Source organism: Anomaloglossus baeobatrachus, chromosome 5 (assembly GCF_048569485.1).
Source record: "Anomaloglossus baeobatrachus isolate aAnoBae1 chromosome 5, aAnoBae1.hap1, whole genome shotgun sequence".
Classification (NCBI taxonomy): domain Eukaryota; kingdom Metazoa; phylum Chordata; class Amphibia; order Anura; family Aromobatidae; genus Anomaloglossus; species Anomaloglossus baeobatrachus.
Window position 1 is genome coordinate 258763682 of NC_134357.1, and position 72089 is coordinate 258835770.

The following is a 72089-nucleotide window of genomic DNA, read 5'->3' on the forward strand; positions in this document are numbered from 1 at the left end:
AAGTTTGAGTGTGCAATGCAGGCAGACGTGCTGCAAATAACGTTCCAATACTGTGAATAGACAAAAGTACAATAGCCACGTTTAGGATACAACTAGGTACACTGAGTGTTTGCTACTATAAATGGCTGAGTTTAAAAAAGTTTGAGTGTGCAATGCAGGCAGACGTGCTGCAAATAACGTTCCAATACTGTGAATTGACAAAAGTACAATAGCCACGTTTAGGATACAACTAGGTACAGTGAGTGTTTGCTAGTATAATGGCTGAGTTTAAAAAAGTTTGAGTGTGCAATGCAGGCAGACGTGCTGCAAATAACGTTCCAATACTGTGAATTGACAAAAGTACAATAGCCACGTTTAGGATACAACTAGGTACACTGAGTGTTTGCTAGTATAATGGCTGAGTTTAAAAAAGTTTGAGTGTGCAATGCAGGCAGACGTGCTGCAAATAACGTTCCAATACTGTGAATTGACAAAAGTACAATAGCCACGTTTAGGATACAACTAGGTACAGTGAGTGTTTGCTAGTATAATGGCTGAGTTTAAAAAAGTTTGAGTGTGCAATGCAGGCAGACGTGCTGCAAATAACGTTCCAATACTGTGAATAGACAAAAGTACAATAGCCACGTTTAGGATACAACTAGGTACACTGAGTGTTTGCTACTATAAATGGCTGAGTTTAAAAAAGTTTGAGTGTGCAATGCAGGCAGACGTGCTGCAAATAACGTTCCAATACTGTGAATTGACAAAAGTACAATAGCCACGTTTAGGATACAACTAGGTACAGTGAGTGTTTGCTAGTATAATGGCTGAGTTTAAAAAAGTTTGAGTGTGCAATGCAGGCAGACGTGCTGCAAATAACGTTCCAATACTGTGAATTGACAAAAGTACAATAGCCACGTTTAGGATACAACTAGGTACAGTGAGTGTTTGCTAGTATAATGGCTGAGTTTAAAAAAGTTTGAGTGTGCAATGCAGGCAGACGTGCTGCAAATAACGTTCCAATACTGTGAATTGACAAAAGTACAATAGCCACGTTTAGGATACAACTAGGTACAGTGAGTGTTTGCTAGTATAATGGCTGAGTTTAAAAAAGTTTGAGTGTGCAATGCAGGCAGACGTGCTGCAAATAACGTTCCAATACTGTGAATTGACAAAAGTACAATAGCCACGTTTAGGATACAACTAGGTACAGTGAGTGTTTGCTAGTATAATGGCTGAGTTTAAAAAAGTTAGAGTGTGCAATGCAGGCAGACGTGCTGCAAATAACGTTCCAATACTGTGAATAGACAAAAGTACAATAGCCACGTTTAGGATACAACTAGGTACACTGAGTGTTTGCTACTATAAATGGCTGAGTTTAAAAAAGTTTGAGTGTGCAATGCAGGCAGACGTGCTGCAAATAACGTTCCAATACTGTGAATTGACAAAAGTACAATAGCCACGTTTAGGATACAACTAGGTACACTGAGTGTTTGCTACTATAAATGGCTGAGTTTAAAAAAGTTTGAGTGTGCAATGCAGGCAGACGTGCTGCAAATAACGTTCCAATACTGTGAATTGACAAAAGTACAATAGCCACGTTTAGGATACAACTAGGTACACTGAGTGTTTGCTAGTATAATGGCTGAGTTTAAAAAAGTTAGAGTGTGCAATGCAGGCAGACGTGCTGCAAATATCGTTCCAATACTGTGAATAGACAAAAGTACAATAGCCACGTTTAGGATACAACTAGGTACACTGAGTGTTTGCTACTATAAATGGCTAAGTTTAAAAAAGTTTGAGTGTGCAATGCAGGCAGACGTGCTGCAAATAACGTTCCAATACTGTGAATTGACAAAAGTACAATAGCCACGTTTAGGATACAACTAGGTACACTGAGTGTTTGCTACTATAAATGGCTGAGTTTAAAAAAGTTAGAGTGTGCAATGCAGGCAGACGTGCTGCAAATATCGTTCCAATACTGTGAATAGACAAAAGTACAATAGCCACGTTTAGGATACAACTAGGTACACTGAGTGTTTGCTAGTATAATGGCTTAGTAACAATGAGTTGTAGTGTGCAATGCAGGCAGACGTGCTGCAAATATCTTTGCACTAGTGGGACTATAGCAAAGTCCAATAGCCACGTTTAGGATGCCACTAGGTACACTGAGTGTTTGCTAGTAAAATTGCTTAGTTTAAAAAAGTTGGAGTGTGCAATGCAGGCAGATGTGCTCTGCTAATATCTTTGCACTAGTGGGACTATAGCAAAGTCCAATAGCCACGTATAGGATGCCACTAGGTACACTGAGTGTTTGCTAGTATAATGGCTTAGTTAAAATGAGTTTGAGTGTGCAATGCAGGCAGACGCGCTATGCAAATGTCTTTGCACTAGTGGGACTATAGCAAAGTCCAATAGCCACGTATAGGATGCCACTAGGTACACTGAGTGTTTGCTAGTATAATGGCTTGGTTTTAATGAGTTGGAGTGTGCAATGCAGGCAGACGCGCTCTGCAAATGTCTTTGCACTAGTGGGACTATAGCAAAGTCCAATAGCCACGTATAGGATGCCACTAGGTACACTGAGTGTTTGCTAGTATAATGGCTTGGTTAGAATGAGTTGTAGTGTGCAATGCAGGCAGATGTGCTCTGCTAATGTCTTTGCACTAGTGGGACTATAGCAAAGTCCAATAGCCACGTATAGGATGCCACTAGGTACACTGAGTGTTTGCTAGTATAATGGCTTAGTTAAAATGAGTTTGAGTGTGCAATGCAGGCAGACGCGCTATGCAAATGTCTTTGCACTAGTGGGACTATAGCAAAGTCCAATAGCCACGTATAGGATGCCACTAGGTACACTGAGTGTTTGCTAGTATAATGGCTTGGTTAGAATGAGTTGTAGTGTGCAATGCAGGCAGATGTGCTCTGCTAATGTCTTTGCACTAGTGGGACTATAGCAAAGTCCAATAGACACGTATAGGATGCCACTAGGTACACTGAGTGTTTGCTAGTATAATGGCTTAGTTAAAATGAGTTTGAGTGTGCAATGCCGGCAGACGCGCTATGCAAATGTCTTTGCACTAGTGGGACTATAGCAAAGTCCAATAGCCACGTATAGGATGCCACTAGGTACACTGAGTGTTTGCTAGTATAATGGCTTGGTTTTAATGAGTTGGAGTGTGCAATGCAGGCAGACGCGCTCTGCAAATGTCTTTGCACTAGTGGGACTATAGCAAAGTCCAATAGCCACGTATAGGATGCCACTAGGTACACTGAGTGTTTGCTAGTATAATGGCTTGGTTAGAATGAGTTGTAGTGTGCAATGCAGGCAGACGCGCTCTGCAAATGTCTTTGCACTAGTGGGACTATAGCAAAGTCCAATAGCCACGTATAGGATGCCACTAGGTACACTGAGTGTTTGCTAGTATAATGGCTTGGTTAGAATGAGTTGTAGTGTGCAATGCAGGCAGACGCGCTCTGCAAATGTCTTTGCACTAGTGGGACTATAGCAAAGTCCAATAGCCACGTATAGGATGCCACTAGGTACACTGAGTGTTTGCTAGTATAATGGCTTAGTTATCAGTTGGAGTGTGCAGAGGACAAGAGGGTACAGTGGCAGGATTGTGGTGCTCTGGGTAGAGGAATGGAAGCCTGCCTTTCTATTCCCTCCTAATGGTGAAATGCAGGTAGGAAATCCCTGACCTGGGCTACACAGACGCTGTTGCTGTTTGCAGGACCTGTCACCTATGGCTCTCTGACCCTGCCGGTTGGAGCCCTTAAAAGGACTGCTATAAAGTGCTCTCCCTAAGCTGTCTAACGCTGTGTATGCAGCGCATACAGCTGTATCGGCTATAGGACTCAGGAAGACGGAGCTGCGACAGTGATGTCTGACACCAAAGACGCAGAAGGCAGATAATGGCGTCCGTGAAGAAAATGTCCGGTTTTATAATGCAGGGACATGTGACATGCAGATCCTATCACACATGCCGTTGCTTCTCTGGCTCAAAGTCCACTTAGCTGTGTGTGTGTCTGGGATTGGCTGACATGCTGGCCCGCCCCACAAGACGCGCGCGCTTAGGGAAGGAAGACAAGAAAAAAAAAAAAAAAAAATGGCGATCGCCATTATAGAAACAGCAGTGATCTGAAGGCGCTGTTCACGCACACTATACACTGAAATGTGATAATAGTTTGATTCACAGAGTGACTTACACTATTACAGCAGAAACCAAGCTATGATTTAGCTGTTTTTTGGCTGCTAGAACCGTTCTCGAACGTTTCTAGAACTACCGAGCTTTTGCAAAAAGCTCGAGTTCTAGTTCGATCTAGAACATGCCCCAAAATCACTCGAGCCGCGAACTGGAGAACCACGAACCACGAACCGCGCTCAACTCTAATCCAGAGGTCTAAAATTACCCATAACACTACCCAGCTCAAAAGCTAAAAGGGTCCTATGGGCAAAGAAGACATTAGTATGTGCTTTCTTCAGTTAAGAGCAAATGGACCTACCATTTTTATGCTTACAAGTGCATAAAACACACCTATCTTGGAGATGGAATGGACAGCTTAGAGGGCTTATGGAGGAGGCGGATCCGTTTTTTAGATGCTTTTGCTAGGTGTGTCTGATCTATTTGCTCTTACACTACGAAAAGGAGCTGAGAGTGAAATGTCATACTTGTCTTTTTTACAAAGCACAGTAATGGGTAGAAAGAAAGATTTAGCTTGTTTAATCTCCCGACATTAAGACCGAATTATCAAGCAAAGTGACACTGTCATTTCGGATAATAAGGTTAAGTCACAGTAGTAAAAGTAATCTTGACGATTGTATAGCTTACCCAGTTTTAGCTTCTAAATTTGCTAAAGATCCAGTAGTATGTTGTCATCACAAATGTCTAAAGCTAGAGTTACCATGTTTTTTACTTATACATTTGTTTATTGCTATTGAATGTGCCTGACCAATGTTATGTACATAAGTTATAACTATAGTTTGAAGGTAATAACTAAAAATGATTTCTTGCCTCATAAATCACCCATCATTCTCATTGCACCACTCAGATAATGTCATCAGTCTTCAATTGAACTGCAGTGATGATTTTCTGGGCAGAAGTTATAGGCACATTTTACGTTGTACAGGGTTTTAAGAAATGGACACAGAGGAGTGAAAACAACACATTATTTCTTTACCTTGTAAATCATGACTTGAAATCCATTGCCACCAAACCGATGGTCCTGCCGGGGCTTGTGAGAATGTCTTGCAGCATTGAAGTCCCAACAATGCCTTCGGGACAGATGTAGGTTGTCAATGGCCGATGCACTGAAGTGGTATAAGATCATCACCGGTGAAGCCAGTGATTGTCAATAGCTGTCACCTGGGTATGGGGAGCTCACAAGTACTGCAAACAGTTTCCAAAGTTCATATGGACCAGGAAAACAACAGTCTGGTAGTGGCAGTTAGTTTTCAGATGAATTCTAGGTATTTTGGTAGTGTGACATATTCCCTGCTTTGTGGCCAGTTTTGAAACATTTTCTACAAACTCCATAACATCCAGAGGTCTAAAATTACCCATAACACTACCCAGCTCAAAAGCTAAAGGTGTCCTATGGGCAAAGAAGACATTAATATGTGCTTTCTTCAGTTAAGAGCAAATGGACCCACCATTTTTATGCTTACAAGTGCATAAAACACACCTATCTTGGAGATGGAATGGACAGCTTAGAGGGGTTATGGAGGAGGCTGATCAGTTTTTTAGATGCTTTTGCTAGGTGTGTCTGATCTATTTGCTCTTACACTACGAAAAGGAGCTGAGAGTGAAATGTCATACTTGTCTTTTTTACAAAGCACAGTAATGGGTAGAAAGAAAGATCTAGCTCGTTTATTCTACCGACTTTAAGACTGAATTATCAAGCAAAGTGACACTGTCATTTCGGATAATAAGGTTAAGTCATAGTAGTAAAAGTAATCTTGAAAGTTGTATAGCTTACCCAGTTTTAGCTTCTAAATTTGCTAAAGATCCAGTAGTATGTTGTCATCAGGAATGTCTAAAGCTAGAGTTACCATGTTTTTTACATATACATTTGTTTATTGCTATTGAATTGAATGTGCCTGACCAATCTTCTGTACATAAGTTATAACTATAGTTTGAACGTAATAACCAAAAATGATTTCTTGCCTCATAAATCACCCATCATTGTTATTGCACCACTCAGATAATGCCATCAGTCTTCAAGTGAACTGCAGTGATGATTTTCTGGGCAGAAGTTATAGGTACATTTTACGTTGTACAGGGTTTTAAGAAATGGACACAGAGGAGTGAAAACAACACATTATTTCTTTACCTTGTAAATCATGACTTGAAATCCATTGCCACCAACCCGGTGGTCCTGCCTGGGCTTGAAATTCATCCAATGGGAGAAGCAATCTTGTCCAACCAATAGATGAGGACGCAGTGTATCCTAAGGGAAGGTTATGGCTATAAAAGGGACTTCTTTAAGCCACCAGGGTTGTTGATGGTTGATGGATTCAGTCTAAGCTCTTTGGAGCTGACTGGAGGATCAGGACATCTTATGGCTTCAATCTAGGGACTCCGGATCCGGTTGGAGACCATATCCACAGCCTAGGGATTTCGACTCCGGCTGCCAGGATTTTAACATCAAACCAGGACTACCTAAGGAGGACACGCAGGTTGGGACAGTTCAGTCACCTGTTACAGACTTTGCAGACCTCAGACAGCTTGGAACCTGTGAGGCATGGACATTCTAAATCCCTGGTGAGCCAGCGGAAGGGTGAGACTCTGTTGCCTGTTACATTTTGTGGGTTTTGCTGGTTATGTGTTATGTGCCGTTAATTGTTTGGGGATCCAATAAAGTCTAATTATTGTGGTTCCCTCACCCTGTGTTGTCTGAGTAGTGTTACGCCCACGGTTAGGGATGCCGGCGTTCAGTTGGGATGAGCCCTGAGCCACGCTGTCTTTCTAAAGGCGGCGGGTTTTAGTGGACGAGAGCGCCCACTGAGCCCCGTGTCTCCACAAATACAACACATTATTTCTTTACCTTGTATATCATGATTTGAAATCCATTGCCACCAACCCGGTGGTCCTGCCGGGGCTTGTGAGAATGGCTTGCAGCATTGAAGTCCCAACAATGCCTTCGGGACAGATGTAGGTTGTCAATGGCCGATGCACTGAAGTGGTATAAGATCATCACCTGTGAAGCCAGTGATTGTCAATAGCTGTCACCTGGGTATGGGGAGCTCACAAGTACTGCAAACAGTTTCCAAAGCCCATCTGGACCAGGAAAACAACAGCCTGGTAGCGGCAATGAGTTTTCAGATGAATTCTAGGTATTTTGGTAGTGTGACATATTCCCTGCTTTTTGACCAGTTTTGAAACATTTTGTACAAACTCCATAACAACAAGAGGTCTAAAATTACCCATAACACTACCCAGTTCAAAAGCTAAAGGGGTCCTATGGGCAAAGAAGACAGTAATATGCGCTTTCTTCAGTTAAGAGCAAATGGACCCACCATTTTTATGCTTACAAGTGCATAAAACACACCTCTCTTGGAGATGGAATGGACAGCTTAGACGGGTTATGGAGGAGGCTGATCAGTTTTTTAGATGCTTTTGCTAGGTGTGTCTGATCTATTTGCTCTTAAACTACGAAAAGGAGCTGAGAGTGAAATGTCATACTTGTCTTTTTTATAAAGCACAGTAATGGGTACAAAGAAAGATTTTGCTCATTTAATCTCCCGACTTTAAGACTGAATTAACAAGCAAAGTGACACTGTCATTTCGGATAATAAGGTTAAGTCATAGTAGTAAAAGTAATCTTGAAGATTGTATAGCTTACCCAGTTTTAGCTTCTAAATTTGCTAAAGATCCAGTAGTATGTTGTCATCACGAATGTCTAAAGCTAGAGTTACCATGTTTTGTACTTATACATTTGTTTATTGCTATTGAATGTGCCTGACCGATGTTCTGTACATAAGTTATAACTATAGTTTGAAGGTAATAACCAAAAATGATTTCTTGCCTCATAAATCACCCATCAATCTCATTGCACCACTCAGATAATGCCATCAGTCTTCAAGTGGCCCGCAGTGATGATTTTCTGGGCAGAAGTTATAGGTACATTTTACGTTGTACAGGGTTTTAAGAAATGGACACAGAGGAGTGAAAACAACACATTATTTCTTTACCTTGTAAATCATGACTTGAAATCCATTGCCACCAACCCGGTGGTCCTGCCGGGGCTTGTGAGAATGTCTTGCAGCATTGAAGTTCCAACAATGCCTTCGGGACAGATGTAGGTAGTCAATGGCCGATGCACTGAAGTGGTATAAGATCATCACCGGTGAAGCCAGTGATTGTCAATAGCTGTCACCTGGGTATGGGGAGCTAGCAAGTACTGCATACAGTTTCCAAAGCCCATCTGGACCAGGAAAACAACAGCCTGGTAGCGGCAATGAGTTTTCAGATGAATTCTAGGTATTTTGGTAGTGTGACATATTCCCTGCTTTGTGGCCAGATTTGAAACATTTTGTACAAACTCCATAACATCCAGAGGTCTAAAATTACCCATAACACTACCCAGCTCAAAAGCTAAAGGGGTCCTATGGGCAAAAAAGACATTAATATGTGCTTTCTTCAGTTAAGAGCAAATGGACCCACCATTTTTATGCTTACAAGTGCATAAAACACACCTCTCTTGGGGATGGAATGGACAGCTTAGAGGGGTTATGGAGGAGGCTGATCAGTTTTTTAGATGCTTTTGCTAGGTGTGTCTGATCTAATTGCTCTTAAACTACGAAAAGGAGCTGAGAGTTAAATGTCATACTTGTCTTTTCTATAAAGCACAGTAATGGGTACAAAGAAAGATTTAGCTCATTTAATCTCCCGACTTTAAGACTGAATTAACAAGCAAAGTGACACTGTCATTTCGGATAATAAGGTTAAGTTATAGTAGTAAAAGTAATCTTGAAGATTGTATAGCTTACCCAGTTTTAGCTTCTAAATTTGCTAAAGATCCAGTAGTATGTTGTCATCACGAATGTCTAAAGCTAGAGTTACCATGTTTTTTACTTATACATTTGTTTATTGCTATTGAATGTGCCTGACCAATGTTCTGTACATAAGTTATAACTATAGTTTGAAGGTAATAACCAAAAATGATTTCTTGCCTCATAAATCACCCATCATTCTTATTGCACCACTCAGATAATGCCATCAGTCTTCAAGTGGACTGCAGTGATGATTTTCTGGGCAGAAGTTATTGGTACATTTTACGTTGTACAGGGTTTTAAGAAATGGACACAGCGGAGGGAATACAACACATTATTTCTTTACCTTGTAAATCATGACTTGAAATCCATTGCCACCAACCCGGTGGTGCTGCCGGGGCTTGTGAGAATGGCTTGCAGCATTGAAGTCCCAACAATGCCTTCGGGACAGATGTAGGTAGTCAATGGCCGATGCACTGAAGTGGTATAAGATCATCACCGGTGAAGCCAGTGATTGTCAATAGCTGTCACCTGGGTACGGGGAGCTAACACGTACTGCAAACAGTTTCCAAAGCCCATCTGGACCAGGAAAACAACAGCCTGGTAGCGGCAATGAGTTTTCAGATGAATTCTAGGTATTTTGGTAGTGTGACATATTCCCTGCTTTGTGGCCAGTTTTGAAACATTTTGTACAAACTCCATAACATCAAGAGGTCTAAAATTACCTATAACACTACCCAGTTCAAAAGCTAAAGGGGTCCTATGGGCAAAGAAGACATTAATATGTGCTTTCTTCAGTTAAGAGCAAATGGACCCACCATTTTTATGCTTACAAGTGCATAAAACACACCTCTCTTGGAGATGGAATGGACAGCTTAGAGGGGTTATGGAGGAGGCTGATCAGTTTTTTAGATGCTTTTGCTAGGTGTGTCTGATCTATTTGCTCTTAAACTACGAAAAAGAGCTGAGAGTGAAATGTCATACTTGTCTTTTTTATAAAGCACAGTAATGGGTACAAAGAAAGATTTAGCTTGTTTAATAACCCGAATTTAAGACCGAATTATCAAGCAAAGTGACACTGTCATTTCGGATAATAAGGTTAAGTCATAGTAGTAAAAGTAATCTTAAAGATTGTATAGCTTACCCAGTTTTAGCTTCTAAATTTGCTAAAGATCCAGTAGTATGTGTTCATCACGAATGTCTAAAGCTAGAGTTACCATGTTTTTTACTTATACATTTGTTTATTGCTATTGAATTGAATGTGCCTGACCAATGTTCTGTACATAAGTTATAACTATAGTTTGAAGGTAATAACCAAAAATGATTTCTTGCCTCATAAATCACCCATCATTCTCATTGCACCACTCAGATAATGCCATCAGTCTTCAAGTGGCCTGCAGAGATGATTTTCTGGGCAGAAGTTCTAGGTACATTTTACGTTGTACAGGGTTTTAAGAAATGGACACAGAGGAGTGAATACAACACATTATTTCTTTACCTTGTAAATCATGACTTGAAATCCATTGCCACCAACCCGGTGGTCCTGCCGGGGCTTGTGAGAATGGCTTGCAGCATTGAAGTCCCAACAATGCCTTCGGGACAGATGTAGGTTGTCAATGGCAAATGCACTGAAGTGGTATAAGATCATCACCGGTGAAGCCAGTGATTGTCAATAGCTGTCACCTGGGTATGGGGAGCTCACAAGTACTGCAAACAGTTTCCAAAGTGCATCTGGACCAGGAAAACAACAGCCTGGTAGCGGCAATGAGTTTTCACATGAATTCTAGGTATTTTGGTAGTGTGACATATTCCCTGCTTTGTGGCCAGTTTTGAAACATTTTGTACAAACTCCATAACATCCAGAGGTCTAAAATTACCCATAACACTACCCAGCTCAAAAGCTAAAGGGGTCCTATGGGCAAAAAAGACATTAATATGTGCTTTCTTCAGTTAAGAGCAAATGGACCCACCATTTTTATGCTTACAAGTGCATAAAACACACCTCTCTTGGAGATGGAATGGACAGCTTTGAGGGGTTATGGAGGAGGCTGATCAGTTTTTTAGATGCTTTTCCTAGGTGTGTCTGATCTATTTGCTCTTACACTACGAAAAGGAGCTGAGAGTGAAATGTCATACTTGTCTTTCTTATAAAGCACAGTAATGGGTACAAAGAAAGATTTAGCTTGTTTAATAACCCGTATTTAAGATCGAATTATCAAGCAAAGTAACACTGTCATTTCGGATAATAAGGTTAAGTTATAGTAGTAAAAGGAATCTTGAAGATTGTATAGCTTACCCAGTTTTAGCTTCTAAATTTGCTAAAGATCCAGTAGTATGTTGTCATCACGAATGTCTAAAGCTAGAGTTACCATGTTTTTTACTTATACATTTGTTTATTGCTATTGAATGTGCCTGACCAATGTTCTGTACATAAGTTATAACTATAGTTTGAAGGTAATAACCAAAAATGATTTCTTGCCTCATAAGTCACCCATCAATCTCATTGCACCACTCAGATAATGCCATCAGTCTTCAAGTGGCCCGCAGTGATGATTTTCTGGTAAGAAGTTATAGGTACATTTTACGTTGTACAGGGTTTTAAGAAATGGACACAGAGGAGTGAAAACAACACATTATTTCTTTACCTTGTAAATCATGACTTGAAATCCATTGCCACCAAACCGGTGGTCCTGCCGGGGCTTGTGAGAATGTCTTGCAGCATTGAAGTCCCAACAATGCCTTCGGGACAGATGTAGGTAGTCAATGGCCGATGCACTGAAGTGGTATAAGACCATCACCGGTGAAGCCAGTGATTGTCAATAGCTGTCACCTGGGTATGGGGAGCTCACAAGTACTGCAAACAGTTTCCAAAGTTCATATGGACCAGGAAAACAACAGTCTGGTAGCGGCAGTTAGTTTTCAGATGAATTCTAGGTATTTTGGTACTGTGACATATTCCCTGCTTTGTGGCCAGTTTTGAAACATTTTGTACAAACTCCATAACATCCAGAGGTCTAAAATTACCCATAACACTACCCAGCTCAAAAGCTAAAGGTGTCCTATGGGCAAAGAAGACATTAATATGTGCTTTCTTCAGTTAAGAGCAAATGGACCCACCATTTTTATGCTTACAAGTGCATAAAACACACCTATCTTGGAGATGGAATGGACAGCTTAGAGGGGTTATGGAGGAGGCTGATCAGTTTTTTAGCTGCTTTTGCTAGGTGTGTCTGATCTATTTGCTCTTACACTACGAAAAGGAGCTGAGAGTGAAATGTCATACTTGTCTTTCTTATAAAGCACAGTAATGGGTAGAAAGAAAGATTAAGCTTGTTTAATCTCCTGACATTAAGACCGAATTATCAAGCAAAGTGATACTGTCATTTCGGATAATAAGGTTAAGTCACAGTAGTAAAAGTAATCTTGAAGATTGTATAGCTTACCCAGTTTTAGCTTCTAAATTTGCTAAAGATCCAGTAGTATGTTGTCACCACGAATGTCTAAAGCTAGAGTTACCATGTTTTTTACTTATACATTTGTTTATTGCTATTGAATTGATTGTGCCTGACCGAGGTTCTGTACATAAGTTATAACTATAGTTTGAAGGTAATAACCAAAAATGATTTCTTGCCTCATAAATCACCCATCAATCTCATTGCACCACTCAGATAATGCCATCAGTCTTCAAGTGGCACGCAGTGATGATTTTCTGGGCAGAAGTTATAGGTACATTTTACGTTGTACAGGGTTTTAAGAAATGGACACAGAGGAGTGAAAACAACACATTATTTCTTTACCTTGTAAATCATGACTTAAAATCCATTGCCACCAACCCGGTGGTCCTGCCGGGGCTTGTGAGAATGTCTTGCACATTGAAGTCCCAACAATGACTTCGGGACAGATGTAGGTTGTCAATGGCCGATGCACTGAAGTGGTATAAGATCATCACCGGTGAAGCCAGTGAATGTCAATAGCTGTCACCTGGGTATGGGGAGCTCACAAGTACTGCAAACAGTTTCCAAAGTTCATATGGACCAGGAAAACAACAGTCTGGTAGCGGCAATTAGTTTTTAGATGAATTCTAGGTATTTTGGTAGTGTGACATATTACCTGCTTTGTGGCCAGTTTTGAAACATTTTGTACAAACTCCATAACATCCAGAGGTCTAAAATTACCCATAACACTACCCAGCTCAAAAGCTAAAAGGGTCCTATGGGCAAAGAAGACATTAGTATGTGCTTTCTTCAGTTAAGAGCAAATGGACCCACCATTTTTATGCTTACAAGTGCATAAAACACACCTCTCTTGGAGATGGAATGGACAGCTTAGAGGGGTTATGGAGGAGGCTGATCAGTTTTTAGATGCTTTTGCTAGGTGTGTCTGATCTATTTGCTCTTACACTACGAAAAGGAGCTGAGAGTGAAATGTCATACTTGTTTTTCTTATAAAACACAGTAATGGGTAGAAAGAAAGATTTAGCTTGTTGAATCTCCTGACATTAAGACCGAATTATCAAGCAAAGTGACACTGTCATTTCGGATAATAAGGTTAAGTCACAGTAGTAAAAGTGATCTTGAAGATTGTATAGCTTACCCAGTTTTAGCTTCTAAATTTGCTAAAGATCCAGTAGTATGTTGTCATCACGAATGTCTAAAGCTAGAGTTACCATGTTTTTTACTTATACATTTGTTTATTGCTATTGAATTGAATGTGCATGACCGATGTTCTGTACATAAGTTATAACTATAGTTTAAAGGTAATAACCAAAAATGATTTCTTGCCTCATAAATCACCCATCAATCTCATAGCACCAATCAGATAATGCCATCAGTCTTCAAGAGGCCCGCAGTGATGATTTTCTGGGCAGAAGTTATAGGTACATTTTACGTTGTACAGGGTTTTAAGAAATGGACACAGAGGAGTGAAAACAACACATTATTTCTTTACCTTGTAAATCATAACTTGAAATCCATTGCCACCAACCCGGTGGTCCTGCCGGGGCTTGTGAGAATGGCTTGCAGCATTGAAGTCCCAACAATGCCTTCGGGACAGATGTAGGTAGTCAATGGCCGATGCACTGAAGTGGTATAAGATCATCACCGGTGAAGCCAGTAATTGTCAATAGCTGTCACCTGGGTATGGGGAGCTCACAAGTACTGAAAACAGTTTTCCAAAGTGCATCTGGACCAGGAAAACAACAGCCTGGTAGCGGTAATGAGTTTTCAGATGAATTCTAGGTATTTTGGTAGTGTGACATATTCCCTGCTTTGTAGCCAGTTTTGAAACATTTTGTACAAACTCCATAACATCCAGAGGTCTAAAATTACCCATAACACTACCCAGCTCAAAAGCTAAAGGGCTCCTATGGGCAAAGAAGACATTAGTATGTGCTTTCTTCAGTTAAGAGCAAATGGACCCACCATTTTTATGCTTACAAGTGCATAAAACACACCTATCTTGGAGATGGAATGGACAGCTTAGAGGGGTTATGGAGGAGGCTGATCAGTTTTTTAGATGCTTTTGCTAGGTGTGTCTGATCTATTTGCTCTTACACTACAAAAAGGAGCTGAGAGTGAAATGTCATACTTGTCTTTCTTATAAAGCACAGTAATGGGTAGAAAGAAAGATTTAGCTTGTTTAATCTTCTAACATTAAGACCGAATTATCAAGCAAAGTGACACTGTCATTTCGGATAATAAGGTTAAGTCACAGTAGTAAAAGTAATCTTGAAGATTGTATAGCTTACCCAGTTTTAGCTTCTAAATTTGCTAAAGATCCAGTAGTATGTTGTCACCACGAATGTCTAAAGCTAGAGTTACCATGATTTTTACTTATACATTTGTTTATTGCTATTGAATTGATTGTGCCTGACCAATGTTCTGTACATAAGTTATAACTATAGTTTGAAGGTAATAACCAAAAATGATTTCTTGCCTCATAAATCACCCATCAATCTCATTGCACCACTCAGATAATGCCATCAGTCTTCAAGTGGCCCGCAGTGATGATTTTCTGGGCAGAAGTTATAGGTACATTTTACGTTGTACAGGGTTTTAAGAAATGGACACAGAGGAGTGAAAACAAAACATTATTTCTTTACCTTGTAAATCATGACTTAAAATCCATTGCCACCAACCCGGTGGTCCTGCCGGGGCTTGTGAGAATGTCTTGCACATTGAAGTCCCAACAATGACTTCGGGACAGATGTAGGTTGTCAATGGCCGATGCACTGAAGTGGTATAAGATCATCACCGGTGAAGCCAGTGAATGTCAATAGCTGTCACCTGGGTATGGGGAGCTCACAAGTACTGCAAACAGTTTCCAAAGTTCATATGGACCAGGAAAACAACAGTCTGGTAGCGGCAATTAGTTTTTAGATGAATTCTAGGTATTTTGGTAGTGTGACATATTGCCTGCTTTGTGGCCAGTTTTGAAACATTTTGTACAAACTCCATAACATCCAGAGGTCTAAAATTACCCATAACACTACCCAGCTCAAAAGCTAAAAGGGTCCTATGAACAAAGAAGACATTAGTATGTGCTTTCTTCAGTTAAGAGTAAATGGACCCACCATTTTTATGCTTACAAGTGCATAAAACACACCTCTCTTGGAGATGGAATGGACAGCTTAGAGGGGTTATGGAGGAGGCTGATCAGTTTTTTAGATGCTTTTGCTAGGTGTGTCTGATCTATTTGCTCTTACACTACGAAAAGGAGCTGAGAGTGAAATGTCATACTTGTCTTTCTTATAAAGCACAGTAATGGGTAGAAAGAAAGATTTAGCTTGTTTAATCTCCCGACATTAAGACCGAATTATCAAGCAAAGTGACACTGTCATTTCGGATAATAAGGTTAAGTCACAGTAGTAAAAATAATCTTGAAGATTGTATAGCTTACCCAGTTTTAGCTTCTAAATTTGCTAAAGATCCAGTAGTATGTTGTCATCACGAATGTCTAAAGCTAGAATTACCATGTTTTTTACTTATACATTTGTTTATTGCTATTGAATTGAATGTGCCTGACCGATGTTCTGTACATAAGTTATAACTATAGTTTGAAGGTAATAACCAAAAATGATTTCTTGCCTCATAAATCACCCATCAATCTCATTGCACCACTCAGATAATGCCATCAGTCTTCAAGTGGCCCGCAGTGATGATTTTCTGGTAAGAAGTTATAGGTACATTTTACGTTGTACAGGGTTTTAAGAGATGGACACAGAGGATTGAATACAACACATTATTTCTTTACCTTGTAAATCATGACTTGAAATCCATTGCCACCAACCCGGTGGTCCTGCCGGGGCTTGTGAGAATGGCTTGCAGCATTGAAGTCCCAACAATGCCTTCGGGACAGATGTAGGTAGTCAATGGCCGATGCAGTGAAGTGGTATAAGATAATCACCGGTGAAGCCAGTAATTGTCAATAGCTGTCACCTGGGTATGGGGAGCTCACAAGTACTGAAAACAGTTTCCAAAGTGCATCTGGACCAGGAAAACAACAGCCTGGAAGCGGCAATTAGTTTTTAGATGAATTCTAGGTATTTTGGTAGTGTGACATATTGCCTGCTTTGTGGCCAGTTTTGAAACATTTTGTACAAACTCCATAACATCCAGAGGTCTAAAATTACCCATAACACTACCCAGCTCAAAAGCTAAAAGGGTCCTATGGGCAAAGAAGACATTAGTATGTGCTTTCTTCAGTTAAGAGCAAATGGACCCACCATTTTTATGCTTACAAGTGCATAAAACACACCTATCTCGGAGATGGAATGGACAGCTTAGAGGGGTTATGGAGGAGGCTGATCAGTTTTTTAGATGCTTTTGCTAGGTGTGTCTGATCTATTTGCTCTTACACTACGAAAAGGAGCTGAGAGTGAAATGTCATACTTGTCTTTTCTATAAAGCACAGTAATGGGTAGAAAGAAAGATTAAGCTTGTTTAATCTCCTGACATTAAGACCGAATTATCAAGCAAAGTGATACTGTCATTTCGGATAATAAGGTTAAGTCACAGTAGTAAAAGTAATCTTGAAGATTGTATAGCTTACCCAGTTTTAGCTTCTAAAATTGCTAAAGATCCAGTAGTATGTTGTCACCACGAATGTCTAAAGCTAGAGTTACCATGATTTTTACTTATACATTTGTTTATTGCTATTGAATTGATTGTGCCTGACCGGGGTTCTGTACATAAGTTATAACTATAGTTTGAAGGTAATAACCAAAAATGATTTCTTGCCTCATAAATCACCCATCAATCTCATTGCACCACTCTGATAATGCCATCAGTCTTCAAGTGGCCCGCAGTGATGATTTTCTGGGCAGAAGTTATAGGTACATTTTACGTTGTACAGGGTTTTAAGAAATGGACACAGAGGAGTGAAAACAACACATTATTTCTTTACCTTGTAAATCATGACTTAAAATCCATTGCCACCAACCCGGTGGTCCTGCCGGGGCTTGTGAGAATGTCTTGCACATTGAAGTCCCAACAATGACTTCGGGACAGATGTAGGTTGTCAATGGCCGATGCACTGAAGTGGTATAAGATCATCACCGGTGAAGCCAGTGAATGTCAATAGCTGTCACCTGGGTATGGGGAGCTCACAAGTACTGCAAACAGTTTCCAAAGTTCATATGGACCAGGAAAACAACAGTCTGGTAGCGGCAATTAGTTTTTAGATGAATTCTAGGTATTTTGGTAGTGTGACATATTGCCTGCTTTGTGGCCAGTTTTGAAACATTTTGTACAAACTCCATAACATCCAGAGGTCTAAAATTACCCATAACACTACCCAGCTCAAAAGCTAAAAGGGTCCTATGGGCAAAGAAGACATTAGTATGTGCTTTCTTCAGTTAAGAGCAAATGGACCCACCATTTTTATGCTTACAAGTGCATAAAACACACCTCTCTTGGAGATGGAATGGACAGCTTAGAGGGGTTATGGAGGAGGCTGATCAGTTTTTTAGATGCTTTTGCTAGGTGTGTCTGATCTATTTGCTCTTACACTACGAAAAGGAGCTGAGAGTGAAATGTCATACTTGTCTTTCTTATAAAGCACAGTAATGGGTAGAAAGAAAGATTTAGCTTGTTTAATCTCCTGACATTAAGACCGAATTATCAAGCAAAGTGACACTGTCATTTCGGATAATAAGGTTAAGTCACAGTAGTAAAAGTGATCTTGAAGATTGTATAGCTTGCCCAGTTTTAGCTTCTAAATTTGCTAAAGATCCAGTAGTATGTTGTCATCACGAATGTCTAAAGCTAGAGTTACCATGTTTTTTACTTATACATTTGTTTATTGCTATTGAATTGAATGTGCATGACCGATGTTCTGTACTTAAGTTATAACTATAGTTTAAAGGTAATAACCAAAAATGATTTCTTGCCTCATAAATCACCCATCAATCTCATAGCACCAATCAGATAATGCCATCAGTCTTCAAGAGGCCCGCAGTGATGATTTTCTGGGCAGAAGTTATAGGTACATTTTACGTTGTACAGGGTTTTAAGAAATGGACACAGAGGAGTGAAAACAACACATTATTTCTTTACCTTGTAAATCATAACTTGAAATCCATTGCCACCAACCCGGTGGTCCTGCCGGGGCTTGTGAGAATGGCTTGCAGCATTGAAGTCCCAACAATGCCTTCAGGACAGATGTAGGTAGTCAATGGCCGATGCACTGAAGTGGTATAAGATCATCACCGGTGAAGCCAGTAATTGTCAATAGCTGTCACCTGGGTATGGGGAGCTCACAAGTACTGAAAACAGTTTCCAAAGTGCATCTGGACCAGGAAAACAACAGCCTGGTAGCGGTAATGAGTTTTCAGATGAATTCTAGGTATTTTGGTAGTGTGACATATTCCCTGCTTTGTAGCCAGTTTTGAAACATTTTGTACAAACTCCATAACATCCAGAGGTCTAAAATTACCCATAACACTACCCAGCTCAAAAGCTAAAGGGATCCTATGGGCAAAGAAGACATTAGTATGTGCTTTCTTCAGTTAAGAGCAAATGGACCCACCATTTTTATGCTTACAAGTGCATAAAACACACCTATCTTGGAGATGGAATGGACAGCTTAGAGGGGTTATGGAGGAGGCTGATCAGTTTTTTAGATGCTTTTGCTAGGTGTGTCTGATCTATTTGCTCTTACACTACAAAAAGGAGCTGAGAGTGAAATGTCATACTTGTCTTTCTTATAAAGCACAGTAATGGGTAGAAAGAAAGATTTAGCTTGTTTAATCTTCTAACATTAAGACCGAATTATCAAGCAAAGTGACACTGTCATTTCGGATAATAAGGTTAAGTCACAGTAGTAAAAGTAATCTTGAAGATTGTATAGCTTACCCAGTTTTAGCTTCTAAATTTGCTAAAGATCCAGTAGTATGTTGTCATCACGAATGTCTAAAGCTAGAATTACCATGTTTTTTACTTATACATTTGTTTATTGCTATTGAATTGAATGTGCCTGACCGATGTTCTGTACATAAGTTATAACTATAGTTTGAAGGTAATAACCAAAAATGATTTCTTGCCTCATAAATCACCCATCAATCTCATTGCACCACTCAGATAATGCCATCAGTCTTCAAGTGGCCCGCAGTGATGATTTTCTGGTAAGAAGTTATAGGTACATTTTACGTTGTACAGGGTTTTAAGAGATGGACACAGAGGATTGAATACAACACATTATTTCTTTACCTTGTAAATCATGACTTGAAATCCATTGCCACCAACCCGGTGGTCCTGCCGGGGCTTGTGAGAATGGCTTGCAGCATTGAAGTCCCAACAATGCCTTCGGGACAGATGTAGGTAGTCAATGGCCGATGCAGTGAAGTGGTATAAGATAATCACCGGTGAAGCCAGTAATTGTCAATAGCTGTCACCTGGGTATGGGGAGCTCACAAGTACTGAAAACAGTTTCCAAAGTGCATCTGGACCAGGAAAACAACAGCCTGGAAGCGGCAATTAGTTTTTAGATGAATTCTAGGTATTTTGGTAGTGTGACATATTGCCTGCTTTGTGGCCAGTTTTGAAACATTTTGTACAAACTCCATAACATCCAGAGGTCTAAAATTACCCATAACACTACCCAGCTCAAAAGCTAAAAGGGTCCTATGGGCAAAGAAGACATTAGTATGTGCTTTCTTCAGTTAAGAGCAAATGGACCCACCATTTTTATGCTTACAAGTGCATAAAACACACCTATCTCGGAGATGGAATGGACAGCTTAGAGGGGTTATGGAGGAGGCTGATCAGTTTTTTAGATGCTTTTGCTAGGTGTGTCTGATCTATTTGCTCTTACACTACGAAAAGGAGCTGAGAGTGAAATGTCATACTTGTCTTTTCTGTAAAGCACAGTAATGGGTAGAAAGAAAGATTAAGCTTGTTTAATCTCCTGACATTAAGACCGAATTATCAAGCAAAGTGATACTGTCATTTCGGATAATAAGGTTAAGTCACAGTAGTAAAAGTAATCTTGAAGATTGTATAGCTTACCCAGTTTTAGCTTCTAAAATTGCTAAAGATCCAGTAGTATGTTGTCACCACGAATGTCTAAAGCTAGAGTTACCATGATTTTTACTTATACATTTGTTTATTGCTATTGAATTGATTGTGCCTGACCGAGGTTCTGTACATAAGTTATAACTATAGTTTGAAGGTATCATATCATAGTATCATAGTTTTTAAGGTTGAAGGGAGACTCTAAGTCCATCTAGTTCAACCCGTAGCCTTACATGTTGATCCAGAGGAAGGCAAAAAACCCCAATGTGGCAAACAAGTTCCAATGGGGAAAAAATTTCCTTCCTGACTCCACATCCGGCAATCAGACTAGTTCCCTGGATCAATACCCTGTCATAAAATCTAATATACATAACTGGTTATATTACATTTTTCAAGAAAGGCATCCAGGCTCTGCTTAAATGTTAGTAGTGAATCACTCATTACAACATCATGCGGCAGAGAGTTCCATAGTCTCACTGCTCGTACAGTAAAGAATCCTCGTCTGTGATTATGATTAAACCTTCTTTTCTCAAGACGTAGCGGATGCCCCCGTGTTCCAGTCGCAGGCCTAGGTGTAAATAGATCTTTGGAAAGGTCTCTGTACTGTCCCCTCATATATTTATACATTGTGATTAGATCTCCCCTAAGCCTTCGTTTTTCCAGACTAAATAACCCCAAGTTTAATAATCTGTCTTCGTATTGCAGCCCCCCCATTCCTCTAATAATCTTGGTCGCTCTTCTTTGCACCCTCTCCAGTTCAGCTATGTCCTTCTTATATATCGGTGACCAGAATTGTACACAGTATTCTAAGTGTGGTCGCACTAGTGACTTGTACAGAGGTAGAACTATATTTTTTTCATGAACACTTATACCTCTTTTAATACATCCCATTATTTTATTAGCCCTGGCAGCAGCTGCCTGACACTGTCCACTAAAGTGAAGTTTACCATCCACCCATACACCCAAGTCTTTTTCTGTGTCTGTTTTACCCAGTGTTCTACAATTAAGTACATAATCATAAATGTTATTTCCTCTACCCAAGTGCATGACCTTACATTTATCTACATTAAACTTCAATTGCCACTTCTCAGCCCAATCCTCCAATTTACATAAATCTCCCTGTAATATAAAATTATCCTCCTCTGTATTGATTACCCTGCAGAGTTTAGTATCATCTGCAAATATTGAAATTCTACTCCGCATGCCCCCAACAAGGTCATTTATAAATATGTTGAAAAGAAGCGGGCCCAATACTGACCCCTGTGGTACCCCACTATGAACTGAGACCCAGTCCGAGTACGTACCATTAATAACCACCCTTTGTTTCCTATCACTGAGCCAGTTTTTAACCCAGTTACACATATTTTCCCCTATCCCCATTATTCTCATTTTATGTACCAACCTTTTGTGTGGCACCGTATCAAAAGCTTTTGAAAAGTCCATATACACAACATCCACTGCATTTCCCTGGTCCAGGCTTGAACTTACCTCTTCATAGAAGCTGATCAAATTAGTTTGACAGGATCGATCCCTCATAAACCCATGTTGATACTCTGTCATAAGGTTATTTTTCTTGAGATACTCCAGTATAGCATCTCTCAAGAAACCCTCAAGGATTTTACCAACCGTAGAGGTTAAACTTACCGGCCTATAATTTCCCGGCTCAGTTTTTGTCCCCTTTTTGAATATTGGCACCACATTTGCTATGCGCCAGTCCTGCGGTACCGACCCTGTTATTAAGGAATCTGAGAAGATTAAAAATAATGGTCTATCTATCACAGAACTCAATTCCTGTAGTACTCTGGGGTGTATGCCATCCGGGCCCGGAGATTTGTCAACCTTAGTGATTTCGAGGCGGCGGCGTACTTCCTGCTGGGTTAAGCAGGTAATATTCAAGGGTGAATTTATGGCATCACTGGTCATGTCATCTGCCATGGCATTTTCTTGTATAAAAACCGTAGAAAAAAAGTCATTCAGCAGGTGGCTTTACCCTCATCCCCCTCCACCATTTCACCCAGACTATTTTTAAGGGGGCCAACACTATCGCTTTTCAGTTTTTTACTGTTTATGTAGTTAAAGAATATTTTAGGATTATTTTTACTTTCTCTCGCAATGAGTCTCTCTGTCTCAAACTTAGCTAACTTAATTTGCTTTTTACATATTTTATTTAATTTTCTATAATTATATAATGCCTCATCACTACCTACCCTCTTTAATTCTTTTAAGGCTTTCTGTTTTTCTTTTATTGCTTCCCTTACAGCTCTATTTAGCCATAGGGGTTTCCTCCTATTTCTAGAATGTTTGTTCCCATAGGGTATATTTTCTGCACAAGCCCTATTCAGGATGCTCATAAAAGTCTCCCATTTGCTTTGTGTACTTTTATTACTTAGTACATCATCCCAGTTTATTGCACTAAGATCATCTCTCAACCGTTTAAAATTTGCTTTCCTGAAGTTTAGTGTCCTTGTAGCCCCTCTACTATACATCTTACTAAAGAATACATGAAAACTTATTATTTTGTGATCACTATTCCCCAAGTAACCCCCAACTTGTATATTTGATATGCGGTCTGGCCTATTGGTTAGTACAAGGTCTAGTAGTGCTCCCCCTCTTGTGGGGTCCTGTACCATTTGTGAAAGGTAATTATCTTTCATTGTTATCAAAAATCTATTTCCTTTGCTGGAACTGCAAGTTTCTGTTCCCCAATTTATATCAGGATAGTTAAAGTCCCCCATAATAATTACCTCTCCGAGACTAGCTGCTTTATCAATTTGCTTTATGAGGAGATTCTCTACCTCTTCCATAATATTCGGCGTCTTATAACACACCCCTATCAGTATTTTATTATTCATTCTCCCCCCCCTTATCTCCACCCATAGGGACTCTACATTCTCAGTACCCTCACATATGTTGTCACGCAGGATGGGTTTTAAGGATGATTTTACATATAGACACACACCTCCCCCTCGCTTATTTGTACGGTCATTCCTGAATAGGCTATAACCCTGTAAATTAACAGCCCAGTCATAGCTCTCATCCAGCCATGTCTCTGATATCCCCACTATATCATAATTTTCTTCCAACAATATTAATTCTAATTCCTCCACCTTATTTGTGAGGCTTCGGGCATTAGTGTACATGCACGTTACGTATGACTCTGTACCTATATTCCTGCTTACTGTATTGACTGTCCTAACCCTTCCCCCCGTACCACCCCCAATTTCATTACTTGTGCCCTGGTCACTATCTGCACTACATTCCCCTTCTATAAAGTGAATACCCTCGCCCCCCATTCCTAGTTTAAACACTCCTCCAACCTTCTAGCCATTTTCTGCCCCAGCAGAGCTGCACCCTCCCCATTAAGATGCAGCCCATCCCTAGCATAGAATCTGTAGCCAACTGAAAAGTCGGCCCAATTCTCCAGGAACCCAAAACCCTCTTTCCTACACCAATTCTTGAGCCACCTGTTAACCTCCCTGATCTCTCTTTGCCTCTCTGGTGTGGCTCGTGGCACAGGTAGTATTTCCGAAAATACCACCTTTGAGGTCCATGCTTTAAGCTTACAACCTAATTCCCTGAAATCATCTTTAAGGACCTAAGGATCTTTAAGGACCTAAGGTAATAACCAAAAATGATTTCTTGCCTCATAAATCACCCATCAATCTCATTGCACCACTCTGATAATGCCATCAGTCTTCAAGTGGCCCGCAGTGATGATTTTCTGGGCAGAAGTTATAGGTACATTTTACGTTGTACAGGGTTTTAAGAAATAGACACAGAGGAGTGAAGACAACACATTATTTCTTTACCTTGTAAATCATGACTTGAAATCCATTGCCACCAACCCGGTGGTCCTGCCGGGGCTTGAGAGAATGTCTTGCAGCATTGAAGTCCCAACAATGCCTTCGGGACAGATGTAGGTTGTCAATGGCAGATGCACTGAAGTGGTATAAGATCATCACCGGTGAAGCCAGTGATTGTCAATAGCTGTCACCTGGGTATGGGGAGCTCACAAGTACTGCAAACAGTTTCCAAAGTGCATCTGGACCAGGAAAACAACAGCCTGGTAGCGGCAATTAGTTTTTAGATGAATTCTAGGTATTTTGGTAGTGTGACATATTGCTTGCTTTGTGGCCAGTTTTGAAACATTTTGTACAAACTCCATAACATCCAGAGGTCTAAAATTACCCATAACACTACCCAGCTCAAAAGCTAAAGGGCTCCTATGGGCAAAGAAGACATTAGTATGTGCTTTCTTCAGTTAAGAGCAAATGGACCCACCATTTTTATGCTTACAAGTGCATAAAACACACCTCTCTTGGGGATGGAATGGACAGCTTAGAGGGGTTATGGAGGAGGCTGATCAGTTTTTTAGATGCTTTTGCTAGGTGTGTCTGATCTATTTGCTCTTACACTACGAAAAGGAGCTGAGAGTGAAATGTCATACTTGTCTTTCTTATAAAGCACAGTAATGGGTAGAAAGAAAGATTAAGCTTGTTTAATCTCTCGACATTAAGACCGAATTATCAAGCAAAGTGACACTGTCATTTCGGATAATAAGGTTAAGTCACAGTAGTAAAAGTAATCTTGAAGATTGTATAGCTTACCCAGTTTTAGCTTCTAAATTTGCTAAAGATCCAGTAGTATGTTGTCACCACGAATGTCTAAAGCTAGAGTTACCATGTTTTTTACTTATACATTTGTTTATTGCTATTGAATTGATTGTGCCTGACCGATGTTCTGTACATAAGTTATAACTATAGTTTGAAGGTAATAACCAAAAATGATTTCTTGCCTCATAAATCACCCATCAATCTCATTGCACCACTCAGATAATGCCATTAGTCTTCAAGTGGCCCGCAGTGATGATTTTCTGGGCAGAAGTTATAGGTACATTTTACGTTGTACAGGGTTTTAAGAGATGGACACAGAGGAGTGAAAACAACACATTATTTCTTTACCTTGTAAATCATGACTTAAAATCCATTGCCACCAACCCGGTGATCCTGCCGGGGCTTGTGAGAATGTCTTGCAGCATTGAAGTCCCAACAATGCTTTCGGGACAGATGTAGGTAGTCAATGGCCGATGCACTGAAGTGGTATAAGATCATCACCGGTGAAGCCAGTGATTGTCAATAGCTGTCACCTGGGTATGGGGAGCTCACAAGTACTGCAAACAGTTTCCAAAGTGCATCTGGACAAGGAAAACAACAGCATGGTAGCGGTAATGAGTTTTCAGATGAATTCTAGGTATTTTGGTAGTGTGACATATTGCCTGCTTTGTGGCCAGTTTTGAAACATTTTGTACAAACTCCATAACATCCAGAGGTCTAAAATTACCCATAACACTACCCAGCTCAAAAGCTAAAAGGGTCCTATGGGCAAAGAAGACATTAGTATGTGCTTTCTTCAGTTAAGAGCAAATGGACCCACCATTTTTATGCTTACAAGTGCATAAAACACACCTATCTTGGAGATGGAATGGACAGCTTAGAGGGGTTATAGAGGAGGCTGATCAGTTTTTTAGATGCTTTTGCTAGGTGTGTCTCATCTATTTGCTCTTACACTACAAAAAGGAGCTGAGAGTGAAATGTCATACTTGTCTTTTTTATAAAGCACAGTAATGGGTACAAAGAAAGATTTAGCTTGTTTAATAACCCGAATTTAAGACCGAATTATTAAGCAATATGACACTGTCATTTCGGATAATAAGGTTAAGTCATAGTAGTAAAAGTAATCTTGAAGATTGTATAGCTTACCCAGTTTTAGCTTCTAAATTTGCTAAAGATCCAGTAGTATGTTGTCATCATGAATGCCTAAAGCTAGTTACCATGTTTTGTACTTATACATTTGTTTATTGCTATTGAATGTGCCTGACCAATGTTCTGTACATAAGTTATAACTATAGTTTGAAGGTAATAACCAAAAATGATTTCTTGCCTCATAAATCACCCATCATTCTCATTGCACCACTCTGATAATGCCATCAGTCTTCAACTGAACTGCAGTGATGATTTTCTGGGCAGAAGTTATAGGTACATTTTACGTTCTACAGGGTTTTAAGAAATGGACACAGAGGAGTGAAAACAACACATTATTTCTTTACCTTGTAAATCATGACTTGAAATCCATTGCCACCAAACCGGTGGTCCTGCCGGGGCTTGTGAGAATGTCTTGCAGCATTGAAGTCCCAACAATGCCTTCGGGACAGATGTAGGTAGTCAATGGCCGATGCACTGAAGTGGTATAAGATCATCACCGGTGAAGCCAGTGATTGTCAATAGCTGTCACCTGGGTATGGGGAGCTAACAAGTACTGCATACAGTTTCCAAAGCCCATCTGGACCAGGAAAACAACAGCCTGGTAGCGGCAATGAGTTTTCACATGAATTCTAGGTATTTTGGTAGTGTGACATATTCCCTGCTTTGTGGACAGTTTTGAAACATTTTGTACAAACTCCATAACATCCAGAGGTCTAAAATGACCCATAACACTACCCAGCTCAAAAGCTAAAGGGGTCCTATGGGCAAAAAAGACATTAAGAGGTGCTTTCTTCAGTTAAGAGCAAATGGACCCACCATTTTTATGCTTACAAGTCCATAAAACACACCTCTCTTGGAGATGGAATGGACAGCTTAGAGGGGTTATGGAGGAGGCTGATCAGTTTTTTAGATGCTTTTGCTAGGTGTGTCTGATCTATTTGCTCTTAAACTACGAAAAGGAGCTGAGAGTGAAATGTCATACTTGTCTTTTCTATAAAGCACAGTAATAGGTACAAAGAAAGATTTAGCTCATTTAATCTCCCGACTTTAAGACTGAATTAACAAGCAAAGTGACACTGTCATTTCGGATAATAAGGTTAAGTCATAGTAGTAAAAGTAATCTTGAAGATGGTATAGCTTACCCAGTTTTAGCTTCTAGATTTGCTAAAGATCCAGTAGTATGTTGTCATCACGAATGTCTAAAGCTAGAGTTACCATGTTTTTTACTTATACATTTGTTTATTGCTATTGAATGTGCCTGACCAATGTTCTGTACAGAAGTTATAACTATAGTTTGAAGGTAATAACCAAAAATGATTTCTTGCCTCATAAATCACCCATCATTCTCATTGCACCACTCAGATAATGTCATCAGTCTCCAAGTGGACTGCAGTGATGATTTTCTGGGCAGAAGTTCTAGGTACATTTTACGTTGTACAGGGTTTTAAGAAATGGACACAGCGGAGTGGGCCCCCTACTATTTAATATATTTATTAATGATCTGGTGGATGGTTTACAGAGTAAAATATCAGTATTTGCAGATGATACAAAACTATGTAAGGTAGTTAACACAAAGGAGGACAGTTTGCAACTACAGATGGATTTGAGTAAATTGGAGAATTGGGCTGAAAAATGGCAAATGAGGTTTAACACAGATAAGTGTAAGGTTCTGCACATGGGAAGAAGAAACAGATGCTACGATTACTTACTAAATGGGAAACTGCTGGGGAAATCAGACATGGAAAAAGACTTAGGCATCTTAGTGAATAAGAATCTAAATTGGAGTGCCCAGTGTCAGGCAGCAGCCACCAAAGCAAATAGGGTGATGGGATGCATTAGAAGAGGTCTGGGGGCACGAGATGAAAACATCATTCTCCCTCTGTACAAATCACTAGTCAGACCACACTTGGAGTATTGTGTGCAATTTTGGGCACCGGTGCTGAAGAAAGACATTACTGAACTTGAAAGGGTTCAGAGGCGGGCTACTAAAATAATAAATGGAATGGGTGCATTACAATACACGGAAAGGTTATCAAAATTAGGTCTATTTACTCTAGAAAAGAGAAGACTTAGGGGAGACCTAATAAATATGTACAAATTTATCAGAGGGCCATATAGAGATCTCTCCCATGATCTGTTTGTACCAAGGACTATGACAAGAACAAGGGGGCATTCTTTTCGATTGGAGGAAAGAAAATTCCTACATCAGCATAGAAGAGGGTTCTTCACGGTAAGAGCAGTGAGGCTCTGGAACTCTCTTCCTGAGGAAGTGGTGATGGCCAACTCACTGAATGAATTTAAGAGAGGAATGGATGCATTTCTTGATAGCAAAAGTATAGAAGGTTATAAGTAGCATAATCTTACAGGTAGATAGAAGAGCGACCAAGATTATTAGCGGAATGGGGGGCTGCAACACCAAGACAGGTTATTAAACTTGGGGTTATTTAGTTAGGAAAAACAAAGGCTTAGGGGGGATCTAATCACAATGTATAAATATATGAGGGGACAGTACAGAGACCTTTCCAAAGATCTCTTTACACCTAGGCCTGCGACTGGAACACGGGGGCATCCGCTACGTCTCGAGGAAAGAATGTTTAATCATAATCACAGAGGAGGATTCTTTACTGTACGAGCAGTGAGACTATGGAACTCTCTGCCACATGGTGTTGTAATGAGGGATTCACTACTAACATTTAAGCAGAGCCTGAACGCATTTCTTGAAAAATATAATATTACCAGTTATGTATATTAGATTTTATGACAGGGTGTTGATCCAGGGAACTAGTCTGATTGCCGTATGTGGAGTCAGGAAGGAATTTTTTTCCCCATTGGAGCTTATTTGACACATTGGGGTTTTTTTCCTTCCTCTGGATCAACATGTTAGGCTACGGGTTGAACTAGATGGACTTAGAGTCTCCCTTCAACCTTAAAAACTATGAAACTATGGCGTGAATACAACACATTATTTCTTTACCTTGTAAATCATGACTTGAAATCCATTGCCACCAACCCGGTGGTCCTGCCGGGACTTGTGAGAATGGCTTGCAGCATTGAAGTCCCAACAATGCCTTCGGGACAGATGTAGGTTGTCAATGGCCGATGCACTGAAGTGGTATAAGATCATCACCGGTGAAGCCAGTGATAGTCAATAGCTGTCACCTGGGTGTGGGGAGCTAACAAGTACTGCAAACAGTTTCCAAAGTTCATCTGGACCAGGAAAACAACAGCCTGGTAGCGGCAATGAGTTTTCACATGTATTCTAGCTATTTCGGTAGTGTGACATATTCCCTGCTTTGTGGCCAGTGTTGAAACATTTTGTACAAACTCCATAACATCCAGAGGTCTAAAATTACCCATAACACTACCCAGCTCAAAAGCTAAAGGGCTCCTATGGGCAAAGAAGACATTAATATGTGCTTTCTTCAGTTAAGAGCAAATGGACCCACCATTTTTATGCTTACAAGTGCATAAAACACACCTCTCTTGGGGATGGAATGGACAGCTTAGAGGGGTTATGGAGGAGGCTGATCAGTTTTTTAGATGATTTTGCTAGGTGTGTCTGATCTATTTGCTCTTAAACTACGAAAAGGAGCTGAGAGGGAAATGTCATACTTGTCTTTTTTATAAAGCACAGTAATGGGTACAAAGAAAGATTTAGCTCGTTTAATCTACCGACTTTAAGACCGAATTATCAAGCAAAGTGACACTGTCATTTCGGATAATAAGGTTAAGTCATAGTTGTAAAAGTGATCTTGAAGATTGTATAGCTTATCCAGTTTTAGCTTCTAAATTTGCTAAAGATCCAGTAGTATGTTGTCATCACGAATGTCTAAAGCTAGAGTTACCATGTTTTTTACTTATACATTTGTTTATTGCTATTGAATTGAATGTGCCTGACCAATCTTCTGTACATAAGTTATAACTATAGTTTGAAGGTAATAACCAAAAATGATTTCTTGCCTCATAAATCACCCATCATTCTCATTGCACCACTCTGATAATGCCATCAGTCTTCAACTGAACTGCAGTGATGATTTTCTGGGCAGAAGTTATAGGTACATTTTACGTTGTACAGGGTTTTAAGAGATGGACACAGAGGATTGAATACAACACATTATTTCTTTACCTTGTAAATCATGACTTGAAATCAAATGCCACCAACCCGGTGGTCCTGCCGGGGCTTGTGAGAATGGCTTGCAGCATTGAAGTCCCAACAATGCCTTCGGGACAGATGAAGGTAGTCAATGGCCGATGCACTGAAGTGGTATAAGATCATCACCGGTGAAGCCAGTGATTGTCAATAGCTGTCACCTGGGTACGGGGAGCTAACAAGTACTGCAAACAGTTTCCAAAGTTCATCTGGACCAGGAAAACAACAGCCTGGAAGCGGCAATGAGTTTTCACATGAATTCTAGGTATTTTGGTAGTGTGACATATTCCCTGCTTTGTGGCCAGTTTTGAAACATTTTGTACAAACTCCATAACATCCAGAGGTCTAAAATTACCCATAACACTACCCAGCTCAAAAGCTAAAGGGGTCTTATGGGCAAAAAAGACATTAATATGTGCTTTCTTCAGTTAAGAGCAAATGGACCCACCATTTTTATGCTTACAAGTGCATAAAACACACCTCTATTGGGGATGGAATGGACAGCTTTGAGGGGTTATGGAGGAGGCTGATCAGTTTTTTAGATGCTTTTCCTAGGTGTGTCTGATCTATTTGCTCTTACACTACGAAAAGGAGCTGAGAGTGAAATGTCATACTTGTCTTTCTTATAAAGCACAGTAATGGGTACAAAGAAAGATTTAGCTTGTTTAATAACCCGTATTTAAGATCGAATTATCAAGCAAAGTAACACTGTCATTTCGGATAATAAGGTTAAGTTATAGTAGTAAAAGGAATCTTGAAGATTGTATAGCTTACCCAGTTTTAGCTTCTAAATTTGCTAAAGATCCAGTAGTATGTTGTCATCACGACTGTCTAAAGCTAGAGTTACCATGTTTTTTACTTATACATTTGTTTATTGCTATTGAATGTGCCTGACCAATGTTCTGTACATAAGTTATAACTATAGTTTGAAGGTAATAACCAAAAATGATTTCTTGCCTCATAAATCACCCATCATTCTTATTGCACCACTCAGATAATGCCATCAGTCTTCAAGTGAACTGCAGTGATGATTTTCTGGGCAGAAGTTATAGGTACATTTTACATTGTACAGGGTTTTAAGAAATGGACACAGAGGAGGAAATACAACACATTATTTCTTTACCTTGTAAATCATGACTTGAAATCCATTGCCACCAACCCGGTGGTCCTGCCGGGGCTTGTGAGAATGGCTTGCAGCATTGAAGTCCCAACAATGCCTTCGGGACAGATGTAGGTTGTCAATGGCCGATGCACTGAAGTGGTATAAGATCATCACCGGTGAAGCCAGTGATTGTCAATAGCTGTCACCTGGGTATGGGGAGCTCACAAGTACTGCAAACAGTTTCCAAAGTTCATATGGACCAGGAAAACAACAGTCTGGTAGCGGCAGTTAGTTTTCAGATGAATTCTAGGTATTTTGGTACTGTGACATATTCCCTGCTTTGTGGCCAGTTTTGAAACATTTTGTACAAACTCCATAACATACAGAGGTCTAAAATTACCCATAACACTACCCAGCTCAAAAGCTAAAGGTGTCCTATGGGCAAAGAAGACATTAATATGTGCTTTCTTCAGTTAAGAGCAAATGGACCCACCATTTTTATGCTTACAAGTGCATAAAACACACCTATCTTGGAGATGGAATGGACAGCTTAGAGGGGTTATGGAGGAGGCTGATCAGTTTTTTAGCTGCTTTTGCTAGGTGTGTCTGATCTATTTGCTCTTACACTACGAAAAGGAGCTGAGAGTGAAATGTCATACTTGTCTTTCTTATAAAGCACAGTAATGGGTAGAAAGAAAGATTAAGCTTGTTTAATCTCCTGACATTAAGACCGAATTATCAAGCAAAGTGACACTGTCATTTCGGATAATAAGGTTAAGTCACAGTAGTAAAAGTGATCTTGAAGATTGTATAGCTTACCCAGTTTTAGCTTCTAAATTTGCTAAAGATCCAGTAGTATGTTGTCACCACGAATGTCTAAAGCTAGAGTTACCATGATTTTTACTTATACATTTGTTTATTGCTATTGAATTGAATGTGCATGACCGATGTTCTGTACATAAGTTATAACTATAGTTTAAAGGTAATAACCAAAAATGATTTCTTGCCTCATAAATCACCCATCAATCTCATTGCACCACTCAGATAATGCCATCAGTCTTCAAGTGTCCTGCAGTGATGATTTTCTGGGCAGAAGTTATAGGTACATTTTACGTTGTACAGGGTTTTAAGAAATGGACACAGAGGAGTGAAAACAACACATTATTTCTTTACCTTGTAAATCATAACTTGAAATCCATTGCCACCAACCCGGTGGTCCTGCCGGGGCTTGTGAGAATGGCTTGCAGCATTGAAGTCCCAACAATGCCTTCGGGACAGATGTAGGTAGTCAATGGCCGATGCACTGAAGTGGTATAAGATCATCACCGGTGAAGCCAGTAATTGTCAATAGCTGTCACCTGGGTATGGGGAGCTCACAAGTACTGAAAACAGTTTCCAAAGTGCATCTGGACCAGGAAAACAACAGCCTGGTAGCGGTAATGAGTTTTCAGATGAATTCTAGGTATTTTGGTAGTGTGACATATTCCCTGCTTTGTAGCCAGTTTTGAAACATTTTGTACAAACTCCATAACATCCAGAGGTCTAAAATTACCCATAACACTACCCAGCTCAAAAGCTAAAGGGCTCCTATGGGGAAAGAAGACATTAATATGTGCTTTCTTCAGTTAAGAGCAAATGGACCCACCATTTTTATGCTTACAAGTGCATAAAACACACCTCTCTTGGGGATGGAATGGACAGCTTAGAGGGGTTATGGAGGAGGCTGATCAGTTTTTTAGATGCTTTTGCTAGGTGTGTCTGATCTATTTGCTCTTAAACTACGAAAAGGAGCTGAGAGTGAAATGTCATACTTGTCTTTCTTATAAAGCACAGTAATGGGTAGAAAGAAAGATTTAGCTTGTTTAATCTCCTAACATTAAGACCGAATTATCAAGCAAAGTGACACTGTCATTTCGGAAAATAAGGTTAAGTCACAGTAGTAAAAGTAATCTTGAAGATTGTATAGCTTACCCAGTTTTAGCTTCTAAATTTGCTAAAGATCCAGTAGTATGTTGTCACCACGAATGTCTAAAGCTAGAGTTACCATGCTTTTTACTTATACATTTGTTTATTGCTATTGAATTGATTGTGCCTGACCAATGTTCTGTACATAAGTTATAACTATAGTTGGAAGGTAATAACCAAAAATGATTTCTTGCCTCATAAATCACCCATCAATCTCATTGCACCACTCAGATAATGCCATCAGTCTTCAAGTGGCCCGCAGTGATGATTTTCTGGGCAGAAGTTATAGGTACATTTTACGTTGTACAGGGTTTTAAGAAATGGACACAGAGGAGTGAAAACAAAACATTATTTCTTTACCTTGTAAATCATGACTTAAAATCCATTGCCACCAACCCGGTGGTCCTGCCGGGGCTTGTGAGAATGTCTTGCACATTGAAGTCCCAACAATGCCTTCGGGACAGATGTAGGTTGTCAATGGCCGATGCACTGAAGTGGTATAAGATCATCACCGGTGAAGCCAGTGAATGTCAATAGCTGTCACCTGGGTATGGGGAGCTCACAAGTACTGCAAACAGTTTCCAAAGTTCATATGGACCAGGAAAACAACAGTCTGGTAGCGGCAATTAGTTTTTAGATGAATTCTAGGTATTTTGGTAGTGTGACATATTGCCTGCTTTGTGGCCAGTTTTGAAACATTTTGTACAAACTCCATAACATCCAGAGGTCTAAAATTACCCATAACACTACCCAGCTCAAAAGCTAAAAGGGTCCTATGAACAAAGAAGACATTAGTATGTGCTTTCTTCAGTTAAGAGCAAATGGACCCACCATTTTTATGCTTACAAGTGCATAAAACACACCTCTCTTGGGGATGGAATGGACAGCTTAGAGGGGTTATGGAGGAGGCTGATCAGTTTTTTAGATTCTTTTGCTAGTTGTGTCTGATCTATTTGCTCTTAAACTACGAAAAGGAGCTGAGAGTGAAATGTCATACTTGTCTTTCTTATAAAGCACAGTAATGGGTAGAAAGAAAGATTAAGCTTGTTTAATCTCCCGACATTAAGACCGAATTATCAAGCAAAGTGACACTTTCATTTCGGATAATAAGGTTAAGTCACAGTAGTAAAAGTAATCTTGAAGATTGTATAGCTTACCCAGTTTTAGCTTCTAAATTTGCTAAAGATCCAGTAGTATGTTGTCACCACGAATGTCTAAAGCTAGAGTTACCATGATTTTTACTTATACATTGGTTTATTGCTATTGAATTGATTGTGCCTGACCGATGTTCTGTACATAAGTTATAACTATAGTTTGAAGGTAATAACCAAAAATGATTTCTTGCCTCATAAATCACCCATCAATCTCATTGCACCACTCAGATAATGCCATCAGTCTTCAAGTGGCCCGCAGTGATGATTTTCTGGTAAGAAGTTATAGGTACATTTTACGTTGTACAGGGTTTTAAGAGATGGACACAGAGGATTGAATACAACACATTATTTCTTTACCTTGTAAATCATGACTTGAAATCCATTGCCACCAACCCGGTGGTCCTGCCGGGGCTTGTGAGAATGGCTTGCAGCATTGATGTCCCAACAATGCCTTCGGGACAGATGTAGGTAGTCAATGGCCGATGCACTGAAGTTGTTACGGTTGCTGCGAGCACTGGAGACTATGTCCAGATTTCTTGCTACTGCACATGTGCGAGCGCTGGAGACTAAGTCCAGATTTCTTGCTACTGCACATGTGCGAGCGCTGGAGACTAAGTCCAGATTTCTTGCTACTGCACATGTGCGAGCGCCGGAGACTAAGTCCAATCTTGGAGCCATTGCACATGTGCGGGTGACATCATCGCTGACACGAGGTCACATGTCTCTGACACCTTCTATGCCGATTGGTCGCTGGTCATGTGCTTGTGACGTCTTGCTCGGTGATAGGCCAGCATGACGTCACTCCTGTCGTTCTGGCAGCGGATTGGCTCTGGTGTCCTCCATCTTGGATGAGGCACAGAGTCTATATAAGACCCTGACACACGCCGCATGGTGCTCAGTCCTCTTGGTTCATGCATATGAGTAGACGCTCTGTGCGCGTTCCTCTAGGCATTCCTCTGTCTATGCTAGGTGAGCGCTACCGGCAGGGTAGCGTTCTTATACCTTACAGCTTCGGCTGCTGTCCGTATCCTTACCTCTTAGGGGAGCGGACATAGGCAGGTGCCTGAGGCACATGGTCTGGCTGGGCCTTGTGATTCTACTCGTAGGTGGACGTTGCCGCTAGGGTAACGTTCCTTATACTGCGTCTGGCAGTTGTTCGTATCCTCGCACACTAGGGGAGCGAACAGAGGTAGGAGCTTTGTGCGGCTTATGCTGCTGTCCGTCTCTTTTGCACCACTAGAAGAGCGGACCTAGGCAGGTGCCATATCTAGTGGTTCGTGTCCTCGCACACTAGTGGAGCGAACGCAGGTAGGAGCTTTGTGCGGCTTACGCTGCTGTTCGTCTCTTTTGCACCACTAGAAGAGCGGACCTAGGTAGGTGCCATTTCGCACACATTGCCTTTGTCTCTGTGATTATTAACAGAGATCATTCCACACACCCTCCAAGTAAGGGAGGAATTGCTTTACTTACTTATTATATCCTTCTGTGAGTTAACAGAGGTATTGCACTCTGCCATAGTCTGCAGCAAAGTCTTTGCACGGTGGACCCTGACTGTCTGATACTCCTTTCGGTTATTATCAGACAGCCCCCCGTAACAGAAGTGGTATAAGATCATCACCGGTGAAGCCAGTGAATGTCAATAGCTGTCACCTGGGTATGGGGAGCTCACAAGTACTGCAAACAGTTTCCAAAGTTCATATGGACCAGGAAAACAACAGTCTGGTAGCGGCAATTAGTTTTTAGATGAATTCTAGGTATTTTGGTAGTGTGACATATTGCCTGCTTTGTGGCCAGTTTTGAAACATTTTGTACAAACTCCATAACATCCAGAGGTCTAAAATTACCCATAACACTACCCAGCTCAAAAGCTAAAAGGGTCCTATGGGCAAAGAGGACATTAGTATGTGCTTTCTTCAGTTAAGAGCAAATGGACCCACCATTTTTATGCTTACAAGTGCATAAAACACACCTCTCTTGGAGATGGAATGGACAGCTTAGAGGGGTTATGGAGGAGGCTGATCAGTTTTTTAGATGCTTTTGCTAGGTGTGTCTGATCTATTTGCTCTTACACTACAAAAAGGAGCTGAGAGTGAAATGTCATACTTGTCTTTGTTATAAAGCACAGTAATGGGTAGAAAGAAAGATTTAGCTTGTTTAATCTCCCGACATTAAGACCGAATTATCAAGCAAAGTGACACTGTCATTTCGGATAATAAGGTTAAGTCACAGTAGTAAAAGTGATCTTGAAGATTGTATAGCTTACCCAGTTTTAGCTTCAAAATTTGCTAAAGATCCAGTAGTATGTTGTCATCACGAATGTCTAAAGCTAGAGTTACCATGTTTTTTACTTATACATTTGTGTTACGGTTGCTGCGAGCACTGGAGACTAAGTCCAGATTTCTTACTACTGCACATGTGCGAGCGCTGGAGACTAAGTCCTATCTTGGAGCCATTGCACATGTGCGGGTGACATCATCGCTGACACGAGGTCACATGTCTCTGACACCTTCTATGCCGATTGGTCGCTGGTCATGTGCTTGTGATGCCTTGCTCGGTGATAGGCCAGCATGACGTCACTCCTGTCGTTCTGGCAGCGGATTGGCTCTGGTGTCCTCCATCTTGGATGAGGCACAGAGTCTATATAAGACCCTGACACACGCCGCATGGCGCTCAGTCCTCTTGGTTCATGCATAAGAGTAGACGCTCTGTGCGCGTTCCTCTAGGCATTCCTCTGTCTTTGCTAGGTGAGCGCTACCGGCAGGGTAGCGTTCTTATACCTTACAGCTTCGGCTGCTGTCCGTATCCTTACCTCTTAGGGGAGCGGACATAGGCAGGTGCCTGAGGCACATGGTCTGGCTGGGCCTTGTGGTTCGACTCGTAGGTGGACGTTGCCGCTAGGGTAACGTTCCTTATACTGTGTCTGGCAGTTGTTCGTATCCTCGCACACTAGGGGAGCGAACAGAGGTAGGAGCTTTGTGCGGCTTACGCTGCTGTTCGTCTCTTTTGCACCACTAGAAGAGCGGACCTAGGCAGGTGCCATATCTAGTGGTTCGTGTCCTCGCACACTAGTGGAGCGAACGCAGGTAGGAGCTTTGTGCGGCTTACACTGCTGTTCGTCTCTTTTGCACCACTAGAAGAGCGGACCTAGGTAGGTGCCATTTCGCACACATTGCCTTTGTCTCTGTGATTATTAACAGAGATCATTCCACACACCCTCCAAGTAAGGGAGGAATTGCTTTACTTACTTATTATATCCTTCTGTGAGTTAACAGAGGTATTGCACTCTGCCATAGTCTGCAGCAGAGTCTTTGCACGGTGGACCCTGACTGTCTGATACTCCTTTAGGTTATCAGACAGCCCCCCGTAACATTAGGACTGAGCCAAGGGTCTGGCAGTTATGGCAGAATATCAGCAGTTACACCGTTACATACAAGTACTTGAGTCACGGCTCAAGAGTATAGAGGATAAACCTCAGACCATGGTGACATCTGCACATGATCCTCGACTTGCTCTGCCAAACAGATATTCTGGCGATGCCAGATCATGTCGTGGTTTCATTAGTCAGTGTCAGATACACCTAGAGGTCAACTCTTCTCGCTTCTCTACGGAGAGGTCCAGAGTAGGCTTTATCATCTCCTTACTTCAGGACAAAGCCTTAGAATGGGCGACTCCCCTATGGGAGCGCTCTGATGTGGTTACTCTGAGACATCAAGACTTTCTTGATGCTCTTAAGGCAGTATTCATGGGTCTGCAGGTTATCCATGATGCTTCCCTGAGACTGTTAGATCTATCTCAGGGTTCGTTATCCACTAGTTCTTATGCCATTGCTTTTAGAACTCTGGTGGCAGAACTAGATTGGCCAGAGAAGGTGTTGATTCCTATCTTCTGGAGAGGGTTGGCAGGCTATGTCAAGGATGCTCTTGCTACTCGTGAGGTCCCTGCTTCTCTGGAGGACTTGATCACAGTAGCAACGAGGATCGATGTACGCCATAAGGAACGTAGACTCGAGGTCTCTTCCTCACGCCCTAAGCATCGGGCTATTCCAGTTGTTGAGGGTCCACTACCATCTTCCTCAGCATCTGAAACATCTCCCACTCCTATGGAGTTAGGTCATACGTCTTCCAGACTACGCAAGTCTGGTCCTCCTATATGTTACGTATGTCGTCAGGCTGGGCACTATACCAACAAGTGTCCTAGTCGTCAGGGAAACTCCCTGGCCTAGTAACCATTAGAGGGGGGTTACTAGAGACGTCTTCTGCACCCTCTATGTGTTGTATCCCAGGTCAGCTCTCGTTATCTGAGAATACATGGCCTATTATGGCTTTTGTGGATTCCGGAGCTGACGGGACTTTTGTGTCCTCAGGATTTGTAAAGGGACACAATATTCCCTCTATCATGTTAGAGGCACCTATTCCTGTCCGTGTTGTTAATGGAACTATGTTGTCTGACTCCATTACATTGAGGACAGTTCCCTTGCGCCTTTCCCTGTCTCAGGGTCACATAGAGGAGATTTCTTTTCTTGTTTTGCCTGAGGGTATAGACGACATCCTTCTGGGTCTCCCATGGCTTCGGACTCATGCTCCTCACATTGACTGGGAGTCTGACAGCATTATTAGTTGGGGTTCGAAATGTCAGTCCCGATGTCTTCCCTTACCACGTAAGGTCATTGCGGTTGCATCTACTGATCTCTCTCCCATACCTACACCCTATCTGGATTTCGCTGACGTGTTCTCCAAACATTGTGCTGAGGTTCTTCCACCCCATAGGCCATATGACTGTGCCATAGACCTTATCCCAGGTTCGGTTCCACCTAAAGGCAGGGTTTACCCCCTGTCGATACCTGAGTCGGAGGCCATGTCGACCTATATAAGAGAGAGTTTAGAGAAGGGGTTCATTCGTAAGTCTGTCTCTCCCGCGGGAGCTGGGTTTTTCTTTGTTCGGAAGAAAGAGGGTGATTTGCGTCCCTGCATAGATTACAGGGGTCTCAACGCAATCACAATAAAGAACAAATACCCATTACCTTTAATTTCGGAGCTCTTTGACAGATTGAGAGGAGCTCAAGTTTTTACAAAGTTGGATCTGCGGGGTGCGTATAACTTGGTACGAATTCGAAAGGGTGACGAATGGAAGACCGCTTTTAACACCCGAGACGGTCACTATGAATACCTCGTCATGCCTTTTGGGTTATGTAATGCACGCGCAGTATTTCAGGACTTCGTAAACGATGTGTTCAGGGATTTACTGTTATCCTCAGTAGTGGTGTATCTGGACGACATCCTGATTTTTTCTCCTGATCTGGAGACTCATCGTCAGGATGTCGTTCGTGTCCTTTCCCGTTTAAGGGAGCACTCATTGTTTGCTAAACTCGAGAAATGTGTATTCGAGCAGTCCTCATTGCCTTTTTTGGGTTACATTATCTCACAAGAGGGCCTGGCTATGGATCCTGCGAAGCTCTCTGCTGTCCTGCAATGGTCCGAACCTCATTCCTTGAAGGCGGTGCAACGCTTCTTAGGATTCATAAATTATTACAGGCAATTCATACCCCATTTTTCTACTTTGGTGGCCCCTTTGGTGGCCTTGACTAAGAAAGGTGCTAATCCCAAAGCCTGGTCTACTGAGACATCTCAGGCTTTTGAGGCAGTAAAAAGACAATTTTCAACTGCTCCCGTTCTTCAAAGACCCAATGAGAGTAAGCCCTTCCTCTTAGAGGTTGATGCCTCTTCAGTGGGTGCTGGTGCGGTCTTGTATCAAAAGAACGGTGCAGGTAGAAAAAGGCCGTGTTTCTTCTTTGCGAAAACCTTTTCACCAGCAGAGAGAAACTATACCATTGGGGATAGGGAACTGCTCGCCTTGAGATTAGCCTTGGAGGAGTGGCGTCACTTGCTGGAAGGAACGAAACATCCTTTCCAGGTCTATACAGACCATAAGAATCTGACGTACTTACAAACCGCTCAGCGTCTGAATCCTCGCCAAGCCCGCTGGTCCTTGTTTTTCTCCCGCTTTCACTTCTCCATCAACTATCTGTCTGGGAGTAAGAATAACAAGGCAGACGCCCTGTCTCGCTCTATGCTTTCTACCCAGGAGGAGATTGACGAACCTCGTCTTATCCTTCCCTCCAGGGTTTTTCATACGCTCTCCCCTGTGACGTTAGACCAAATCCCACCGGGCAAGACCTTTGTTCCGCCTGATCGACAGAATGATATACTGTCATGGGCCCACACCTCAAAGGTGGGTGGGCATTTTGGTATTAGGCGGACACGAGAGTTACTGGAGAGGTGGTATTGGTGGCCACACTTAGCCAGCCACGTCAAGAGATATGTCGGTTCCTGCTACTCGTGTGCTCGCAACCGTCCATTACGGCAGAGACCGGCTGGACTCTTGCATCCTTTACCAGTGCCAGATAGACCATGGGAGGTGGTAGGCATGGACTTTGTGGGTGATCTTCCATGTTCACAGGGACATAGATTTGTGTGGGTCATTACGGACCATTTCTCCCGGATGGTTCATCTCGTACCGTTATCGAGAATCCCATCTTCCAGGGTACTAGCCAAACTATTCCTCAAGCATGTCTTTAGGCTTCACGGGATGCCAGATCGTATCATTTGTGATAGAGGCCCGCAATTTACTTCCCGTTTCCCGTTTCTGGCGAGATCTTTGTAGCCTTTGCAAATTGAGTTGAATCTCTCTTCCGCATACCATCCGGAGACCAATGGTTTGGTTGAGCGTACCAATCAATCTATGATTATATACCTTCGACACTTTGTTGCTGAGAACCACGATAACTGGTCCTCCCTCCTACCCTGGGCAGAATTTGCCCTTAACAATTCGCTGGCTGAGGCCACTGGGCAGACACCGTTCGTACTCAATAATGGGCAACACCCTAGGGTACCGGTACCGTTTCCCGCTGCTGCACCTCCTCCTCTTGTGGCCAACTGGGCAACTAATGCCAGAGAGGTTTGGGATCGGACGCAAAAGTCGATCCAAGCAGCTAAGGACCGTATGAAGACGGTGTCCGATCGGTTTCGTCGCCCAGCTCCTGTCTTTTCTCCAGGGGACTTTGTGTGGCTCTCTGCAAAACACGTGAGACTTAGAGTGAGCTCTGTCAAATTTGCTCCTCGCTTCCTGGGTCCTTATGTGGTTCTTCGACAGGTAAATCCTGTAGTCTACCAATTGAAGTTACCCGTCCATCTTAAGATTCATGACAAATTCCATGTCTCACTGCTAAAGCCGGCTATTTTACCTCACGCTCGTGAAGTGCACTCTCCTGCCTCTGATTCCTCTCGCTCTAGCTATGAGGTACGAGCCATAGTTGGTTCTAAGATGGTTAGAGGGCGCAGGTTCTTCTTGATAGATTGGGAGGGTTACGGCCCGGAACATCGCTCTTGGGAGCCTGAGGAGGCTGTCCATGCTCCCGACTTAGTTGCCGATTACCTGCGTCGCCGGGAGGGGGGCCCTTGAGGGGGAGGTACTGTTACGGTTGCTGCGAGCACTGGAGACTAAGTCCAGATTTCTTACTACTGCACATGTGCGAGCGCCGGAGACTAAGTCCTATCTTGGAGCCATTGCACATGTGCGGGTGACATCATCGCTGACACGAGGTCACATGTCTCTGACACCTTCTATGCCGATTGGTCGCTGGTCATGTGCTTGTGATGCCTTGCTCGGTGATAGGCCAGCATGACGTCACTCCTGTCGTTCTGGCAGCGGATTGGCTCTGGTGTCCTCCATCTTGGATGAGGCACAGAGTCTATATAAGACCCTGACACACGCCGCATGGCGCTCAGTCCTCTTGGTTCATGCATAAGAGTAGACGCTCTGTGCGCGTTCCTCTAGGCATTCCTCTGTCTATGCTAGGTGAGCGCTACCGGCAGGGTAGCGTTCTTATACCTTACAGCTTCGGCTGCTGTCCGTATCCTTACCTCTTAGGGGAGCGGACATAGGCAGGTGCCTGAGGCACATGGTCTGGCTGGGCCTTGTGGTTCGACTCGTGGGTGGACGTTGCCGCTAGGGTAACGTTCCTTATACTGCGTCTGGCAGTTGTTCGTATCCTCGCACACTAGGGGTAGGAGCTTTGTGCGGCTTACGCTGCTGTTCGTCTCTTTTGCACCACTAGAAGAGCGGACCTAGGCAGGTGCCATATCTAGTGGTTCGTGTCCTCGCACACTAGTGGAGCGAACACAGGTAGGAGCTTTGTGCGGCTTACGTTGCTGTTCGTCTCTTTTGCACCACTAGAAGAGCGGACCTAGGTAGGTGCCATTTCGCACACATTGCCTTTGTCTCTGTGATTATTAACAGAGATCATTCCACACACCCTCCAAGTAAGGGAGGAATTGCTTTACTTACTTATTATATCCTTCTGTGAGTTAACAGAGGTATTGCACTCTGCCATAGTCTGCAGCAGAGTCTTTGCACGGTGGACCCTGACTGTCTGATACTCCTTTAGGTTATCAGACAGCCCCCCGTAACACATTTGTTTATTGCTATTGAATTGAATGTGCCTGACCGATGTTCTGTACATAAGTTATAACTATAGTTTAAAGGTAATAACCAAAAATGATTTCTTGCCTCATAAATCACCCATCAATCTCATTGCACCACTCAGATTATGCCATCAGTCTTCAAGTGGCCCGCAGTGATGATTTTTTGGGCAGAAGTTATAGGTACATTTTTCGTTGTACAGGGTTTTAAGAAATGGACACAGAGGAGTGAAAACAACACATTATTTCTTTACCTTGTAAATCATGACTTAAAATCCATTGCCACGAACCCGGTGGTCCTGCCGGGGCTTGTGAGAATGTCTTGCAGCATTGAAGTCCCAACAATGCCTTCGGGACAGATGTAGGTTGTCAATGGCCGATGCACTGAAGTGGTATAAGATCATCACCGGTGAAGCCAGTGAATGTCAATAGCTGTCACCTGGGTATGGGGAGCTCACAAGTACTGCAAACAGTTTCCAAAGTTCATATGGACCAGGAAAACAACAGTCTGGTAGCGGCAATTAGTTTTTAGATGAATTCTAGGTATTTTGGTAGTGTGACATATTCCCTGCTTTGTAGCCAGTTTTGAAACATTTTGTACAAACTCCATAACATCCAGAGGTCTAAAATTACCCATAACACTACCCAGCTCAAAAGCTAAAGGGGTCCTATGGGCAAAGAAGACATTAATATGTGCTTTCTTCAGTTAAGAGCAAATGGACCCACCATTTTTATGCTTATAAGTGCATAAAACACACCTCTCTTGGGGATGGAATGGACAGCTTAGAGGGGTTATGGAGGAGGCTGATCAGTTTTTTAGATGCTTTTGCTAGGTGTGTCTGATCTATTTGCTCTTAAACTACGAAAAGGAGCTGAGAGTGAAATGTCATACTTGTCTTTCTTATAAAGCACAGTAAGGGGTAGAAAGAAAGATTTAGCTTGTTTAATCTCCCGACATTAAGACCGAATTATCAAGCAAAGTGACACTGTCATTTCGGATAATAAGTTTAAGTCACAGTAGTAAAAGTAATCTTGAAGATTGTATAGCTTACCCAGTTTTAGCTTCTAAATTTGCTAAAGATCCAGTAGTATGTTGTCACCACGAATGTCTAAAGCTAGAGTTACCATGTTTTTTACTTATACATTGGTTTATTGCTATTGAATGTGCCTGACCAATGTTCTGTACATAAGTTATAACTATAGTTTGAAGGTAAAAACCAAAAATGATTTCTTGCCTCATAAATCACCCATCATTCTCATTGCACCACTCAGATAATGCCATCAGTCTTCAAGTGGACTGCAGTGATGAATTTCTGGGCAGAAGTTATAGGTACATTTTACGTTGTACAGGGTTTTAAGAGATTGACACAGAGGATTGAATACAACACATTATTTCTTTACCTTGTAAATCATGACTTGAAATCCATTGCCACCAACCCGGTGGTCCTGCAGGGGCTTGTGAGAATGGCTTGCAGCATTGAAGTCCCAACAATGCCTTTGGGACAGATGAAGGTAGTCAATGGCCGATGCTTTGAAGTGGTAAAAGATCATCACCGGTGAAGCCAGTGATTGTCAATAGCTGTCACCTGGGTACGGGGAGCTAACAAGTACTGCAAGCAGTTTCCAAAGTTCATCTGGAGCAGGAAAACAACAGCCTGGAAGCGGCAATGAGTTTTCACATGAATTCTAGGTATTTTGGTAGTATGACATATTCCCTGCTTTTTGGCCAGTTTTGAAACATTTTGTACAAACTCCATAACATCAAGAGGTCTAAAATTACCTATAACACTACCCAGTTTAAAAGCTAAAGGGGTCCTATGGGCAAAGAAGACAGTAATATGTGCTTTCTTCAGTTAAGAGCAAATGGACCCACCATTTTTATGCTTACAAGTGCATAAAACACACCTCTCTTGGGGATGGAATGGACAGCTTTGAGGGGTTATGGAGGAGGCTGATCAGTTTTTTAGATGCTTTTGCTAGGTGTGTCTGATCTATTTGCTCTTACACTACGAAAAGGAGCTGAGAGTGAAATGTCATACTTGTCTTTTTTTATAAAGCACAGTAATGGGTACAAAGAAAGATTTAGCTTGTTTAATAACCCGAATTTAAGATCGAATTATCAAGCAAAGTAACACTGTCATTTCGGATAATAAGGTTAAGTCATAGTAGTAAAAGGAATCTTGAAGATTGTATAGCTTACCCAGTTTTAGCTTCTAAATTTGCTAAAGATCCAGTAGTATGTTGTCATCACGAATGTCTAAAGCTAGAGTTACCATGTTTTTTACTTATACATTTGTTTATTGCTATTGAATGTGCCTGACCAATGTTCTGTACATAAGTTATAACTATAGTTTGAAGGTAAAAACCAAAAATGATTTCTTGCCTCATAAATCACCCATCATTCTCATTGCACCACTCAGATAATGCCATCAGTCTTCAAGTGGACTGCAGTGATGAATTTCTGGGCAGAAGTTATAGGTACATTTTAAGTTGTACAGGGTTTTAAGAAATGGACACACCGGAGTGATTACAACACATTATTTCTTTACCTTGTAAATCATCATTTGAAATCCATTGCCACGAACCCGGTGGTCCTGTTACGGGGGGCTGTCTGATAATAAAACCTAAAGGAATATCAGACTTTCAGGGTCCACCGTGCAAAGACTCTGCTGCAGACTATGGCAGAGTGCAATACCTCTGTTAAACTCACAGAGGAATATAATTAGTAAATAAGGCAATTCCCCCCTTACTTGGAGGGTGTGTGGAATGGTCTCTGTTAATGATCACAGAGACGAAAGCAGTGAGTGTGAAATGGCCCCTACCTACGTCCGTTCCTCTAGTGGTGCCAGGAGACGGACAGCAGCGTAAGCCGCACAAAGCTCCTACCTGCGTTCGCTCCACTAGTGTGCGAGGACACGAACCGCTAGATATGGCACCTGCCTAGGTCCGCTCTTCTAGTGGTGCAAAAGAGACGGACAGCAGCGTAAGCCGCACAAAGCTCCTACCTGCGTTCGCTTCACTAGTGTGCGAGGATACGAACAACTGCCAGACGCAGTAAAAGGAAAGTACCCTAGCAGCAACGTCCACCTACGAGTAGAATCACAAGGCCCAGCCAGACCATGTGCCTCAGGCACCTGCCTATGTCCGCTCCCCTAAGAGGTAAGGATACGGACTGCAGCCGAAGCTGTAAGGTATAAGAACGCTACCCTGCCGGTAGCGCTCACCTAGCATAGACAGAGAGATGCCTAGAGGAACGTGCACAGAGCGTCTACTCTCATGCATGAACCAAGAGGACTGAGCACCATGCGGCGTGCGTCAGGGTCTTATATAGACTCTGTGCCTCATCCAAGATGGTGGACACCAGAGCCAATCCGCTGTCAGAACGACGTCATGCTGGCCTATCACCGAGCAAAGCGTCACAAGCACATGACCAGCGACCAATCGGCATAGAAGGTGTCAGAGACATGTGACCACGTGTCACAAGCACATGACCAGCGGCCAATCGGCATAGAAGGTGTTAGAGACATGTGACCTCGTGTCAGCGATGATGTCACCCGCACATGTGCAATAGCTCCAAGATAGGACTTAGTCTCCAGCGCTTGCACATGTGAAGTAGCAAGAAATCTGGACATAGACTCCAGTGCCACAGCAACCGTAACAGTACCTCCCCCTCAAGGGCCCCCCTCCCGGTGACGCAGGTAATCAGCAACTAAGTCGGGAGCATGGACAGCCTCCTCAGGCTCCCAAGAGCGATGTTCCGGGCCGTAGCCCTCCCAATCTATCAAGAAGAACCTGCACCCTCTAACCATCTTAGAACCAACTATGGCTCGTACCTCATAGCTAGAGCGAGAGGAATCAGAGGCAGGAGAGTGCACTTCACGAGCGTGAGGTAAAATTGCCGGCTTTAGCAGTGAGACATGGAATTTGTCATGGATCCTAAGATGGACGGGTAACTTCAATTGGTAGACTACAGGATTTACCTGTTGAAGAACCTCATAAGGACCCAGGAAGCGAGGAGTAAATTTGACAGAGCTCACTCTAAGTTTCACGTGTTTTGCAGAGAGCCACACAAAGTCCCCTGGAGAAAAGACAGGAGCCGGGCGACGAAACCGATCGGACACCGTCTTCATACGGTCCTTAGCTGCTTGGATCGACTCTTGAGTCCGATCCCAAACCTCTCTGGCATTAGTTGCCCAGTCGGCCACAAGAGGAGGAGGTGCAGCAGCCGGAAACGGTACCGGTACCCTAGGGTGTTGCCCATTATTGAGTACGAACGGTGTCTGCCCAGTGGCCTCAGCCAGCGAATTGTTAAGGGCAAATTCTGCCCAGGGTAGGAGGGAGGACCAGTTATCGTGGTTCTCAGCAACAAAGTGTCGAAGGTATATAATCATGGATTGATTGGTACGCTCAACCAAACCATTGGTCTCCGGATGGTATGCCGAAGAGAGATTCAACTCAATTTGCAGAAGGCTACATAGATCTCGCCAGAAACGGGAAGCAAATTGCGGGCCTCTATCACAAATGATACGATCTGGCATCCCGTGAAGCCTAAAGACATGCTTGAGGAATAGTTTGGCTAGTACCCTGGAAGATGGGATTCTCGATAACGGTACGAGATGAACCATCCGGGAGAAATGGTCCGTAATGACCCACACAAATCTATGTCCCTGTGAACACGGAAGATCACCCACAAAGTCCATGCCTACCACCTCCCATGGTCTATCTGGCACTGGTAAAGGTTGCAAGAGCCCAGCCGGTCTCTGCCGTAACGGACGGTTGCGAGCACACGAGTAGCAGGAACCGACATATCTCTTGACGTGGCTGGCTAAGTGTGGCCACCAATACCACCTCTCGAGTAACTCTCGTGTCCGTCTAATACCAAAATGCCCACCCATCTTTGAGGCGTGGGCCCACGACAGTATATCATTCTGTCGATCCGGCGGAACAAAGGTCTTGCCCGGTGGGATTTGGTCTAACGTCACAGGGGAGAGCGTATGAAAAACCCTGGAGGGAAGGATAAGACGAGGTTCGTCAATCTCTTCCTGGGTAGAAACCATAGAGCGAGACAGGGCGTCTGCCTTGTTATTCTTACTCCCAGACAGATAGTTGATGGAGAAGTGAAAGCGGGAGAAAAACAAGGACCAGCGGGCTTGGCGAGGATTCAGACGCTGAGCGGTTTGTAAGCACGTCAGATTCTTATGGTCTGTATAGACCTGGAAAGGATGTTTCGCTCCTTCCAGCAAGTGACGCCACTCCTCCACGGCTAATCTCAGGGCGAGCAGTTCCCTATCCCCAATGGTATAGTTTCTCTCTGCCGGTGAAAAGGTTTGAGCAAAGAAGAAACACGGCCTTTTTCTACCTGCACCGTTCTTTTGATACAAGACCGCACCAGCACCCACTGAAGAGGCATCAACCTCCAAGAGGAAGGGCTTATTCTCATCGGGTCTTTGAAGAACGGGAGCAGTTGAAAAGTGCCTTTTTACTGCCTCAAAAGCCTGGGATGTCTCAGTAGACCAGACTTTTGGATTAGCACCTTTCTTAGTCAAGGCCACCAAAGGGGCCACCAAAGTAGAGAAATGGGGTATGAACTGCCTGTAATAATTTATGAATCCTAAGAAGCGTTGCACCGCCTTCAAGGAATGAGGTTCGGACCATTCCAGGACAGCAGAGAGCTTCGCAGGATCCATAGCCAGACCCTCTTGTGAGATAATGTAGCCCAAAAAAGGCAAGGATGACTGCTCGAATACACATTTTTCGAGTTTAGCAAACAAAGAGTGCTCCCTTAAACGGGAAAGGACACGAACGACATCCTGACAATGAGTCTCCAGATCAGGAGAAAAAATCAGGATGTCGTCCAGATACACCACGACGGAGGATAACAGTAAATCCCTGGACACATCGTTTACAAAGTCCTGAAATACTGCGGGTGCATTACATAAACCAAAAGGCATGACGAGGTATTCATAGTGACCGTCTCGGGTGTTAAAAGCGGTCTTCCATTCGTCACCCTCTCGAATTCGTACCAAGTTATACGCACCCCGCAGATCCAACTTCGTAAAAACCTGAGCTCCCCTCAGTCTGTCAAAGAGCTCCGAAATTAAAGGTAACGGGTATTTGTTCTTTATCGTGATTGCGTTGAGACCCCTGTAATCTATGCAGGGACGCAAATCACCCTCTTTCTTCCGAACAAAGAAAAACCCAGCTCCCGCGGGAGAGACAGACTTCCGAATGAACCCCTTCTCTAAACTCTCTCTTATATAGGTCGACATGGCCTCAGACTCAGGTATTGACAGGGGATAAACCCTGCCCTTAGGTGGAACCGAACCTGGGATAAGGTCTATGGCACAGTCATACGGCCTATGGGGTGGAAGAACCTCAGCACCCTGTTTGGAGAACACGTCAGCGAAATCCAAATAGGGTGTAGGTATGGGAGAGAGATCAGTTGATGCAACCGCCACAACCTTAGGTGGTAAGGGAAGACATCGGGACTGACATTTCGAACCCCAACTAATAATGCTGTCGGACTCCCAGTCAATTAGAGGAGCAAGGGTCCGAAGCCATGGGAGACACAGAAGAACGTCGTCTATACCCTCAGGCAAAACAAGAAAAGAAATCTCCTCTATGTGACCCTGAGACAGGGAAAGACGCAAGGGAACTGTCCTCAATGTAATGGAGTCAGACAACATAGTCCCATTAACAACACGGACAGGAATAGGCGCCTCTAACATGATAGAGGGAATATTGTGTCTCTTTACAAATCCTGAGGACACAAAAGTCCCGTCAGCTCCGGAATCCACAAAAGCCATAATAGGCCATGTATTCTCAGAGAATGAGAGCTGACCTGGGATACTACACTTAGAGGGTGCAGAAGACGTCTCTAGTAACCCCCCTCTAATGGTTACTAGGCCTGGGAGTTTCCCTGACGGCTAGGACACTTGTTGGCATAGTGCCCAGCCTGACGACATACGTAACATATAGGAGGACCAGACTTGCGTAGTCTGGAGGACGTATGACCTAACTCCATAGGAGTGGGAGATGTTTCAGATGCTGAGGAAGATGGTAGTGGACCCTCAACAACTGGAATAGCCCGAAGCTTAGGGCGTGAGGAAGAGACCTCGAGTCTACATTCCCTATGGCGTACGTCGATCCTCGTTACTACTGTGATCAAATCCTCCAGAGAAGCAGGGACCTCACGAGTAGCAAGAGCATCCTTGACATAGCCTGCCAACCCTCTCCAGAAGATAGGAATCAACACCTTCTCTGGCCAATCTAGTTCTGCCACCAGAGTTCTAAAAGCAATGGCATAAGAACTAGTGGATAACAAACCCTGAGACAGATCTAACAGTCTCAGAGCCGCATCATGGGTAACCTGCGGACCCATGAATACCGCCTTAAGAGCATCAAGAAAGTCTTGATGTCTCAGAGTAACCACATCAGTGCGCTCCCATAGGGGAGTCGCCCATTCTAAGGCTTTGTTCTGAAGTAAGGAGATGATAAAGCCTACTCTGGACCTCTCTGTAGAGAAGCGAGAAGAGTTGACCTCTAGGTGTATCTGACACTGACTAATGAAACCACGACATGATCTGGCATCGCCAGAATATCAGTTTGGCAGAGCAAGTCGAGGATCATGTGCAGATGTCACCATGGTCTGAGGTTTATCCTCTATACTCTTGAGCCGCGACTCAAGTACTTGTATGTAACGGTGTAACTGCTGATATTCTGCCATAACTGCCAGACCCTTGGCTCAGTCCTAATGTTACGGGGGGCTGTCTGATAATAAAACCTAAAGGAATATCAGACAGTCAGGGTCCACCGTGCAAAGACTCTGCTGCAGACTATGGCAGAGTGCAATACCTCTGTTAAACTCACAGAGGAATATACAGTTAGGTCCAGAAATATTTGGACAGTGACACAATTTTCGCGAGTTGGGCTCTGCATGCCACCACATTGGATTTGAAATGAAATCTCTACAACAGAATTCAAGTGCAGATTGTAACGTTTAATTTGAAAGTTTGAACAAAAATATCTGATAGAAATTGTAGGAATTGTACACATTTCCTTACAAACACTCCACATTTTAGGAGGTCAAAAGTAATTGGACAAATAAACCAAACCCAAACAAAATATTTTTATTTTCAATATTTTGTTGCGAATCCTTTGGAGGCAATCACTGCCTTAAGTCTGGAACCCATGGACATCACCAAACGCTGGGTTTCCTCCTTCTTAATGCTTTGCCAGGCCTTTACAGCTGCAGCCTTCAGGTCTTGCTTGTTTGTGGGTCTTTCCGTCTTAAGTCTGGATTTGAGCAAGTGAAATGCATGCTCAATTGGGTTAAGATCTGGTGATTGACTTGGCCATTGCAGAAGGTTCCACTTTTTTGCACTAATGAACTCCTGGGTAGCTTTGGCTGTATGCTTGGGGTCATTGTCCATCTGTACTATGAAGCGCCGTCCGATCAACTTTGCGGCATTTGGTTGAATCTGGGCTGAAAGTATATCCCGGTACACTTCAGAATTCATCCGGCTACTCTTGTCTGCTGTTATGTCATCAATAAACACAAGTGACCCAGTGCCATTGAAAGCCATGCATGCCCATGCCATCACGTTGCCTCCACCATGTTTTACAGAGGATGTGGTGTGCCTTGGATCATGTGCCGTTCCCTTTCTTCTCCAAACTTTTTTCTTCCCATCATTCTGGTACAGGTTGATCTTTGTCTCATCTGTCCATAGAATACTTTTCCAGAACTGAGCTGGCTTCATGAGGTGTTTTTCAGCAAATTTAACTCTGGCCTGTCTATTTTTGGAATTGATGAATGGTTTGCATCTAGATGTGAACCCTTTGTATTTACTTTCATGGAGTCTTCTCTTTAGTGTTGACTTAGAGACAGATACACCTACTTCACTGAGAGTGTTCTGGACTTCAGTTGATGTTGTGAATGGGTTCTTCTTCACCAAAGAAAGTATGCGGCGATCATCCACCACTGTTGTCATCCGTGGACGCCCAGGCCTTTTTGAGTTCCCAAGCTCACCAGTCAATTCCTTTTTTCTCAGAATGTACCTGACTGTTGATTTTGCTACTCCAAGCATGTCTGCTATCTCTCTGATGGATTTTTTCTTTTTTTTCAGTCTCAGGATGTTCTGCTTCACCTCAATTGAGAGTTCCTTAGACCGCATGTTGTCTGGTCACAGCAACAGCTTCCAAATGCAAAACCACACACCTGTAATCAACCCCAGACCTTTTAACTACTTCATTGATTACAGGTTAACGAGGGAGACGCCTTCAGAGTTAATTGCAGCCCTTAGAGTCCCTTGTCCAATTACTTTTGGTCCCTTGAAAAAGAGGAGGCTATCCATTACAGAGCTATGATTCCTAAACCCTTACTCCGATTTGGATGTGAAAACTCTCATATTGCAGCTGGGAGTGTGCACTTTCAGCCCATATTATATATATAATTGTATTTCTGAACATGTTTTTGTAAACAGCTAAAATAACAAAACTTGTGTCACTGTCCAAATATTTCTGGACCTAACTGTAATTAGTAAATAAGGCAATTTCTCCCTTACTTGGAGGGTGTGTGGAATGGTCTCTGTTAATGATCACAGAGACTAAAGCAGTGAGTGTGAAATGGCACCTACCTACGTCCGTTCCTCTAGTGGTGCCAGGAGACGGACAGCAGCGTAAGCCGCACAAAGCTCCTACCTGCATTCGCTCCACTAGTGTGCGAGGACACGAACCGCTAGATATGGCACCTGCCTAGGTCCGCTCTTCTAGTGGTGCAAAAGAGACGGACAGCAGCGTAAGCCGCACAAAGCTCCTACCTGCGTTCGCTCCACTAGTGTGCGAGGACACGAACCACTAGATATAGCACCTGCCTAGGTCCGCTCTTCTAGTAGTGCAAAAGAGATGGACAGCAGCATAAGCCGCACAAAGCTCCTACCTCTGTTCGCTCCACTAGTGTGCGAGGATACGAACAACTGCCAGACGCAGTAAAAGGAACGTTACCCTAGCGGCAACGTCCACCTACGAGTAGAATCACAAGGCCCAGCCAGACCATGTGCTTCAGGCACCTGCCTATGTCCGCTCCCCTAAGAGGTAAGGATACGGACTGCAGCCAAAGCTGTAAGGTATAAGAACGCTACCCTGCCGGTAGCGTTCACCTAGCATAGACAGAGAGATGCCTAGAGGAACGTGCACAGAGCGTCTACTCTCATGCATGAACCAAGAGGACTGAGCACCATACGGCGTGCGTCAGGGTCTTATATAGACTCTGTGCCTCATCCAAGATGGTGGACACCAGAGCCAATCCGCTGCCAGAACGACAGGAATGACGTCATGCTGGCCTATCACCGAGCAAAGCGTCACAAGAACATGACCAATCAGCATAGAAGGTGTCAGAGACATGTGACCACGTGTCACAAGCACATGACCAGCGGCCAATCGGCATAGAAGGTGTCAGAGACATGTGACCTCGTGTCAGCGATGATGTCACCCGCACATGTGCAAAAGCTCCAAGATAGGACTTAGTCTCCAGCACTTGCACATCTGCAGTAGCAAGAAATCTGGACATATACTCCAGTGCCACAGCAACCGTAACAGGTCCTGCCGGGGCTTGTGAGAATGTCTTCGGGACAGATGTAGGTAGTCAATGGCCGATGCCCTGAAGTGGTGTAAGATCATCACCGGTGAAGCCAGTGATTGGCAATAGCTGTCACCTGGGTACGGGGAGCTCACAAGTACTGCAAACAGTTTCCAAAGTCCATCTGGACCAGGAAAACAACTGCCTGGTAGCGGCAATCAGTTTTCACATGAATTCTAAGTATTTTGTTGGTGTGACATATTCCCTGCTTTGCGGCCAGTTTTGAAACATTTTGTACAAACTCCATAACATCCAGGGGTCTAAAATTACCCATAACACTACCCAGCTCAAAAGCTAAAGGGGTCCTATGGGCAAAGAAGACAGTAATATGTGCTTTCTTCAGTTAAGAGCAAATGGACCCACCATTTTTATGCTTACAAATGCATAAAACACACCTCTCTTGGGGATGGAATGGACAGCTTAGAGGGGTTATGGAGGAGGCTGATCAGTTTTTTAGATGCTTTTCCTAGGTGTGTCTGATCTATTTGCTCTTAAACTACGAAAAGGAGCTGAGAGTGAAATGTTATACTTGTCTTTTTTATAAAGCACAGTAATGGGTACAAAGAAAGATTTAGCTTGTTTAATAACCCGAATTTAAGACCGAATTAACAAGCAAAGTGACACTGTCATTTCGGATAATAAGGTTAAGTCACAGTAGTAAAAGTAATCTTGAAGATTGTATAGCTTACCCAGTTTTAGCTTCTAAATTTGCTAAAGATCCAGTAGTATGTTGTCACCACGAATGTCTAAAGCTAGAGTTACCATGTTTTTTACTTATACATTTGTTTATTGCTATTGAATTGAATGTGCCTGACCGATGTTCTGTACATAAGTTATAACTATAGTTTGAAGGTAATAACCAAAAATGATTTCTTGCCGCATAAATCACCCATCAATCTCATTGCACCACTCAGATAATGCCATCAGTCTTCAAGTGGCCCGCAGTGATGATTTTCTGGGCAGAAGTTATAGGTACATTTTACGTTGTACAGGGTTTTAAGAAATGGACACAGAGGAGTGAAAACAACACATTATTTCTTTACCTTGTAAATCATGACTTCAAATCCATTGCCACCAACCCGGTGGTCCTGCCGGGGCTTGTGAGAATGTCTTGCAGCATTGAAGTCCCAACAATGCCTTCGGGACAGATGTAGGTAGTCAATGGCCGATGCAGTGAAGTGGTATAAGATAATCACCGGTGAAGCCAGTAATTGTCAATAGCTGTCACCTGGGTATGGGGAGCTCACAAGTACTGCAAACAGTTTCCAAAGTGCATCTGGACCAGGAAAACAACAGCCTGGTAGCGGCAATTAGTTTTTAGATGAATTCTAGGTATTTTGGTAGTGTGACATATTGCCTGCTTTGTGGCCAGTTTTGAAACATTTTGTACAAACTCCATAACATCCAGAGGTCTAAAATTACCCATAACACTACCCAGCTCAAAAGCTAAAGGGCTCCTATGGGCAAAGAAGACATTAGTATGTGCTTTCTTCAGTTAAGAGCAAATAGACCCACCATTTTTATGCTTACAAGTGCATAAAACACACCTCTCTTGGAGATGGAATGGACAGCTTAGAGGGGTAATGGAGGAGGCTGATCAGTTTTTTAGATGCTTTTGCTAGGTGTGTCTGATCTATTTGCTCTTACACTACGAAAAGGAGCTGAGAGTGAAATGTCATACTTGTCTTTCTTATAAAGCACAGTAATGGGTAGAAAGAAAGATTAAGCTTGTTTAATCTCTCGACATTAAGACCGAATTATCAAGCAAAGTGACACTGTCATTTCGGATAATAAGGTTAAGTCACAGTAGTAAAAGTAATCTTGAAGATTGTATAGCTTACCCAGTTTTAGCTTCTAAATTTGCTAAAGATCCAGTAGTATGTATCACCACGAATGTCTAAAGCTAGAGTTACCATGTTTTTTACTTATACATTTGTTTATTGCTATTGAATTGATTGTGCCTGACCGATGTTCTGTACATAAGTTATAACTATAGTTTGAAGGTAATAACCAAAAATGATTTCTTGCCTCATAAATCACCCATCAATCTCATTGCACCACTCAGATAATGCCATCAGTCTTCAAGTGGTCCGCAGTGATGATTTTCTGGGCAGAAGTTATAGGTACATTTTACGTTGTACAGGGTTTTAAGAAATGGACACAGAGGAGTGAAAACAACACATTATTTCTTTACCTTGTAAATCATGACTTGAAATCCATTGCCACGAACCCAGTGGTCCTGTCGGGGCTTGTGAGAATGTCGTGCAGCACTGAAGTCCCAACAATGCCTTCGGGACAGATGTAGGTTGTCAATGGCCGATGCACTGAAGTGGTATAAGATCATCACCGGTGAAGCCAGTGATTGTCAATAGCTGTCACCTGGGTATGGGGAGCTCACAAGTACTGCAAACAGTTTCCAAAGTTCATATGGACCAGGAAAACAACAGTCTGGTAGCGGCAATTAGTTTTCAGATGAATTCTAGGTATTTTGGTAGTGTGACATATTGCCTGCTTTGTGGCCAGTTTTGAAACATTTTGTACAAACTCCATAACATCCAGAGGTCCAAAATTACCCATAACACAACCCGGCTCAAAAGCTAAAAGGGTCCTATGGGCAAAGAAGACATTAGTATGTGCTTTCTTCAGTTAAGAGCAAATGGACCCACCATTTTTATGCTTACAAGTGCATGAAACACACCTCTCTTGGAGATGGAATGGACAGCTTAGAGGGGTTATGGAGGAGGCTGATCAGTTTTTTAGATGCTTTTGCTAGGTGTGTCTGATCTATTTGCTCTTAGACTACAAAAAGGAGCTGAGAGTGAAATGTCATACTTGTCTTTTTTATAAAGCACAGTAATGGGTACAAAGAAAGATTTAGCTTGTTTAATCTCTCGACATTAAGACCGAATTATCAAGCAAAGTGACACTGTCATTTCGGATAATAAGGTTAAGTCACAGTAGTAAAAGTAATCTTGAAGATTGTATAGCTTACCCAGTTTTAGCTTCTAAATTTGCTAAAGATCCAGTAGTATGTTGTCACCACGAATGTCTAAAGCTAGTTACCATGTTTTTTACTTATACATTTGTTTATTGCTATTGAATGTGCCTGACCAATGTTCTGTACATAAGTTATAACTATAGTTTGAAGGTAATAACCAAAAATGATTTCTTGCCTCATAAATCACCCATCATTCTCATTGCACCACTCTGATAATGCCATCAGTCTTCAACTGAACTGCAGTGATGATTTTCTGGGCAGAAGTTATAGGTACATTTTACGTTCTACAGGGTTTTAAGAAATGGACACAGAGGAGTGAAAACAACACATTATTTCTTTACCTTGTAAATCATGACTTGAAATCCATTGCCACCAAACCGGTGGTCCTGCCGGGGCTTGTGAGAATGTCTTGCAGCATTGAAGTCCCAACAATGCCTTCGGGACAGATGTAGGTAGTCAATGGCCGATGCACTGAAGTGGTATAAGATCATCACCGGTGAAGCCAGTGATTGTCAATAGCTGTCACCTGGGTATGGGGAGCTAACAAGTACTGCATACAGTTTCCAAAGCCCATCTGGACCAGGAAAACAACAGCCTGGTAGCGGCAATGAGTTTTCACATGAATTCTAGGTATTTTGGTAGTGTGACATTTTCCCTGCTTTGTGGACAGTTTTGAAACATTTTGTACAAACTCCATAACATCCAGAGGTCTAAAATGACCCATAACACTACCCAGCTCAAAAGCTAAAGGGGTCCTATGGGCAAAAAAGACATTAATAGGTGTTTTCTTCAGTTAAGAGCAAATGGACCCACCATTTTTATGCTTACAAGTCCATAAAACACACCTCTCTTGGAGATGGAATGGACAGCTTAGAGGGGTTATGGAGGAGGCTGATCAGTTTTTTAGATGCTTTTGCTAGGTGTGTCTGATCTATTTGCTCTTAAACTACGAAAAGGAGCTGAGAGTGAAATGTCATACTTGTCTTTTCTATAAAGCACAGTAATGGGTACAAAGAAAGATTTAGCTCATTTAATCTCCCGACTTTAAGACTGAATTAACAAGCAAAGTGACACTGTCATTTCGGATAATAAGGTTAAGTCATAGTAGTAAAAGTAATCTTGAAGATGGTATAGCTTACCCAGTTTTAGCTTCTAAATTTGCTAAAGATCCAGTAGTATGTTGTCATCACGAATGTCTAAAGCTAGAGTTACCATGTTTTTTACTTATACATTTGTTTATTGCTATTGAATGTGCCTGACCAATGTTCTGTACATAAGTTATAACTATAGTTTGAAGGTAATAACCAAAAATGATTTCTTGCCTCATAAATCACCCATCATTCTTATTGCACCACTCAGATAATGCCATCAGTCTTCAAGTGAACTGCAGTGATGATTTTCTGGGCAGAAGTTATAGGTACATTTTACGTTGTACAGGGTTTTAAGAAATGGACACAGAGGAGGGAATACAACACATTATTTCTTTACCTTGTAAATCATGACTTGAAATCCATTGTCACCAACCCGGTGGTCCTGCCGGGGCTTGTGAGAATGGCTTGCAGCATTGAAGTCCCAACAATGCCTTCAGGACAGATGTAGGTAGTCAATGGCCGATGCACTGAAGTGGAATAAGATCATCACCGGTGAAGCCAGTGATTGTCAATAGCTGTCACCTGGGTATGGGGAGCTCACAAGTACTGCAAACAGTTTCCAAAGCCCATCTGGACCAGGAAAACAACAGCCTGGTAGCGGCAATGAGTTTTCAGATGAATTCTAGGTATTTTGGTAGTGTGACATATTCCCTGCTTTGTGGCCAGTTTTGAAACATTTTGTACAAACTCCATAACATCAAGAGGTCTAAAATTACCTATAACACTACCCAGTTCAAAAGCTAAAGGTGTCCTATGGGCAAAGAAGACATTAATATGTGCTTTCTTCAGTTAAGAGCAAATGGACCCACCATTTTTATGCTTACAAGTGCATAAAACACACCTATCTTGGAGATGGAATGGACAGCTTAGAGGGGTTATGGAGGAGGCTGATCAGTTTTTTAGATGCTTTTGCTAGGTGTGTCTGATCTATTTGCTCTTACACTACGAAAAGGAGCTGAGAGTGAAATGTCATACTTGTCTTTTTTATAAAGCACAGTAATTGGTACAAAGAAAGATTTAGCTTGTTTAATCGACCGACATTAAGACCGAATTATCAAGCAAAGTGACACTGTCATTTCGGATAATAAGGTTAAGTCATAGTAGTAAAAGTAATCTTGAAGATTGTATAGCTTACCCAGTTTTAGCTTCTAAATTTGCTAAAGATCCAGTAGTATGTTGTCATCATGAATGTCTAAAGCTAGAGTTACCATGTTTTTTACTTATACATTTGTTTATTGCTATTGAATGTGCCTGACCAATGTTCTGTACATAAGTTATAACTATAGTTTGAAGGTAATAACCAAAAATGATTTCTTGCCTCATAAATCACCCATCATTCTCATTGCACCACTCTGATAATGCCATCAGTCTTCAACTGAACTGCAGTGATGATTTTCTGGGCAGAAGTTATAGGTACATTTTACGTTGTACAGGGTTTTAAGAAATGGACACAGAGGAGTGAAAACAACACATTATTTCTTTACCTTGTAAATCATGACTTGAAATCCATTGCCACCAAACCGGTGGTCCTGCCGGGGCTTGTGAGAATGTCTTGCAGCATTGAAGTCCCAACAATGCCTTCGGGACAGATGTAGGTAGTCAATGGCCGATGCACTGAAGTGGTATAAGATCATCACCTGTGAAGCCAGTGATTGTCAATAGCTGTCACCTGGGTATGGGGAGCTCACAAGTACTGCATACAGTTTCCAAAGCCCATCTGGACTAGGAAAACAACAGCCTGGTAGCGGCAATGAGTTTTCACATGAATTCTAGGTATTTTGGTAGTGTGACATCTTCCCTGCTTTGTGGCCAGTTTTGAAACATTTTGTACAAACTCCATAACATCCAGAGGTCTAAAATTACCCATAACACTACCCAGCTCAAAAGCTAAAGGGCTCCTATGGGCAAAGAAGACATTAATATGTGCTTTCTTCAGTTAAGAGCAAATGGACCCACCATTTTTATGCTTACAAGTGCATAAAACACACCTCTCTTGGAGATGGAATGGACAGCTTAGAGGGGTTATGGAGGAGGCTGATCAGTTTTTTAGATGCTTTTGCTAGGTGTGTCTGATCTATTTGCTCTTAAACTACGAAAAGGAGCTGAGAGTGAAATGTCATACTTGTCTTTTTTATAAAGCACAGTAATGGGTAGAAAGAAAGATTTAGCTTGTTTAATAACCCGAATTTAAGACCGAATTATCAAGCAAAGTGACACTGTCATTTCGGATAATAAGGTTAAGTCATAGTAGTAAAAGGAATCTTGAAGATTATATAGCTTACCCAGTTTTAGCTTCTAAATTTGCTAAAGATCCAGTAGTATGTATCACCACGAATGTCTAAAGCTAGAGTTACCATGTTTTTTACTTATACATTTGTTTATTGCTATTGAATGTGCCTGACCAATGTTCTGTACATAAGTTATAACTATAGTTTGAAGGTAATAACCAAAAATGATTTCTTGCCTCATAAATCACCCATCATTCTCATTGCACCACTCAGATAATGTCATCAGTCTTCAAGTGAACTGCAGTGATGATTTTCTGGGCAGAAGTTATAGGTACATTTTACGTTGTACAGGGTTTTAAGAAATGGACAGAGGAGTGAAAACAACACATTATTTCTTTACCTTGTAAATCATGACTTGAAATCCATTGCCACCAAACCGATGGTCCTGCCGGGGCTTGTGAGATTGTCTTGTAGCATTGAAGTCCCAACAATGCCTTCGGGACAGATGTAGGTTGTCAATGGCCGATGCACTGAAGAGGTATAAGATCATCACCGGTGAAGCCAGTGATTGTCAATAGCTGTCACCTGGGTATGGGGAGCTCACAAGTACTGCAAACAGTTTCCAAAGTTCATATGGACCAGGAAAACAACAGTCTGGTAGCGGCAATGAGTTTTCAGATGAATTCTAGGTATTTTGGTAGTGTGACATATTCCCTGCTTTGTGGCCAGTTTTGAAACATTTTGTACAAACTCCATAACATCCAGAGGTCTAAAATTACCAATAACACTACCCAGCTCAAAAGCTAAAGGTGTCCTATGGGCAAAGAAGACATTAATATGTGCTTTCTTCAGTTAAGAGCAAATGGACCCACCATTTTTATGCTTACAAGTCCATAAAACACACCTATCTTGGAGATGGAATGGACAGCTTAGAGGGGTTATGGAGGAGGCTGATCAGTTTTTTAGATGCTTTTGCTAGGTGTGTCTGATCTATTTGCTCTTAGACTACAAAAAGGAGCTGAGAGTGAAATGTCATACTTGTCTTTTTTATAAAGCACAGTAATGGGTACAAAGAAAGATTTAGCTTGTTTAATCTCTCGACATTAAGACCGAATTATCAAGCAAAGTGACACTGTCATTTCGGATAATAAGGTTAAGTCACAGTAGTAAAAGTAATCTTGAAGATTGTATAGCTTACCCAGTTTTAGCTTCTAAATTTGCTAAAGATCCAGTAGTATGTTGTCACCACGAATGTCTAAAGCTAGTTACCATGTTTTTTACTTATACATTTGTTTATTGCTATTGAATGTGCCTGACCAATGTTCTGTACATAAGTTATAACTATAGTTTGAAGGTAATAACCAAAAATGATTTCTTGCCTCATAAATCACCCATCATTCTCATTGCACCACTCTGATAATGCCATCAGTCTTCAACTGAACTGCAGTGATGATTTTCTGGGCAGAAGTTATAGGTACATTTTACGTTCTACAGGGTTTTAAGAAATGGACACAGAGGAGTGAAAACAACACATTATTTCTTTACCTTGTAAATCATGACTTGAAATCCATTGCCACCAAACCGGTGGTCCTGCCGGGGCTTGTGAGAATGTCTTGCAGCATTGAAGTCCCAACAATGCCTTCGGGACAGATGTAGGTAGTCAATGGCCGATGCACTGAAGTGGTATAAGATCATCACCGGTGAAGCCAGTGATTGTCAATAGCTGTCACCTGGGTATGGGGAGCTAACAAGTACTGCATACAGTTTCCAAAGCCCATCTGGACCAGGAAAACAACAGCCTGGTAGCGGCAATGAGTTTTCACATGAATTCTAGGTATTTTGGTAGTGTGACATTTTCCCTGCTTTGTGGACAGTTTTGAAACATTTTGTACAAACTCCATAACATCCAGAGGTCTAAAATGACCCATAACACTACCCAGCTCAAAAGCTAAAGGGGTCCTATGGGCAAAAAAGACATTAATAGGTGTTTTCTTCAGTTAAGAGCAAATGGACCCACCATTTTTATGCTTACAAGTCCATAAAACACACCTCTCTTGGAGATGGAATGGACAGCTTAGAGGGGTTATGGAGGAGGCTGATCAGTTTTTTAGATGCTTTTGCTAGGTGTGTCTGATCTATTTGCTCTTAAACTACGAAAAGGAGCTGAGAGTGAAATGTCATACTTGTCTTTTCTATAAAGCACAGTAATGGGTACAAAGAAAGATTTAGCTCATTTAATCTCCCGACTTTAAGACTGAATTAACAAGCAAAGTGACACTGTCATTTCGGATAATAAGGTTAAGTCATAGTAGTAAAAGTAATCTTGAAGATGGTATAGCTTACCCAGTTTTAGCTTCTAAATTTGCTAAAGATCCAGTAGTATGTTGTCATCACGAATGTCTAAAGCTAGAGTTACCATGTTTTTTACTTATACATTTGTTTATTGCTATTGAATGTGCCTGACCAATGTTCTGTACATAAGTTATAACTATAGTTTGAAGGTAATAACCAAAAATGATTTCTTGCCTCATAAATCACCCATCATTCTTATTGCACCACTCAGATAATGCCATCAGTCTTCAAGTGAACTGCAGTGATGATTTTCTGGGCAGAAGTTATAGGTACATTTTACGTTGTACAGGGTTTTAAGAAATGGACACAGAGGAGGGAATACAACACATTATTTCTTTACCTTGTAAATCATGACTTGAAATCCATTGTCACCAACCCGGTGGTCCTGCCGGGGCTTGTGAGAATGGCTTGCAGCATTGAAGTCCCAACAATGCCTTCGGGACAGATGTAGGTAGTCAATGGCCGATGCACTAAAGTGGTATAAGATCATCACCGGTGAAGCCAGTGATTGTCAATAGCTGTCACCTGGGTATGGGGAGCTCACAAGTACTGCAAACAGTTTCCAAAGCCCATCTGGACAAGGAAAACAACAGCCTGGTAGCGGCAATGAGTTTTCAGATGAATTCTAGGTATTTTGGTAGTGTGACATATTCCCTGCTTTGTGGCCAGTTTTGAAACATTTTGTACAAACTCCATAACATCCAGAGGTCTAAAATTACCCATAACACTACCCAGCTCAAAAGCTAAAGAGGTCCTATGGGCAAAGAAGACATTAATATGTGCTTTCTTCAGTTAAGAGCAAATGGACCCACCATTTTTATGCTTATAAGTGCATAAAACACACCTCTCTTGGAGATGGAATGGACAGCTTAGAGGGGTTATGGAGGAGGCTGATCAGTTTTTTAGATGCTTTTGCTAGGTGTGTCTGATCTATTTGCTCTTAAACTACGAAAAGGAGCTGAGAGTTAAATGTCATACTTGTCTTTTCTATAAAGCACAGTAATGGGTACAAAGAAAGATTTAGCTCATTTAATCTCCCGACTTTAAGACTGAATTAACAAGCAAAGTGACACTGTCATTTCGGATAATAAGGTTAAGTCATAGTAGTTAAAGTAATCTTGAAGATTGTATAGCTTACCCAGTTTTAGCTTCTAAATTTGCTAAAGATCCAGTAGTATGTTGTCATCACGAATCTCTAAAGCTAGAGTTATCATGTTTTTTACTTATACATTTGTTTATTGCTATTGAATGTGCCTGACCACTGTTCTGTACATAAGTTATAACTATAGTTTGAAGGTAATAACCAAAAATTATTTCTTGCCTCATAAATCACCCATTATTGTTATTGCACCACTCAGATAATGCCATCAGTCTTCAAGTGAACTGCAGTGATGATTTTCTGGGCAGAAGTTATAGGTACATTTTACGTTGTACAGGGTTTTAAGAAATGGACACAGAGGAAGGAATACAACACATTATTTCTTTACCTTGTAAATCATGACTTGAAATCCATTGCCACCAACCCGGTGGTCCTGCCGGGGCTTGTGAGAATGGCTTGCAGCATTGAAGTCCCAACAATGCCTTCAGGACAGATGTAGGTAGTCAATGGCCGATGCACTGAAGTGGAATAAGATCATCACCGGTGAAGCCAGTGATTGTCAATAGCTGTCACCTGGGTATGGGGAGCTCACAAGTACTGCAAACAGTTTCCAAAGCCCATCTGGACCAGGAAAACAACAGCCTGGTAGCGGCAATGAGTTTTCAGATGAATTCTAGGTATTTTGGTAGTGTGACATATTCCCTGCTTTGTGGCCAGTTTTGAAACATTTTGTACAAACTCCATAACATCAAGAGGTCTAAAATTACCTATAACACTACCCAGTTCAAAAGCTAAAGGTGTCCTATGGGCAAAGAAGACATTAATATGTGCTTTCTTCAGTTAAGAGCAAATGGACCCACCATTTTTATGCTTACAAGTGCATAAAACACACCTATCTTGGAGATGGAATGGACAGCTTAGAGGGGTTATGGAGGAGGCTGATCAGTTTTTTAGATGCTTTTGCTAGGTGTGTCTGATCTATTTGCTCTTACACTACGAAAAGGAGCTGAGAGTGAAATGTCATACTTGTCTTTTTTATAAAGCACAGTAATTGGTACAAAGAAAGATTTAGCTTGTTTAATCGACCGACATTAAGACCGAATTATCAAGCAAAGTGACACTGTCATTTCGGATAATAAGGTTAAGTCATAGTAGTAAAAGTAATCTTGAAGATTGTATAGCTTACCCAGTTTTAGCTTCTAAATTTGCTAAAGATCCAGTAGTATGTTGTCATCATGAATGTCTAAAGCTAGAGTTACCATGTTTTTTACTTATACATTTGTTTATTGCTATTGAATGTGCCTGACCAATGTTCTGTACATAAGTTATAACTATAGTTTGAAGGTAATAACCAAAAATGATTTCTTGCCTCATAAATCACCCATCATTCTCATTGCACCACTCTGATAATGCCATCAGTCTTCAACTGAACTGCAGTGATGATTTTCTGGGCAGAAGTTATAGGTACATTTTACGTTGTACAGGGTTTTAAGAAATGGACACAGAGGAGTGAAAACAACACATTATTTCTTTACCTTGTAAATCATGACTTGAAATCCATTGCCACCAAACCGGTGGTCCTGCCGGGGCTTGTGAGAATGTCTTGCAGCATTGAAGTCCCAACAATGCCTTCGGGACAGATGTAGGTAGTCAATGGCCGATGCACTGAAGTGGTATAAGATCATCACCTGTGAAGCCAGTGATTGTCAATAGCTGTCACCTGGGTATGGGGAGCTCACAAGTACTGCATACAGTTTCCAAAGCCCATCTGGACTAGGAAAACAACAGCCTGGTAGCGGCAATGAGTTTTCACATGAATTCTAGGTATTTTGGTAGTGTGACATCTTCCCTGCTTTGTGGCCAGTTTTGAAACATTTTGTACAAACTCCATAACATCCAGAGGTCTAAAATTACCCATAACACTACCCAGCTCAAAAGCTAAAGGGCTCCTATGGGCAAAGAAGACATTAATATGTGCTTTCTTCAGTTAAGAGCAAATGGACCCACCATTTTTATGCTTACAAGTGCATAAAACACACCTCTCTTGGAGATGGAATGGACAGCTTAGAGGGGTTATGGAGGAGGCTGATCAGTTTTTTAGATGCTTTTGCTAGGTGTGTCTGATCTATTTGCTCTTAAACTACGAAAAGGAGCTGAGAGTGAAATGTCATACTTGTCTTTTTTATAAAGCACAGTAATGGGTAGAAAGAAAGATTTAGCTTGTTTAATAACCCGAATTTAAGACCGAATTATCAAGCAAAGTGACACTGTCATTTCGGATAATAAGGTTAAGTCATAGTAGTAAAAGGAATCTTGAAGATTATATAGCTTACCCAGTTTTAGCTTCTAAATTTGCTAAAGATCCAGTAGTATGTATCACCACGAATGTCTAAAGCTAGAGTTACCATGTTTTTTACTTATACATTTGTTTATTGCTATTGAATGTGCCTGACCAATGTTCTGTACATAAGTTATAACTATAGTTTGAAGGTAATAACCAAAAATGATTTCTTGCCTCATAAATCACCCATCATTCTCATTGCACCACTCAGATAATGTCATCAGTCTTCAAGTGAACTGCAGTGATGATTTTCTGGGCAGAAGTTATAGGTACATTTTACGTTGTACAGGGTTTTAAGAAATGGACAGAGGAGTGAAAACAACACATTATTTCTTTACCTTGTAAATCATGACTTGAAATCCATTGCCACCAAACCGATGGTCCTGCCGGGGCTTGTGAGATTGTCTTGTAGCATTGAAGTCCCAACAATGCCTTCGGGACAGATGTAGGTTGTCAATGGCCGATGCACTGAAGAGGTATAAGATCATCACCGGTGAAGCCAGTGATTGTCAATAGCTGTCACCTGGGTATGGGGAGCTCACAAGTACTGCAAACAGTTTCCAAAGTTCATATGGACCAGGAAAACAACAGTCTGGTAGCGGCAATGAGTTTTCAGATGAATTCTAGGTATTTTGGTAGTGTGACATATTCCCTGCTTTGTGGCCAGTTTTGAAACATTTTGTACAAACTCCATAACATCCAGAGGTCTAAAATTACCAATAACACTACCCAGCTCAAAAGCTAAAGGTGTCCTATGGGCAAAGAAGACATTAATATGTGCTTTCTTCAGTTAAGAGCAAATGGACCCACCATTTTTATGCTTACAAGTCCATAAAACACACCTATCTTGGAGATGGAATGGACAGCTTAGAGGGGTTATGGAGGAGGCTGATCAGTTTTTTAGATGCTTTTGCTAGGTGTGTCTGATCTATTTGCTCTTACACTACGAAAAGGAGCTGAGAGTGAAATGTCATACTTGTTTTTCTTATAAAGCACAGTAATGGGTAGAAAGAAAGATTTAGCTTGTTTAATCTCCCGACATTAAGACCGAATTATCAAGCAAAGTGACACTGTCATTTCGGATAATAAGGTTAAGTCACAGTAGTAAAAGTAATCTTGAAGATTGTATAGCTTACCCAGTTTTAGCTTCTAAATTTGCTAAAGATCCAGTAGTATGTTGTCACCACGAATGTCTAAAGCTAGAGTTACCATGTTTTTTACTTATACATTTGTTTATTGCTATTGAATGTGCCTGACCAATGTTCTGTACATAAGTTATAACTATAGTTTGAAGGTAATAACCAAAAATGATTTCTTGCCTCATAAATCACCTATCAATCTCATTGCACCACTCAGATAATGCCATCAGTCTTCAAGTGGCCCGCAGTGATGATTTTCTGGGCAGAAGTTATAGGTACATTTTTTTTTTTTTTAAACAATAGATTTTTATTGAGTTTCAAATTGTTCACAAACAAGCAAAAGAGACCCGTAAAAAACATTCCGCGGGTCTAATACAATATACAGTATACAATAAGTCACACAAACTTCGTATAATAAGAGGATAGGGAACGATCCTGTTAATAGACTAGTGAAATACAATGTGATGTATTACCAATCGCTTTGGCATCTATGGCCTGAAGGCCCAGTGAATAAGCACAATACAATTTTCCAAGGACATGGCAATACTCAAGGTCGTTCCCTACAAAGGTCCCACAACTTGGGGGACTCACTATCGTAACCAGAGAGAAAAACTACATACAGGAAAGAGAAAGAGAGAGAGCACGCTATCGCGTATCAGAAAGATGGAAAAGAAAAGAAGTTGATCATTGCACTTTATTTCAAGATATGATGGTATAGGGGGGATGACAAGAACGCTTCCCAAAGGAACCAAGTCATGGCGACTGTGTTTCTTTCCTGGCTAGATCCGGGCATCAGAGACTCCATGCGGTGTGTCAAGTTCACTTCATCAAACCACTCCTCCAGAGACGGGGGATCCATGGATCTCCAGTGTCTGGGGATTACTATTTTTGCAGCCTGCAGTAGATGTCTGAGTAATGATTTTTTAAAGTTTGATTTGGATATGGGGAACATATAGAGTAGGATTGCTTCTGGCGATTGTGGGACTGAGATCCCTGTTACCTCTGACACTGCCCTGAGGACTCCGTTCCAGAACGCATGTAGGGTCGGGCAGGAGCACCATATATGTGAGATCGTACCCAACTCCGTTTCACAGCACCAGCAAGTATCCGGGACTTCTGGGAACCAGTTATGTAATGTGATTGGAACCCTGTACCACCTCGAAATTATTTTGTAACTTGTTTCTTGTGATTTAGAGGCTATGACAGACTTATGAGAGAGGGAAAAACATTTATCCCATTGGGATTTTGTGAAAGTTTTGTTAAGTTCCAACTCCCATGCCTTGCAGAACGGCGGAAGGGGGAGTAAGAGTTTTTCCGAGAGCAACTTGTAAATGACCGAGGTCGCGTGTGGTATGTTTGATTTAGCAAGACAGAGTGATTCGAAGGTAGATAGAGGGCGTACCAATGTGTCTTTCTCAGGAATTGATGCAAAAAAGTGCTGGAGTTGAGCATATTCGAATAAATGGCGTGACGTGGGGTCGCTTCTCCCATGACCGAGTTCAGCGGCAGCAAAATTCCATTGGGGGCCACCTGGTGTAAACGAAGAGGACGGGCTTTGGGGAGCCCCAAGAAAAACGGAGCCGTACACCCCGGTGTAAACCTAGGGTTTACTGTAATAGGAAGTAATGGGCCACAATTATCCAACAGCCCTTTTTTTTTCAGGGAAGGAACGTTCAGGGATTTCAATGTGTTGGCTGTCGTGTAATATATGTCCATGTTCTTGGGTAATAGGGAGGAGCGTAACCACGGCAGGGCCCCCAACGGGATTGGACACACATCCGCCGCCACACGTACCCACAGTTTTGTCGAATAGTTATGAATCCAATCTAGTACCCGGGCATGTGCTGCTGCAAAATAGTATTGACGACAATCCGGCAAGCCTGTCCCCCCCGCCTCCTTAGGCCGAGTCAATGTCTCCCATCGTAACCTCGGGTGTTTGGACGCCCAGACGAAATTTTTAAATTGTCGCCTAAGCCCGTCCCAGAACGAGGCTGGGATATATGTGGGGATCGTATGTATCAGATACAATAACCTGGGTAGGATTGTCATCTTTAGTATGTTAATGCGTCCAAACCAGGAGAAACTCGTTTGCTCCCAGGCGGCCAAGGAATTCTCTAATCTGGAAAGGAATGGCTGGAAGTTCAGAGGGAATAGTCTAGACAGCTCCGAGGGAAGACGAATCCCCAAATAAGTTATGACATTGCCCGAAGGCCATTTAAATGGGTAATACGTCTTTAATTCTTGTACCATTTCTTTAGGGAGGGAGACATTGAGGGCCTCGGATTTGTCCATGTTGATTTTGAAATTGGACCATCTACCGAATCTCTCCAGTAGTTCCAGTAGGTTAGGGAGGGAGGTTGCCGGATTGGTTATATAAATTAATACGTCGTCAGCAAACGCAGAGCATTTATATTCTTTACCTGCTAATTTAATTCCTCGAATCTCTGGGATGCTGCGAATGGCGGCCAAAAGATGTTCCATGATAAGTATATATAGGAGGGGGGATAGTGGGCAGCCCTGTCGGGTTCCATTGTGGATGGTAAAGGGGTTAGATATGGAGCCGTTTATTTTTAACCTAGCTGCTGGGGACTTGTAAAGTGCAAGTATTTTTTCACGGAAAGAGGGACCAAGACCAATGTGCGTGAGGGTGTGTGCTAAAGAAGACCAGGCAATTCTGTCGAATGCCTTTTCAGCATCCAGGGATAGGACCATCAATGGTATTTTATGGGTTTTTGCGTGATGTATGATATCAATCGTTTTTAGGGTGTTGTCCCGTGCTTCCCTGCCCGGGACAAAACCCACTTGGTCCGGGTGCACCAGCGAGGGGAGCAGTGGACTCAGCTTGTTTGCTATTAATTTTGCGTAGATTTTTAAATCAGTATTCAACAATGAAATTGGCCGGTAGCTCTTGCATATATGAGGATCTTTTCCCGGTTTGGGGATCACAGTGATGTAAGCCTCCATGGACTGAGCAGGGAATGGGCAGGATTCAGAGATAGAATTAAATGCAACCAACATCAAAGGGGATAGAAGATCTGCTAATAATTTGTAAAATTTTCCTGTGAAGCCATCTGGGCCCGGACTCTTGTTATTTGGTAAGTTTTTTATTACCTCCACTAATTCTGTGTGAGTAAAGGGGTTGTCTAGGTCTGTTACCACTTTTGGGCTCGGGATCGTGAAAGGGGATGCAACGGGGTGTGGGGCGCTTTCTGTGTTAGGAAGGTTGTATAAATTCGAGTAATATGCGCAGAAGGTTTCCGAAATCTCCGCCGTTGTGTGGACCATGGAGTCATTAGATCCTTTAATACAAGGGATAAAGTTTTGGGTACATTGTGTGCCTAATGCCCTAGCAAGCATCCGTCCCGGTTTATTAGCAAATTCGTAGACGCGGCTTCGCCCAATTTGGAGGTATCGTTTGTAGGAGTCATCTAGCAATTGTTTTACTTCTAATTAATTTGAGCTTGGCTACGTTTTGCAGGGCAGAACTCAGATTTTGAGCCTTAGCTTTTTTTACGCGCGAGCCGTGTTTGATTAATACCCCCCTTAGTACACATTTTATTGCTTCCCATTGAAAAATAGAGGCCGTTGTATCGGAGGCGTGATCAGAGAGGAAATGTCTTATTGAATCCTGCATGTCCCCCAGGCACACAGGGTCCTCAAGTAGGCTCTCGTTCAGACGCCACGGGTGCACCGTTTTGGAGAGGGAAGGGATCGTCATGGTACAGTAGACTGGTGCATGATCTGACCATAATATGTTACCTATGGTTGTAGAGGCTACCCATGGAAGGGCCGAGTGTTGGATCAGGATATAGTCTATCCTACTGTAGGAATCGTGTGGTGTAGAATAGAAAGTGTAATCCCTGTCCGCCGGGTGTTGCAGTCTCCAAACGTCACATAATTGTAACCTGAGGAGAGCTTTCTTGACCTGTTTGATGGCTTTGTAGGATAGATGTGATTTTTTCTTCGAGTTGTCAAGGACAGGGTCCAGTGTAAGGTTAAGATCAGAACACAAAATGACTGTACCCTGAATCAGTGGGGAGGCGGTGTCCACTAGGTTTGAGATGAAGCTGGGTTGATCTTGGTTCGGGGCATATACATTTAATAATGTTATTACCTGGCCCTCGATGTTTAAAGAAAGAATGATGTATCTAGCCTCCCTATCCAGTGTGCAGCTAATTAGTTGGTGGGGGAGAGATTTGTGGATAGCAATTGCGACTCCCTTAGACTTATTGTTGGTATTATTGGCAAAGTGCCAACTGGTGTAATGTTTATGTTTTATGTTAGGTGAGTGATTTTCCTTAAAGTGTGTTTCTTGAAAGCATATGATCTGTACCTTCTGTCGGTGAAAGTGATGCAAGATTTGTGCCCGTTTTTCCGGTGTGTTCAATCCCTTGGCGTTGAAGGAGGCAATTTTCAGTTCCATCGCTCCGAATATGAAGTGTGGCAATCCTGCAGATTACAGAACTTAGTGCAATGCCAAAAGAGAAAAAGAAACAGTAAGGTAAAGATCGAAAGAAAGGACAAAAGAAGAGATTACTGGAGACAACAAAAGACAGAGGTATAGCCTCTGTACGGGAGAGTCTAACTAGAGGGGTACTAACGTATTACAGGAGCTTGTACGACCCTGAAAGGCAGGACAGAGGCTCCTACCCTATGTGGGGCGAAGACCGGTCTAGCAGCTAACAAGGTGGCACAGGAGCCTGCATGAAACCACAGCATGGATAACATTTAACTTAACATAACTGATTATTTTCACCGGCTAGGTAATTAAGCAAAATACACTTGGGCGCTTGATAATAGATGAATCTATAAGCGTGTCCACTACTACCATGAAACTGCACAAGGGGGTGGGGAGGGGGGAAAGAAAAGGAGAGAAGAAAAAAAAAAAAGGGGGGGGGCAGGGGGAAGAGAAAGGGGGAAGGGAGCCTTAACACAACTATGACATATATAAAACTGTTGTTGCTACTGGGTTCTTGAAGGAGTTCTGGGACAGCTCCCAGAAACGGAACTCCCTCCACCGCTTATACCAAGTACAACAGGGTTTACCGCCT